Consider the following 65,000-nt stretch of genomic DNA (forward strand, 5'->3'; position numbering starts at 1 on the left):
TCTGGTGGTCAATGAGGAAACTAGGGATAGATGAATGGCTGGTGAGGACTGTGCAAGCCATGTACAGAGATGCCGTAAGTAAGGTTAGGGTTGGCAACATGTACACAGAAGAATTCAAAGTAGAGGTTGGGGTCCACCAGGGTTCAGTACTCAGCCCCCTCCTATTTATCATAGTACTCCAGGCAATTACGGAGGAATTCAAGACAGGCTGTCCCTGGGAGCTCCTCTACGCTGACGACCTTGCTCTTATTGCTGAGTCACTATCAGAACTGGAGGAGAAGTTCCAGGTGTGGAAGGAGGGTTTAGAATCAAGGGGCCTTAGAGTCAACCTAGCTAAAACCAAAGAAAGGTAGACAATCCACAAATATCTTCAGGAAGATGGCCCTGCTCGATCTGTAGAAAAGGTGTAGGTAGAAACTCTATAAGATGTACCCAGTGTAAGCTATGGACACATAAGAGGTGCAGCAATGTCAAAGGTAGGCTAACTGGGAAGATAGTTTTTGTATGTGGCAGATGCTCGGGAGCATTAACCTCCGAAAATCTGCAGAAAACAACTTCCGTCACTTTCCAGGGGGAAAAACTAGAAGTAGTTGATAGCTTCCGTTATCTAGGTGACCAAGTCAGTAGTGGGGGTGGGTGCGCTGAAAGTGTAACTGCTAGAATAAGAATAGCCTGGGCAAAGTTTAGGGAGCTCTTACCTCTGCTGGTGACTAAAGGCCTCTCGCTCAGAGTAAAAGGCAGACTGTATGATGCGTGTGTACGAACAGCCATGCTACATGGCAGCGAAACATGGGCCGTGACTGCTGAGGACATGCGTAAGCTCGTGAGGAATGAAGCCAGTATGCTCCGATGGATGTGTAATGTCAGTGTACATACTCGACAGAGCGTTAGCACCTTGAGAGAAATGTTGTACCTAAGAAGCATCAGTTGTGGTGTGCAAGAGAGACGATTGCGCTGGTATGGTCATGTGGCGAGAATGGATGAAGATAGGTGTGTGAGAAAGTGCCAATCCCTAGCAGTTGAGGGAACCCGTGGAAGAGGTAGACCCAGGAAAACCTGGGACGAGGTGGTGAAGCACGACCTTCGAACTTTAGGCCTCACTGAGGAAATGACCAGAGACCGAGACCTTTGGAAATATTCTGTACGTGAGAAGACCAGGCAGGACAAGTGAGCCCAGCCCACTTATGAATGCCTTTCCTCCCTTGGACACAAAGACCGGTTGAGGCAAGCGAAGTCGATATAGAACCTCATCCGACGACAGACACCCATGCCAACCCCCCATGCTTGCGAAGACATGTTGGGGCAAGCGAAATCGAAATCGAAACCGAATTGAACCAGCCAGGATCCCTGGCCTGGTGGTACGTAAAAAGCACTATCCGACTCGTGGCCGTGGCACGTAAAATACTCCAATGCGACCGTACGACAGGCACCCATGCCAACCCCCTTTGCTTGTGAAGACATGTTGGGGCAAGCGAAATCGAAATCGAATTGAACCAGCCAGGATCCCTGGTCTGGTGGTACGTAAAAAGCACTATCCGACTCGTGGCCGTGGCACGTAAAATACTCCAATGCGACCGTACGACAGGCACCCATGCCAACCCCCTTTGCTTGTGAAGACATGTTGGGGCAAGCGAAATCGAAATCGAATTGAACCAGCCAGGATCCCTGGTCTGGTGGTACGTAAAAAGCACTATCCGACTCGTGGCCGATGCCAGCACCGCCTCGACTGGCTTCCGTGCCGGTGGCACATAAAATACACCAATCTGACCGTGGCCGTTGCCAGCCCCGCCTGGCACCTGTGCAGGTGGCACGTAAAAAGCACCCACTACACTCACGGAGTGGTTGGCGTTAGGAAGGGCATCCAGCTGTAGAAACATTGCCAGATTAGACTGGAGCCTGGTGCAGCCTTCTGGCTTCCCAGAACCCCGGTCGAACCGTCCAACCCATGCTAGCATGGAGAACGGACGTTAAACGACGATGATGATGATGATGATACACACATACAAACATAAACATATACATGTATGTATATCTATCTATCTGTATATGCATACATGTTTGAATATATACGTATATGTGTGTGTATAAATATTTATATATATATGTATGTATATATATGTAGGTATGTATATATATATATATATATATATATAAATATATATATATGTATGTATATATATGTAAGTATGTATATATATATATATATATTATATATATATATATATGCATGCATATGTGTATGTATATATAATGTCACATATATATATATATGTGTGTGTGTGTGTCGGTAGGTATGTACATCTCTTGTCCACCATCTCATACCAAACAGCATGCATAATAATCACACAAGTTTCATTTGAGCATTACACTCAACTCCTACCTTCAGAATGTGATGGATTTTCTCCAGTTTTAATCTACAATAAGAATATTAATTTCATTCATTACTCCAGCCCCACCCCACCCACCACCATCACTACCCACCCCACCAATTGCTTCCTCTTATTCAAAATTACTGTCACTCTTTTGTTTAAACTACCCTAAGTGTTCTGGATTGTCTATAATGTATAGTGTAAATTAACTACAGTGCTCCATCACTTTCATAGCTATAATTAAATCTGCGCTAATTATACATAATGATGTTCAAAAATTAACTGGTGAAAACAAAGCACCCAGTATGTATGTGTAGATTATAAAATTGATTCTTATGAAGAAAAGGTTGATAGTGACTTCAAAGTTTTGCCAGACTGTTAAGCTGATCACCAGTGAAATTTCTAAGTTAATACACACACACACACATACATTCACATATATACACACATATGAATATATCTACCTACATACCTAACTCTATGTATGTATGTATTTACGTATGTATGTATGTATATATGTATGTATGAATGCATGCATACATGTATGTATGTATGTATGAATGCATGCATACATGTATGTATGTATGTATGTATGTATGTATGCATGCATACATGTATGTATGTATCTATTTATTTATCTATGTAACTGTCTACTTGTGTGTCTGTCTGTTTGTCTATCAAGCATGTGTGTGTAGAATTTTTTCTTGATTCACCAAGAAGCAATAAATTACCTGATTCAATACATAAATATAGAGTATTTCTTTTTTTTTTCTTTTTACTTGTTTCAGTAATTTGACTGCGGCCATGCTGGAGCACCGCCTTATTCTTTTATAGTAATGGCTTTAAATTTTGGCACAAAGCCAGGAATTTCTGGGTAGGGAATACCCCACGACTTAGTCTTTGTAAGCCTAGTACTTATTCTATCAGTCTATTTTGTCGAACCGCTAAGTTACGGGGACGTGAACACACCAACATCGGTTGTCAAGAGATGGTGGAGGGACAAACACAGACACACACATATATATATAGACATATATACGATGGTCTTCTTTCAGTTTCTGTCTACCAAATCCACTCACAAGGCTTTGGTCGGCCCGAGGCTATAGCAGAAGACACTTCTCCAAGGTGCCATGCAGTGGGACTGAACCCAGAGCCATGTGGTTCATAAGTAAGCTACTTACCACACAGCCACTCCTGCTCCTATTCATCAATATCATAAGTGAAAAAAAGGAGGCAAGAATCATTAGCATGCCAGGCAAAATGTTTAGTGCTATTTCCTCTGTCTTTACATTCCGAGTTCAAATTCTGCTGAGGTCAACTTTACCTTTCATCGTCGATAAAATAAGCACCAGTTAAGCACTGGTATTGATATAATAAAGTATTCCCTCCCCAGAAATTTCTGGCTTTGTGCCAAGATTTGAAGCCATTACTATAACTGAGAGGAAGGACGCAAGAGTCCTTAACATGTTGGGCAAAATGCTTAGTACCATTTCATTTGTCTTTACATTGTTAGTTCAAATTCTGTTGAGGTTGACATTGCTTTCATCGTTACAAGGTTGATAACATAAGTACCAGTTAAGCACTTGACGTTATCGACTTACTGCCTGGAAATTGGTGACTATGAGCCAAAATTTGAAGCCAGTATTATAACCGAAAGGCTCTCAATTTTTTCTATTTTGATTTTCATATTTCAAACTCTTTCAGTCAGTAATCTGAGTTGTTTTCTCTTGAATTATCTACTGTTTGAATATATTTTGAAATAATAATAATAATAATAATAACAATAATAATAATAATAATAATTGTCGTCGTTGTTGTTCAATGTCCGTGTTCCATGCTAGCATAGGCAGGATGGTGTCACAAGAGTCAGCCAGGCTGAAGCCTGTACTAGATTCTGTGTTTTGGCAGGGTTTTTGTAGCTTAATGCTATTCCTAACACCAGCCACTCAGCAGAGTGAATTTAGTGCTTTTTACGTAGCACAAGCATAGGTGAGGTGAGTAGTGCTTTTTACGTGGCACAAACACAGGCAAGGTCAGTTTTGGCAAGGTTTTTACAGCTGGATGCCCTTTCGAACACCAACCACTTTACAGTGTGTACTGGGTGCTTTTAAGTGGCACCTGCACTGTCAGATCGTTGCCAGGGCCATGGACTAGCTCCCATGCCGGTGGCATGTAAAAAGCATCATTTGAGCATGATCATTGCCAGCGTTGCCTTACTGGCAAATGAGGTGGTGTCACGTGAAAAACAACATTTGAGTGAGGTCATTGCCAGTGCTGTCGGACTGGCTCCCGTGCAAGTAGCACATAAAAAATCCCTTTTGAGCATGGTCGTTGTCAGAACCGCCTGACTGGCCCTTGTGCCAGTGGCTCATAAAAGCACCCACAACACTCTCGGAGTGATTGGCATTAGGAAGGGCATCCAACTGTAGAAACTTTGGCAGATCAGACTGGAGCCTGGTGCAGCCTTCTGGCTCACCAGTCCTCAGTCAAACTGTCCAACCCATGCCAGCATGGAAAGTGGATGTTAAACGACGACGATGATGATGCTCTAATCTTTTAGTGTGAGCTTCTTTTTTGAATATATGAACTACTGACAATATGTATGTATGCATGTATATATCTCTGTCTGTGTGTATCTTTATGTTTGTCCTCCACTACTACTTGACAACTTGTGTTTTTGTTTATGTCCATGCAACTTATTAGCAAAACAGAATAACTACTTATGTTGTGTCTGGGGAGAGTCATATTGTCTTAATGCCTTATTATCTAACACACTCACTGGTTCGATTTTCGCTCATATATCTATATCTATAATCTTAATATATAAAACAGAGTTTTTGTGTGTGCAGGTATGTTCCTTATGGATTTGAAAACTGAGTTGCTGATTTTGATGTATAAGGTATCAAAAGATTCAGCAATCTTTCGGTTGCCAAATAAAGTATGTTTTTGGCACAACTCTTTTTTACTAAAAAAATAACCTCATAAATGAAGTCAGGTCGCACAATTTTGAGGTCTTTAGCTAAGGGAGGCAACTCTGCCTGAACAATTCTTATGTCTTAGATTGAGCATAATGAGAAAATGTTTAAAATATATGGAATTTTACTAGGGAATGTAACTTCGGAGATATACAGTCAACTTTATTAGTATTATTTAGAAGATAATCTTCCAATGTGAAGTATGTTTGTCTGTGTTTTGTTTAGGCCAGAGTTGCCTCTGATGTAGCAGACTCATTGCATAGTTTTTTTTTTCTTCCTGAAATACTGTAAATCTGTGTTCTTCTGATGAAAGTATGTGTTTTAATAGAGATTTGGCTGCTATTTGCAGTAGCTCAAGTTACTACAGACACACCTCTGTGGATGTATCTGCATTTTGTTGTGGTGAAAAAATTACTTTTTCTCAGAATATTTTGCACAATAATATTTTAAGAAATCTTGACATCCTTCTTACTGCTAACGATTCAACTTGTTAATTTTTGTAAGTCAAGTACACTGAGATGTACATATAGCCATTGTATAGAGTGGAAGTTCAATACGAAGTTTTGAACTCATTATCATGTGGTTAGTAATCTATTACCTTAAATATGAAGCCATTGAGTCATTAAGTATTATTTTACTGGATTTAGTTTTACGACTGTCGCCATGATGGAGTATCACCTTCAAAAATGTAATGACCATACTGACCTCAGTATGTATTTCAATCTGGCATTTATTTTATAGATCTCTGCTTGATGAACTGCTAACCTTGATACCTAGTGGGACACAATACTTGATTTAACAACAAACGTAAACACACACGTATTAGGTACAAGAATGACTGTGTAATTGAGATGGTTTTAGGATCTAATTTTACATAGCATTTTCAAGTAAAAAAAAATCCTTCGTCTTACTCAAAGAACAGGGTCATTCCTACAACATTTAATGTCTCCCCGTTGTCACAGCAAAAAACTTTAGTCCACTTTTATAAACTATATTAGGCTTCAACAAATGTTACTAGACAATCATTCACGCATGGCACAGATTATGAGGGTCACTAAAAAGACTTTTCAAGATCAAAGTTTTAGTCAGATTGAACAACTTCAAAGAGGGAAGAGGAAAAGAGGGTGTGAAAAAGTTAGTATACACAATACTGATAACAACTTGTGTGTGTTGATAAAAAGAAGGAAGAACCAAAAGAGATATTGACAGATAATATACAAACAGAGCAGATAGCCATATACTCCAGTATGTCAATATATGTAAATAGACAGACACCCAACCACATGGTTCCGGGTTCAGTCCCACTGCATGCACTTTGGGGAAGTGTCTTCTACTAAAGCCTAGGGCTGACCAAAGCCTTGCAAGTCGATTTAGTAGAGAGAGATTGAAAGAAACCCATCATATATATATATATATATTATTTATATTGAGGGCATTACTATACAAAGTGGTTATTATAGTAGTTTTGACTTTAAGAGTCCCTCCTAGCATGAGGCATTTATGTATAGTAATGCCCTTAATATAAATAAATATACTTATAGGGAATAATTAATAAATTTTTCCCTTATGAGGTTTTTCATGCTAACTACTTGATAAATTATTACAAAGATTTTATCCTATATTTAAAATATATATATATATAGATATATATTATTATTATTATTAATTGTAGTAGGGAATATAAAATTCCAAGGCAACAGGGGAAAACAAACTCAATTTAGTAATACTAAATCAAATTTCACGATATATTATACATATGTAGAATTAAGATCGTTGGATCGAAGAAATATTAATCTTTGAGATTATCGATTTTGATATTGTTGATTTAAATATATCATTACGAAACGCATGTTGTCGTTTTAATGTGTATTATTTAGTATAGTAATTTTTAGTACAATATTAATAATATATTTAAATTTATAATTTATTATAGATAATATCTTTCATTATTAATTGAATTACTTTATGGAGGTTCTGTCTCTTAATTCTATATATATATATATATATATTTATCTATATGTGTATGCCCTTGTGTTTATATCCCACCACTACTTGAAACCCGTGTTGGTGTGTTTTGCCCCCATAACTTAGCGGTTTGGTTAACGAGACTGACAGAATGAAAATTAGGCTTAAAAAAAAAAGTCCTGGGATCGATTTTTTCGACTAAAAACTTTCAGATGCTGTGTATGTGTGTGTGGCAGGGGGTTGTGTCTGTGTTTGTTCCACACCACTGCTTGACAACTGGTGGTCATGTGTTTATGTCCTTGTAACTTAGCGATTTGGCAAAAGAAGCCGATAGAATAAGTATGGGAAAGTTGACATTAAAACTATAATTAAGATATTTCATACATTCACACAGGCATAAGACCAGTTCTTGGACAGACTAAAGTAAACCTTGGAGAGAGAGAGGGAAGTCACTGAAAAGGTCGTGAGTTGCGATGAAAGAACTTTGACTGACAAACAACCAATTGATTGTTTAACCAGCACATTAAATAAAATGGTTGATTAGTTAGTTGGTTAGATATTCAACCAACTGATTAACAAATAAGAAGTGATACTGAACCAGTGCATGTGTCATTTATTATTGGTGCAACAACCCTCCCAAGACACAACAAAATAATTATGATGATCTGTTTTAAACATAATTTATTAAATTCACTTGCATGGGGATAGACCAAAACGGAGATGGTTGGATGATATTGATAATCTCGGTTGGTCACTACTGGGAATCCAAATGGAAAGTCCAATGATGGTTGCTTCTGACTGGACACTATGGAGGAGGTATCTGAGGACTGGACCCTATGGAGGAGGTGTCTGAGGACTGGAACCTATGGAGGAGGTGTCTGAGGACTGGACCCTATGGAGGAGGTGTCTGAGGACTGGACCCTATGGAGGAGGTGTCTGAGGACTGGACCCTATGGAGGAGGTATCTAAGAAATGGACCCTATGGAGGAGGTGTCTGAGGACAGGGTCCCATGGAGGAGATGTCTGAGGACTCTAACTTCACAACCATCCCAGGAATGGTAGGCAGAAGAAATGGATGGATGGATGGGAAATGAGAATCAGTACTGTAAGTTATTGAAACATATAACACTTATACTGTATAAAGCATATGCAGTAATGTACAAATATATAAAGCATATGCAGTAATGTACAAATGTCTGGGAAGTGATCAGTGTATGAGTCAGATACATGCTTGCGTGTGTATGGAGGGGAGAAAATCAGGTGTAGTGTTGGCAAATCTCAGGAATCATGGAAGTTTTGAAGGATGCAGTGCTCCGACAACTAACAACTGATGCCAGCAGTCTGTTCCATACTTCAGCAACTCTTAGCATGACACAATGTTTCCGAAAGTCATGGGAGCTGTGCTGTTTTCTGACTTTGTAAACTTGCCCACGGGTGTTAGACAGGTGGAGTTTGAAAAGGTGCTCAGAGTTATTGTTAGTAAGATGGTTAATAATTTTATGGGTGTCTGCCAAGTCAGCTGCCAGACGTCAAAGTTTCAATGTATCCAGTGGAGGAGACCTTAAGAATACACACACCCTTATGTCCACTTTAGCGGGCAGAATGTGTGGACAACCAGTAGAATTAAGATTAAAACCTGTCAAACGATGGAAAACCCTCTCACGGAGAAGTCAAAGTTCATCTGTACCTTGAGAGGAAATATGTGTTGGCAGTCATCTGTCAATCAAAACATTACATGGTGAGATGAGATGGCCAATGTCTGTTGCCATAGTGGATCAGTTAGGGTCTTGGAGTTGATGACTGGTAAAGACGGGAGGTGAGGAAGAGAGATATTATCTCTAGTTGTATGCGTACATCAGTCTTCTTAGGCAACAGGTTTTGATGGACTAAAGGACACTGAAGGACACATCATGGTACCAAAGATAGGATACAAACAATGGATGCTTCTGAAGACAGCCTCACATCCAATCAATTTGGTCAGTCGGCAATTTTCAAACTGACTTGTTAGTTCTATAAGACAAGACCAAAATGGTATGTGACAGTGATCTATAAAAAAACTGAAATATGTATTTTCATTTCTTCTCTGCAACAATTATGATATTTCGTGGAGAAATCTGTTCATTAAACAATGGTATCAAATACGCTCGACATCCATTTTCTTGGAGAAAGGCCAGACGGTCATAGTGAATCAAGGTTTCCAGAACGGGTTGTAACAAAACCTGCAAACACTGGAAGAAAAAGAGGTAAAACAAGGCAGATTAATGGCAGGGCATAGAAAAAAAATGAGAAAGAACCATCATTATAGAAGTTTGACATATTTCAGATGCAACAAAAAAACCTTTAATCAACTGTTCCTATCATTTATTGAAAGGAGACTGGAAAAACTTTCTGCCTTATCTTAAAGTAAGAAAACCAAAAATATTCTCTTACGATAAAGCACCTGTGCCGGTTCCATGCATAAAGCGCCTGTGCAAATGCCACTTATATATCACTTGCGCTGGTACCATATATAAAGCACCCGTACCAGTGTCACATATAAGGTACCTGTGCTGGTGCTGTGTATAAAGCACCTGCACTAGTATCATGTAAAAAGTATCCAGTTCGCATCATCAGTTTGGAACCCCTATCTTGCACAGAACATTGACCTCCTGGAATCTGTCCAGAGACGTGCAACCAAACGCATACCCTCCATCAGACACCTACCATATTCTGAGCGCCTTGTTTCCCTGGGCATGGATTCACTGAAGCTCCGGCGTTTGGCGACGGACTTGGTAAACACCCACAAAGTTATCAACCACCTCACCAACAACAACACTGAACACCTTTTTGATCTCCATGTGTCTAACACACGTGGACATGCCTACAAAGTCAGAAAACAATACAGCTCCCATGACTTTCGGAAACATTTTTTCACGCTCAGAGTTGCTGAAGCATGGAATAAACTGCCTGCGTCAGTTGTTGACTGCCATGACACTGCATCTTTTAAGGCCCTCATGCTTTCCGAAATCCGCCGAAACTTCACCTGATTATATATACACTTTAGATGAGTTGTAGTGCACCTGAGCACTGTACACAATTATTATTATTATTATTATTTACTCTGTAGAGTGGATGACATTAGGAAGGGCATCCAGCTGTAGCAATCATGCCAAAACAGACAATTGAGCATGGTTAGCTCTCTGGCTGGCCAGCTCCTATCAAACTGTCTAACCAATGCCAGCATGGAAGACGGACATTAAATGATGATGATGGTGTTCAAAGCACTCTGAACATAACAATAAAAATAAAATAACAAATCGATGAAATTGAAATCAAATTTGATGAGTGGCATCTGTGCTAGTGGAGCGCTAAGAGCACCATCCAAGCGTGATCGTTGCCAGAGCAGCTGACTGGCTTCCGTGCTGGTGGCACATAAAAAGCATCATTCAAGCGTGATCATTACCTGTGTCACCTTACTGGCACTTGTTCTGGTGGCACATGAAAAACATTTGAGTGAGGTCGTTGCCAGTGCTGCTGGACTGGTCCCTGTGCAGGTGGCACGTAAAAAACACCATTTGAGCATGGCCATTGCCAGTACCGCCTGACTGGCCCTCATGCTGGTGGCATGTAAAATTACCCACTACACGGAGTGGTTGGCGTTAAGAAGGGCATCCAGCTGTCGAAACTCTGCCAGATCAGATTGGAGCCTGGCGCAACCATTTGGTTCGCCAGTCCTCAGTCAAATCGTCCAACCCATGCTAGCATGGAAAGTGAACATTAAACGATGATGATGATGATGATGATGATACTTAATTTATTTTAGTAATTCTGAAAGAAAGTAGAGAGAGAACTTACTGTTATTGGTTCTATAAACTGGAAATTAGTCTGGTTGTCTGCGAATAGCTGGAGAAACTCCTTGCTAAGGTAATGTGCACGATCTTCTGACATTTCATAAAAATAGAAGAGAAATTACATCAGAATATTGAGCCTTCAGCTTGTAATTCAGTCACATCCAGCCCAAATATTCTACCTGTTTTATGTTCAAACTGACCTGATCCTATCTTTCACACCTATCATACAATGTTGTTCTAAAAATATACAAACACACTGTTGAAATCTTGAAGCTACAATGTAATATATGACTAATTCAAAACCATGAGAACAAATAAGAAATAATTTGACAAAGAAATCTGAATGCTATCATGTCCAGTAAATTCACTGTCATCAGTTCACTGCTGGGAAAGTTCACCATTATCAATTCACTGCAGGGGAAAGTTCACCGTAAGGAGCATTCACTGCGAAGAACATTCACTGTGAAGAAAGTTCACAAAAAATAGTTTACACAGAGATAAGTTCACAGTAAAAGAATAAAAAAGCCTTATTTTTTAACTCTAATGTTCATGGTGAATTGATAGCAGCAAACTCCCATGCATTGAACTGATGGTGGTGAACTTATCTGTAATTGAATGCTAAAGGGTGAATCATGCTACAGAAAGTGAGTGAATACACAAAATACTCATGTCTTTTAACAAATGTATAGGTTGGTCTATGTGATGATGTTTGGCTGAGTGGTTAGGCTGTTGGACTCATGATGATAAGGTTGCAAGTTCAGCTCCCTGTCTGGGCAGTGTATTATGTCTTGAGCAAAGCACAAGTTAACTTAGCATAAAATGGGTTTCAGTTATTGTAGAATAGTTGCTGTAAGTCTTTAAAATGCAAGATGTTAAGAGAACTTTGATGGCTACAGCACACTGGCTGGTGATAGATCTGACAGACTCATGAAATGAGAAATGGTGTGCTGTGATGTTTATGTATCTTCCAAGAAATTTGGCAGCGTAAGAGGAATTAAATCACTTCATCTAAAAACCTAAATCAAATTGCAGAGTTGATTTAATTATTGCTTTCAAATTTTGGCACAAGGTCAGAGGAAAAGGTCAGTTAAATCGACACTAATGCTCAATGGGTACTTAATTTATCGACCTCGAAAGTATGAAAGGCAGAGTCGACTTTAGTGGAATTTGAACCCAGAAGGTAGAGACAGATGAAATGCCACTAAGCAATTTGCCCGGTGTGCTAAAAATTCTGCAAGTTCATCACCTTAGAGTTGATTTGATTTACTCTTTTACTTGTTTCAGTCATTTGACGGTGGCCATGCTGGAGCACAGCCTTTAGTCAAAGAAATCGACCCCAGGACTTATTCTCTGTGAGCCTAGTATTTATTCTATTGGTCTATTTTGCTGAACTGCTAAGTTATGGGGGAGTAAACACACAAATATCGGTTGTCAAGTGATGATGAGGGCTTAAACACAGGCACACAGACACACAAACGTCGTGCTTCTTTCAGTTACCAAATCCACTTACAAAGCATTGGTTGGCCTGAGGCTATAGTATAAGACAGTTGCCTAAGGTACCATGCAGTGGGATTGAACCCGGAACCATGTGGTTGGGAAGCAAGCTTCTTTCCACACAATCACTCCTGCGCCTATATTTAAGTGTGTGTGTGTCTGTGTTTGCTCATCTCCACCATTGCTTGACAACCGGTGTTGGTGTGATTACGTCCCTGTAAGTTAGCAGTTTGGCAAAATAGACTGATAGGATAAGTACTAGGCTCGATTTCTTTGACTAAAAACCCTTTAACGCAGTGCTCCAGCATGGCCACAGTCAAATGACTGAAAAAAGTTAAAGAATAAAAGAAAGAATGGAGAAATAAAAGAAAGAATGGAGAAATAAAAGAAAGAATGGAGAAATTACCTGCAATATCTTGAATATTTGAAAGTACAGCATCAATGTAAGCCTCAGCTGTCGAATAATTGATCTTCTTTTTCACACGACACACTTGTTTTGACTGAGCAATGCCCTCTGGAAAATATTATACAAAGAATCTTAAATAATAATAATAATAATAGTAATAATGCCAATACATGCAGATAGAGAAATTAAGGCCAATAGGCCAGATATAATTGTCAGAGATCATGAAGAAAAAAAATGTCGCCTAATAGGGCAATTTTTAAGCTAGTTATATATAAATACATAGAAAAGCATTACCGATTAAGCATAAACAAAAGTAGGAAATGAATTTAGGAGATTGAGTGGTGGGGAGGCCCTTCCTAGAAATGGAATGAGATAATTTTATCTACCATAAAAACCCATGTAATTTATGCACATTTTTTTGCAAAAATAAAAATAAACTTTAGAGGGTGTATAAATTACATGAGTAGATAGTTTTCAGAATTTCTTTTGGTTGTAAAAAAATGTACAAAATGTAAACATTTGACTCATTTAATGTCAGAAAAGGTTTTTACAGAAAAAAATAATGGCTTAAATATGAAGTTGACGGTATAATGCTTACTTTTCTGTATAAATTTACTAAAAACCATTAAATGGTTAACTATTTTTTGAAGTCTGATGTTCATGCTAGTAAACACAGTCCAGGCCATATTTTACATTGTTTCGAGTTTCTACCTATCACAATGGGGCACCATTAACATACATAATGATATGAATATTCCTGACTGAAAAAAAATGTAATGATATAATGTTGATAGTATGTTTTTATTTTTGTCTGTTTATTATTTAGGCACAGTTTTAAGTTTGTTGTACTGTTTACACCAATTTCAAACATTGGCTCTATTGCCACATTCAAATGCATATTCAACATATTTAATTTCTCCTTCGTAGTAAATGATTCGTAAGTTCTGCTCATACTGACAATAACGGTAATGACAAATTTTAAAGTTTGCTTGACATTTTATAAGTGTGGAAGGGGTTAAACTTTTGATACTCCATATCAAAGATTCCAACAAGAATAGGTGGGAAAAAAATTCTGTTTACATAATCAGTTTGATCAGTCACCTTCCTCTGTCAGTTGAATAAAGTGTCATCTAAGCTGATGGTTATTGGTAATTAAACTTAATTTGCAACACTTGTGTGTATTTATCAGCTTTGTTTTTGTTGGTAATTCTTATCAACAACTTTGCCTGTTGACAACCGATGGTGAGGTCTTTACGTCCCCGTAACTTAGCAGTTCGGCAAAATTGACCGAAAGAATAAGTACTAGGCTTCCAAAGAATAAATCCTAGGGTCGATTTGCTTGAGTAAAAGGCGGTGCTTCAGCATGGCCGCAGTCAAATGACTGAAATAAGTAAATATATATATATTACACATACACACACACACACAGATACTCATACACAGATTCAAGAAAACCAGCTTTGTTATAAAGATAATGATTTGTTTGTTAAGGCAGAAAACATAATAAAAAAAGGTGAAGCATTTTCTAAGATAATGCTGGATGTTTACAACTAACCTTTTAGAAACAAGATTTCAAGCAACCCTCGCAATGTCACATTCTTTTTACAGTAGTCATACTGAGCTTCTGTTTGGTTCATCCACTGACTTCTGACAATATAAAATATTTGATTACTTTAAAGGGTTTTATAAAATGAAAATGGAGGATGATGATCATCATCGTCATCATCATCATCATCATTTTAATGATGTTACCATGGAAAAATGGACATTAAATGGAAGGAATGAATAAATGTATATTTGTGGATATACTGAAATCCTCTCCACTACATATGCACACATACACATATATACACACAAGTATCAAGGGTTAAAAAAAAAATGTTCATGTGAACTTTTCTTACTTTGTCTGCTGAGCTGCCAATCTCAGGGCGTAGACATTCAGATGAGAGGACCCATTGATCCCTTGTTGGATGCTAAAAGATTTCTTGGCCTTGGCACTCATGGGGAAGTTAGTGAATTGATGCTCATTGACTAGAAACAAAAGAAATAAAGTGGAATGGTTTACTAACAGACATTCAACACGAATGAATAAAACGAAAGTAAATACTCTTTACTCTTTTACTTGTTTCAGTCATTTGACTGCGGCCATGCTGGAGCACCGCCTTTAATCGAGCAACTCGACCCCGGGACTTATTCTTTGTAAGCCCAGTACTTATTCTATCGGTCTCTTTTGCCGAACCGCTAAGTAACAGGGACATAAACACACCAGCATCGGTTGTCAAGCAATGCTAGGGGGACAAACACAGACACACAAACACACACACATACATATATATATATATATATATATATACATATATACGACAGGCTTCTTTCAGTTTTCGTCTACCAAATCCACTCACAAGGCATCGGTCAGCCCGGGGCTATAGCAGAAGACACTTGCCCAAGATGCCGCGCAGTGGGACTGAACCCGGAACCATGTGGTTGGTTAGCAAGCTACTTACTACACAGCCACTCAAGCAATAGGAAAATGCTCCATTTTCAACTCCTTATACCTAGATACAGTTATTTGTGCTGTGCATGTTAAATGATAGATGAAATACACTATCCAAACCTCTTACCCACGACTATTGTCCAGAGGTGCATTACCTGATTAACACAATGGCAATTACACTATAATATAATAAAATAATATCAACACCACCTATATAAATTCCATATTGTTAATCATTAGACTACTTCCTACTGCTGGCTTTCTTAGATATCTGATCTGATATCTCCTCTAACTCGGTACAAGGCAAAGTCTAGTATATAACCCCATCTTTCTTTGAGCTCCTTAATGATAAGTAGTGCACTACTATTACCACCAGGTGTTTCCTTTCCAGGAAAACATGTCCTTATATTAAAAGTAGTCTCCACATCCTGTATAACATATTCGTATATCTCCTCTAACTCGGTACTAGGCAAAGTCTAGTATATAACCCCATCTTTCTTTGAGCTCCTTAATGATAAGTAGTGCACTACTATTACCACCAGGTGTTTCCTTTCCAGGAAACATGTCCTTATATTAAAAGTAGTCTCCACATCCTGTATAACATATTCGTATATAAAACAACATCCTACATCTTTCCAATTGATAAGTCAATTGCGCATAACACTACAATTTCTTAATAGCTAGGACTTACCATTTGATTGCCTTCGTACCCTCCCCCAACATTCAACCTATATCTGCAGAATACCCATAAATTCTGCGTATCTCTGCCTGCCTCACTTCATTCTTTAGCCTTAGCTTCATAAGGCGACGAGCTGGTAGAAACGTTAGCACGCCAGGCGAAATGCTTAGCAGTATTTCTTTTAAGGCAGCGAGCTGGCAGAAACGTTAGCACGCCGGGCGAAATGCTTAGCGGTATTTCGTCTGCATTACGTTGTGTGTTCAAATTCCGCCGAGGTCGACTTTGCCTTTCATCCTTTCGGGGTCGATAAATTAAGTACCAGTTACGCACTGGGGTCGATGTAATCGACTTAATACCTATGTCTGTCCTTGTTTGTCCCTTCTGTGTTTAGCCCCTTGTGGGTAATAAAGAAATAAGTATTTCGTCTGCTGTTACGTTCACAGTTCAAATCCTGCCGAGGTCAACTTAACCTTTGATCCTTTTGGGGTCGATAAATTAAGTAGCAATTACGCACTGGAGTCGATGTAATCGACTTAATCCCTTTGATTGTCCTTGTTTGTCCCCTCTATGTTTAGCCCCTAGTGGGCAATAAAGAAATAAGTAGTAACACTTCATAGTTATGTAATAGTTACTGTGGAAATGGTTTAAACTGCCGAAACAGGAAAAAATAAAATAAAAAGAAAAGTCAATATAAAACAACAAAAATGGTTAAAGAGGAACAACTTCTTTAAAACAACAATGATGCCCCTCCTCAGGAAAATAATGATTACAGAAGATTGCTGGTCACAGCTGTGATCAACGATCTTTTTCTTGTTCAATGGCATCCTTCTTTTAAAAGATTGTAGGGTTTGAGTTGAGTGTGAATTTATCGATCACAAAAGGGGGTCGATAAATTCGCACTCAGTGACAGTAAAGTACTGATGCTAGTTAAATTGAACTTTTCTTTTTCTATAATATGTCCTGATACCAAAAGCAGAAATAATTTATTAATTAATACAGTGGATAGCAGTAACGGTAGAGAACTGGACGAAAAGCCCGAGATGGGGGGGATGTATGTAGTTATCCCCCTTACATTCTGGCTTCAAATCTCGAAGTAAAACTGTGCATTTTCATTCCTTTGACGGTCAATAAAGTAAGTGTTAATCATATAGTGTGGACGATTAAGTTGACTGCACACTTCCAGTCAATATTAGTAGCCTTATACTTATTATAGAAATTATCATTATCAGTAATACTGCATGGTATCTCAAGGACTTTAACTTAAAAAGTCCAAGTAGATCTAAACTAGTGAAAGACATGATAGGACAACCTCCTTCCCAACGAAATCGTCGTCGCTGTAGTCACCATCGTCGTCGCCACCACCACCTCATGGAGCGACAGAGACCTTTGGAGATATGTTGTGCTAGAGAAGACCTGGCGAGTCAAGTGAGACCATAACCGTGGCCTATGCCAGGGTAGCATAACCAGCCCATTTAAGAATACTTTTCAATCATTGGGCAATAAACTGTGGTTGAGTAGACCTGTTGAGTCAAGTGAAATCATTGTCGTGGCCAATGCCAGTACTGCCTGACTAGCTCCCATGCTGGAGGCACGTAAAAAAGCACCATTTGAACGTGGCTATTCCCAGTGCCTCCTTGACCGGTTCCTGTGCCGGTGGCATGTAAAAAGCAACATTCGAGCGGAGTCATTGCCAGTGCCGCCTGACTGGCTCCTGTGCTGGTGGCATGTAAAAAGCACCATCCGAACGTGGCTGATGCCAGTGCCCCCTGACTGGTACCTGTGTTGATGGCATGTAAAAAACACCATTTGAGTGTGGTCATTGCCAGTGCCGCCTGACTGGCTCCTGTGCTGGTGGTATGTAAAAAGCACAATTCAAGTGTGGTCGATGCCAGCTCCCCCTGACTGGCCCTCGTACTGGTGGCACGTAAAAAGCACCCACTACACTCTTGGAGTGGTTGGTGTTAGGAAGGGCATCCAGCTGTACAAACCTTGCCAGGTCAGATTGGAGCCTGGTGCAGCTGCTGGCTTGCCAGTCCTCAGTCAAACCATCCAACCCATGCCAGCATGGAAAGCAGACGTTAAATGATGATGATGATGATATCTGTGTGTGTATGTCTTTGTGTCTGTGTTTGTCTTCCACCACCTTGACAACTGGTGTTGGTGTGTTTATGTCCTCCATAACTTTGTGTGGTTCAACAAAAGAGACCGATAGACTAAGTACCAAGCTTTAAAAAATAAAAGGCAATGGGGTTGATTTGTTTGACTAAATTGCTTCAAGGTGGTGCCCCAGTCTAATGACCGGAAAAGGTAAAAGATAACAAAAGATAAAACGATGACCTGTTTGACAGAGCTGTCCATTCATGTGTGAATCAGATATATTCTAACAATGGAATTTTTGAGAAAAAGCCTAAAATCGAATCAAAAATGGAGATAGATGTTTACTGAAGAACTTCACAGCAGACATGATAAGAACTCACTGTTATAATCCATTTTGTGGTAGCAACAACTGATACATGACAATATACGAGCTTGGTTTAGCTGCAGGAAGATGTTCATGACTGTTGGTGTCAAATCTCCACAACAATGTAACCCCATCAACATTACAGGTTCTTCTGCGGAGGATGGTGCTGTTGTAGGAGGTCTTTTATGTTGTTGTTGATGGTTACTGAGGGCTTCTTCAAACTGTTGCAGGCATTCTTTTGACTGCTTCAATTGAAGGATGCAAGTGGAAAATTTACAAGTTGGAAGCTGTTCAATTTCTGTGAGGGAAGAAAGTGAAAAGCAAAAATAGATCTGAAGCATTACAAAGCACAGCAGTAAAATGGTAAATTGGTTATTTGAAGTTATGGAATAATTCTTACCAAACTGAGCAGCACGCATTTCAGATTTGTGAGCAAAAATTTCATGGCATTCAATGCCCAAAATATCATAGCCATGCGTAGAAGATAATGCATGATCTATGTAACCCTGTGGATTAAGAGATTAAATGAAAGATTAGAAATAAATCCTTGTCTTCTTGCTGCCTCTGCTCCACAATAACAACAACAAAGTTACTTAGTAAACTAATGAGGGATCCTTAATGAAATTGCACAAACTGTTAAACATAGTAGCCAAATCTCATTCAAATCATATCCTACAATCTCAAAAAGGGAAGGATGAATGTGACAATGTAGTTCTAGATATATAAATTTATGGATGGCCACAGTTGGAATGCTTCTTTGATCATATGCTTGTTCAACTTCTTAAACTACACAGCCATACCTGTGCTTATTTTCTCAGAACCACTTTAGACTATTTAATAAAGTGAGGAGGCGTGGTTTGCAAGTGGCCTGTGCTGATGCCATGTAACAGCGCTTGTGCGGTGCCACATTAAAAGCACTCAGCACACTCTGTAAAGTGGTTGGCATTTGGAAGGGCATCCAGCCGTGGAAACCAAGCCAAATCAGACTGGAACCTGGTACAGCTCTCCAGCTTGCCAATCAAACCATCCAACCCATGCCAGCATGGAAAGCAGACATTAAAGGATGATGAAGGTGATGATGATGACGACTGTCACTACTACTACTACTACTACTACTACTACTGCTGCTGCTACATAAACCTGATGATTGCGTAGCACATGAAGGTACTAGTTTTATAACAATAAATATATAAAATTCTATTATTATAATATTGTGAAAATTGTAAATAATAAAACGTAAAAATCAGACTAGATTGGAATTTGATTGATTAACATATTCTTCAATACACAATCATACAAACTCGGATGTGTGTGTGTGTGTGTGTCTATACACAGTTGAATGTGTGTGTGTTTGTTTCTTCTGTTCCTTGGCAATTAGTGTTGGTTTGTTATGTTCCCATACTTAGCAGTTTGGCATAAGAGATTGAAAGAGTAAATACCAGACTGAAAAAAAGATTAGCACTAGGGTCAATTTGTTCTACCAAATTCTTCAAGGCAGTGGCCCAGCATGGCTACGGTCCAACGAATGAGACAAGTAAAAAGTAAAAGAAAAAAACAAAAAAACGAAAGATAAAGATTGCATAAAATATTTCACATTATCCAGTAAATGCTGTGTTGTGCTGTGCATAAAATAATTAAAATTAGTTTAAACTTGTTTCAAGGCAAAAAGCAATACTCACCAGACCAGAACCAACATCAACCAAAGTATGGATGTTTGCACAAGAGGCTAGATTATGAACAAGACTTGACATGGCAGTTATTTCATGTTTTTTCTTCATACTCAGGCCATCAGTGAAAAATGAATTAAGTGGTGGAGGATCAAAGTTGTCCAACTGTTTCCGGTGTGTAGACAACTCTATGCATGTCTCAATGTATTCTTTCAGGCTGTCTGGACAGTTACTCTGTAACACAAATAAAAACAAATTCATTCTTTATTAAGCCAAAAAAGGTCTTCAGATTTTCCAACATAGAAGAAATGAGTATTTGTAATAGTCGTGTATTTCTATTAAGGATTTGACAATGGTTGTTTCTTGTAGTCACATACAAACATACACAGATGTGTACATATGCTGTAAATCCTTGAGTATAATCCACATTTTTTCCCCAAAATTTAAAGGTCAAAATCCGTAGTGCGTACTATATATGAGGTTAAAAATGAAAAATATTTTCTAAGCAATGTCCGAGTCTCTATTTGCTGTCCAGCAATGTTTATTCAGACGCATTTTGTGATGTCGGGCGCAAAAATACCTTAAGCTAAGCCTGAAAGCAATGAAGTCATAAAAGAATCACCCATAACTTGCAATAAGCAACATTTATTAAACGTTATTACTGTTATTTCTTTATTTTCTGCAAACAAAATGCACAAAAAAGCTACACGTTTGCATTATGTTATATATACAATAATAATAAAGGACGTTACCGTATACATTTTTACAAACCAGGGGCGTTATATAGACCTCCTTGACTCAAGTTAGAGAAGGGGTGCGTACTATACACAAGGTTTAGGTTTTTCAGAGGTACAGCCCCCTAAAAATACCCTGCGTATTATACTCAAGGGTGGACTATACTCGAGGATTTACGGTATACATTACATACATGATGGTAGTCTTCAAAGTTCAAGAAAGATGGTTCTGCAATTTGTTGCTGAATAAACTGCACAAATGATGATGATGAATTCCAATATTTTAAATCTGGGTTTGTCCCTGTTAATGGGGGTGGCCAGATCTACCTCACTTTTATAGCAACTGCTCTCACACTATCTCACCTATTTTTGGGCATCCTCCCTCCTCAATCCCCTCCTCCACCTGTACCCTCCACATTTTCTTTGGCCAACCTCACTTTCATGGTTCATTCACTTTGAACTCAAGCACTCTCCTCAGAACATGATCCACATCCCTCCTCAACACATGTCCAAACCACCGCACTCCATTCACCCTTGCCAGTTGTTCCATCGATTCCTCCAACCCCAACATCCTCATCAAGTCCTCAGCCTTCCCTTTATCCAACAGTTTCACATCACACATTGCTCTTGCCATTGCTCTCTCAGTCCTTCTCAAAACTGCCATTTCGTTTTCCCTCAGACACCATGCCTCACTCCCATACAGCATTGTAGATCTCACGCAACTCTGATAAACCCTTCCTTTCATCTTCAAGGAGAACCTTTTCCCATTTAATAACACTCCACATTCCCTGAACTTTACCCAGCCAAGTCTCACTCTTGGCATCACAGCTGCTCCACATCCACCACTTACATCCACCCTATTTCCCAAATAACAAAAGTGATCAAATGTTTGTGCTGTATGTTAGCTCATTCCCACCATGAAATTGATGTTGCCTGAACAGCTGTAGGTGTCAAAGTGATCACACGGCAATGTGAACTGAAGTCTTTTGCTAAAAAAAGAACAATGTAATCTCAACCAATCCAAGAATTGAAACCGTGATCTTGTGATCATGAGTTCAGCAGCCTAACCACTAGGCCTCATGCCCTCAACATTAAAGAATTATCTGGATAGATACTCTCTAATACTTGGAAATTTGTTGCTGCTGTTGTTAAACATTAGGTAAGCTATGACTGAGCAAACCTATGATCAAAGGCATTCCTACCATGACCATCCAATCTTAATTTTTCAGGAATAGTGTACACTGATTTACAATAACCAATGTATTGTTTTTGAAAAAAACATTAGAAGCTAGTGTCACCATGGCACTATGTAGAAGCTCTCCTGACTTCCAAGTTTATTATTTTTTACATTAGTACAATGTCTCTCTCTTTACTCTTTTACTTGCTTCAGTCCCTTGACTGCGGCCATGCTGGAACACCGCCTTTAGTCGAGCAAATTGACCCCAGGACTTATTCTTTGTAAGTCCAGTACTTATTCTATCAGTCTCTTATGCCGAACCGCTAAGTTACAGGGACGTAAACACACCACCAGACAGAAACATACGTTGCCGGGTCTAGTGCCAGTGCATGTTGTTCATTGCCGGGTCGCAGTAAAAATTTCTCACTAAATCAAGAGCTAAGTTTCTTATCACATTTCAGCCCGGGCCAGTTTTCTTGCTTATGAGCTAGTTGGAGCTTTTTATGAGAGTAATTAATATTCATTGGACTTTAGTTTTCACACCTGGAATGGCATAATCATGGAAAATTAGCAGGACTGTGCACATGCCATTAGTCGGACAAAAAAGAAGGCAGAAGAAAGTGAAAAACTCGAGTTTGGCCGCAAAATAGCATGATTTTGAAAATACATATAAATCTTGTTTGTTGAGTTTTGGTTTCCCACCCAACTCAGTTCTGTGCAATCAGTGTCACGACGGGAATGCATGGGTTGGGAGTTTGACTGGCAGAGGCGTCCAATCAAAAAACAGCTGGCAGTCTATTGGCGTATCTAGCTGTACGCATGCACCGCATACAAATTTCTATGTTTTAGCGATTTTGAATGGATATGCCAATAACTTATGGGCATAAGGGGTCAGTTTATCGATTTTTTTAATGGCTTTCCGGGGAGACTGGGGAAATGATAAGATCTTCACAACCACCCTCAGACAGTTTTGAAAGCCCATAGAAAATGCGAGCCTTTTACATGAAAAACTGTGGATTTGTATAAAGGACACACAGACACACGGATACACAGACATTTTGCTGTTTATAGATATAGAGATGAGAAAACAACAAGAAAACACTCATTCCTCAATAGAATATTTTGATGACAACTGACAAAATGGAGGAGAAATAATTATTATATTTACCGTTATTGTTCCTTCTGTTAGGTGTTTAAGTTGTTCTGTTGACAATGTTATTAAATAATCCAGCCACTAGAAACGAAACAAAGAAATTGAAACAAAAACATTTTGGAGAGTTTTAAGGTATAAAAAATTGAGCAATGAATGATAGAGATTATTTTTTTAAATACTGACCTTGCTCTTAATAAAATAACATGTTGGATTAATAGCTCATGCATTATCAGTTAACCCTTTAGCATTCTGATTACTCCGCCAAATGTAATGCTTATTTATTCCCATTGTTTTGAATTAATAATGTGTTATCTCTTTGAGAATTTTATGATGTAATTGTAATATATATATATAGGCAAAATTAATAGAGGACACATAAGTGACCGAAGGTACTGACCAGCACCAGCTCTTGCCAGAAACAAGAGTTAAAATAACTCAAAAGCCACAAAGCACTGTACTTAATGACTGACGAAGGGAGGTAAGTCCCCACTGTATATAACAATTTTGGATTTTGAGGCATAGCAGCTTAATCCTTGTCAGTGACTCTTAATGCTTAGAGTTAAACTCAACTACCGCTGTCAGTCTTATAAGAAAAACCGTTGAAAACTTGTGCTGATTTTCAAAGCAGTAAAAGTGCAAACAACAAATTAAATGGGCGGTGCTGGTCAGTACCCTCGGTCACTTTTGTGACCTGTATTAATTTTGCCTTTAGATTCAAATTGCTAATAAGCTACCCATTTAATTTGTTTTATATATATATATATAATTTAAAAATAGGATAAAATCTTTATAAGAAATTATCAAGTAGTTAGCGTGAAAAACCTAACCTCATAAGGGAAAAATTTGTTAATTATTCCCTTTAAATATATTTATTTATATTAAGGGCATTACTATACATAAATGCCTCATGCTAGGTGGGACTCAAAGTCAAAACTAGTTTTGACTTTAAGGGTCCCTCCTAGAATGAAGCATTTATGTATAGTAATGCCCTCTTAATATATATATATATATATATGGAATTAGCATCATCTTGTCCTGTGTATGAATTTTCTCTTTGTTCCATTGTTTGGTTTCCTGTTCAAATTTTGAAACTTATTATTTGATGAAATGCTATGCATGCTTTTTATTTCTTACTATTTAATATATGTTGCCAGCTCTGTCTGGCACCTGTGCGGGTGGCACGTAAAAAGCACCCACTACACTCACGGAGTGGTTAGCGTTAGGAAGGGCATCCAGCCGTAGAAACACTGCCAGATCTGACTGGGCCTGATGAAGCCTTCCAGCTTCACAGACCCCAGTTGAACCGTCCAACCCATGCTAGCATGGAGAACGGATGCTAAATGATGATGATGATGATGATGATGTATGTGTGTGTGTGTGAATGTGTGTGTGTGCATGTGAAAGTGTATGGCTCAGTTGTTAGGGTGTTGTACTCATGATTATGAGATCGTGGTTTCAATTCCCACACAGGGTGTTGTATAGTGTCCTTGAGCAAAGCATTTCATTTGATGTTGCTCTGCAATCATTTCGTCATTCAACATGTGGCACGTTGTACACCTGTACAGGTAATAGTGATGTTCTGAGATGGGAGAAGGCTGCAAATGATCGCCCATGTTGCGGACAAATACTGCGAGGTGAAGAAAAAGAGGAACACACTTGTCGGAAGGAAAAGCCAGTAGTGCTGACAGCGAGCTCCTTCAAATGCAGTTGCTGTATGCGTGACTGCCACTACGGTGTGGGCCTCTACAGACACAGGAGGCAGTGTACCACCATTAGCAGCTGACAAGATTTCTTTGGGCACAGATCCATGGCCTCCCAAGACTGATGGATGCCTACTTCACACACACACACACACAAAATAGGTGCAGGTGAGGCTTTGTGGTAAATTCACTTCTGAATCACCTGGTTCTGGGTTCAGTCCCCATGCATGGCATCTTGGGCATGTGTGTTCTACTATAGCTTTGAACAAACCAAAACCTGGTGAATTGATTTGATAGACAGAAACTGCAAAAAATGGCCTATTTTATGTGTGTGTGTGTGCAAGCATGTGAATGAGTTCTTATTTTCCCTCATTTTCATGGGTTTGCTAGTTGTATATAATAGTTCACTACAAAAGCATATCTGATATGTTGCATGGTCTTTGTAAGCAAAAAGGCTCATTTCAATAGTGATGTTTGCTTTCAGGGAAAATAGGTGTGGGTTGGTAACAGGAAATGCATCCAGCTGTAGAAAATTCATCTCCAGTTTGTTCTGATCCAAACGATGCAAGCATGGAAAAGCAGTCGTTAAAACAATGATGATGATGACAATAATTATAATGATGACAATGATGATGATGAATTCTGAGATCTACTTGATCAAGGCTTGCCTAGGGCAAACAAGAATAACAGCTGCACATCCTAACACCTTATCCCATTTCACATTTTAAGGGGTAATATATCTCAGGTAACAGAACTTACTCCTGCAGGGGCCTTCTTCCAAACTTCTTCCACAAAGAATTTTGTAAACTGGAAGTCATAAATCCATTGGTGTTTGGAAATAAAGTTGAAGAGTTGTGTAATGTGGTCCTCTTTAACTATGTGTTCATGTTGTAGTAAAGTGTCGGCAATGTGGTTGCTCATTCTTTATCTGAAAAAAAATAATTTTCTGAATTATTTTACGGCAAAAGAATTATAGCATAAATATTGGTTTCGAAGTTTCATTTTTTCAGGGTCAATAAAAGAAGTACCAGTTGTGTACATAGGTTGATGTTATCAACTAAAAACCTCCACAAAATTTCAGCCCTTGTGCCTATAGTAGAAAGAGTTATTAGTATTATTAGTATCATTAAGGTGGCAAGGTGGTAGAATCATTAACACACTGGACAAAAAGCTTAAGAGCATCTTTTCTGTCATTATGTTCTGGGTTCAAATCCCACCAAAGTCATCTCTGCTTTTTATCTTTTCGGGGTCGATAAAAGAAGCAACAGTCAAACACAGGGGTCGATGTAACTGACATGTCCTCTCTCCTGAAATTGCTGGCCTTTTGACAAAATTTGAAACCATAACTATTATTATTATTAGTAGTAGTAATTCTGCCAAGTTCCACTTAGCCTTTCATTTTTTGGGGGTTGATAGCATAAGTACCAGTTGAGTACTGGGGGTGATGTAATCAACAATCCCCTTCCCCCAAATTTCAGGCCTTGTGCCTATAGTAGAAAGGATTATTATTATTATTATTATTATTATTATTATTAGGTCAACTTTACTTTTCATCCTTTCAGTGTTGATAAATTAAGTACCAGTGAAACACTGGGGTCAATGTAATCGATTTAATTCCCTCCCACAAGCTGCCCTTAAGGCAAAAATTTGAAATCTTTATTATTATTATCATTATTCCACTGTCATTTTGCCTTTCAACCTTTTGGGGTCAATAAATTAAGTACCAGTGAAACAGTGGGGTCAATATAATCGACTTAATCCCCTCCCACAAGCTGCTCTTGAGGCAAAAATTTGAAATCATTATTATTATTATTATTCTGCTGAGGTTGACTTTGCCTTTCATCCCTTTGGAGCTGATAAAATTAAGTACCAGTGAAACACAGGGGTTGATGTAATCAACTAGTCCCCTCCTTGCAAATTTCAGGCCTTGCACCCTGAGTAGAAAGGATTATTATTATTATTATTATTATAAAGGTAGCAAGCTCACTGAATCATTAATATATTGGACAAAATGCTTAGCAGTATTTCTTTTGACTGTTTATGTCCTGAGTTCAAATACTGCTGAGGTCAACTTCGCTCATCATCCTTTGAGGGGGTCAATGAAATAAAGTGCCAGTCAAGTATAGGGGTTGATGTAATTGACCATATCTTTACCCTTAAAAAATGGTATATCCACCCTAAAAACAAAGACACACACAGATATTCCGTAAACTGAGATATAAGCCATAGCACCGTAAATTTTTATGCTAGCATTTAATGGTCTACAAGATGGAAAACATTTCACCATTTAGCATTCAAATTACTCTTACTCTCTCTTTAACTCTTTTACTTGTTTCAGTCATTTGACTGCGGCCATGCTGGAGCACCGCCTTTAGTTGAGCAAATTGACCCAGGACTTATTCTTTGTAAACCCAGTACTTATTCTATCGGTGTCTTTTGCCGAACCGCTAAGTTACGGGGACGTAAACATACCAGCATCGGTTGTCAAGCAATGCTAGAGGGACAAACACAGACACACAAACATATACATACATACATATATATACATATATACGACAGGCTTCTTTCAGTTTCCGTTTACCAAATCCACTCGCAAGGCATTGGTCGGCCCGAGGCTATAGCAGAAGACACTTGCCCAAGATGCCATGCAGTGGGACTGAACCCAGAACCATGTGGTTGATAGGCAAGCTACTTACCACACAGCCACTCCTTGCCTACTTTTTTTACAATAGGACAAATTTATATTATTTACTCTCAACCGAAGCAAGGCTCTACAACCTCACTACCTCCTGCCGGTTCCCGCCGCCAAAAAAGTAATGCTTGTTGTGTGACATTCACCATCATCGTTTAATGTCCGCTGACAGAATTGAAAGCATTTTGTTTTCTCGTGCTATTATTGGATGGAAGCACTCCGTCGGTTATGACGACGAGGGTTCTGGTTGATCCGAATCAACGGAACAGCCTGCTCGTGAAATTAACGTGTAAGTGGCTGAGCACTCCACAGACACGTGTACCCTTAACGTAGTTCTCGGGGATATTCAGCGTGACACAGAGAGTGACAAGGCCGGCCCCTTGAAATACAGGTACAACAGAAACAGGAAGTAAAAGTGAGAGAAAGTTGTGGTGAAAGAGTACAGCAGGGATCACCACCATTCCTGCCGAAGCTTCGTGGAGCTTTTAGGTGTTTTCGCTCAATAAACACTCACAACGCCCGGTCTGGGAATCGAAACCGCGATCCTATGACCGCGAGTCTGCTGCCCTAACCACTGGGCCATTGCGCCTCCACCCGTGCTATTATTACAATAATTAATGAATGATCATTGATTCAATATGAAATATTATTGTTACAAAAACAGTAGTATCTTTCTTTTTATTTTTCATTACAATCTTAAATCTTTGATAAAATTTAAAAAATGATTGTTTAAATAAACCTATTTCAAGAAAGTATCAAGCAGCTGCGAGATAAAAGTCTGCGGCCCACAGCCTTGATCTAACGTGTCTTCTCTTTTTTAAAAGACAGTAGAGTGTGATCTGAAAGAGGATTAGCTGCTATTTCTAGCAGATCCAGAAACCATGTAAAGATACCCTCATTAGTTTGGACAGTAATTACTGAATCATTAGCATCTCTAAATTGGAACAGAGGAACAATTTTTATAGATTTTATGTTGGGAAAAAAATGCTCATTTCCAGATATCTGTTGAAAATATTGATTATGTAGCTTACTTATCAAGTGGACGTTATGCTTGATTATGGATAATGATATTTCATGATAAAATGTAAAACATTGTTAAGCCCCAGACCAGTAGCAGAAACTTATTTTTACATAATTCATTACTACCTGACTGATAGCATCTCTTCAGCCTCCCCAACTTGTGCATCTCCCTCCCCTCAACCTTGCCCCAATCTTTTCAGATGTTGTCTACTTCCTCTTCCACTATCTCTTTCCTCAAACACTCTTGCCCCCCCTCCCATTATTGTTCCTGCTACTTGGAGCGCCACTTGGACACCTCATCACCACTGGCTATCTCCTTGGAGATATTTCTAATTCATTCTCTCTTACTCCCCTAAATGTGTGTAGTCATGTAACCCCTATACAGCAGGAACCTCGCTCTACCTTCAACTTCTTCCCTCATACCTTAAACCCCATCTAACATACAGATGCAATATATTCTCTCTCTGGGTTTGACCTGTGAGCTACATGGTGATCTCAAGAGTGCCAGTGGCATGAAACAAAAGCACTCAGTACATACTATAAAATGGTAAGTGTTAGGAAGAGCATCTGGCCATAGAAACCATGCCAAAGTAGACACTGGAGTATGATGTAGTCCTCTGATGCATCAGTTCCTGTCAAACTGTCCAACCTATGCCATTATGGAATATCATCATCATCATTTAGTGTCCGTTGTCTGCTAAATGATGATGATGTTCCATTTTGGCACAGGTTGGACAGTTTAACAGGAACTGATGAATCTAAAGATTACATCATACTCCAGTGTCTAATGGCCAGATGCCCTTCCTAACACCTACCATTTTACACTGTGTACTGAGTGCCTTTGTTTCATGCCACCAGTGCTGGATTGACCCATTAAGCAAAATAAGCATGTGCTTAGGGCATCAAAGGATGGGGGCACCACAGTAATGAAAATGGTTTACGACACTAAAGAAATCACTTTAAACTTGCTAAAATAATATTCGTGATGCCTTATCTCTACTAAGTATAGAAGCAGAAATTTTACGTAAAATTAATTTTAACAATATTGAAGACTTTGCAATTAAATTAAAAAAAAGAGAAAACTTTTCAAATATAAATAAAGTGGGATTATACAAAAATGAACATTATTTTCCATTTTACTGTTGGTTTTGTTTCATTTTGAAAAATAAAAAATTATTTTATGGTTTATTATTGTTTACATTTTGAACCATTTATGTATACTTGAGGGCACCAAAACCTTTTAAGTGCTGAGGGCCTCTATGGGTGTTAATCTAGCCCTGCATGCCACTGAAAGATGCTAAATGATGGATGATGAATTTATAGGTTTAAATTCTTTGAAAACTATAAAATCTTCTTACTGACATTTTCCCTTATTTTTTAGAATTTATTTTATAAGTTAGTGAGTATGTCTGTGTGCAGTTGGGGTGGGTGGGGTGTGGAGCCCAGGGATTTTATGGTTTCTTTCAGATTGGTGAAAATGATATACTGATACTTAGCTTGACTATTTGTAGGTTGATATCTGCAGGAAAAGTGTGGGTTGGGAGAGAATTAGAGTTTGGTTTGAATGACTGTAACGAGTCGGACCCCACAGCTACTTGGATTAAGCTAAAATATCATGCGGTTGGGTAACATTTTCTTTTTCACTTCTATTCTAAACAGGACTCATATACTAATAACTTAGACTTCTCCAGGACAATATGAAAATATGAGAAACTGTCGCTATCTACCAAGCTACCTATATATGTAGCTACCATAAAATATTCCTGGATGCCGCAGTTAATGAGAGGGTCACTGCTTCCGTAGCCGAACGGAAGAAAAACCTGAAGCATCGGGACCTGACAGTGAACTATCTCTTCCAACCTGTGGCGTTTGAGACGTTCGTAGGGACTGGGCCACTAACCGCGAAGTTCTCGTCAACGTTGGCAGCTCACCTCACCGATGTGTCAGGTGATGCTCGTGAGGGTGTTTGGCTTTCCCAACTCCTTAGCCTCGCAATCGCCCGTGGTAATGCCGTGAGCGTGATGGATTGCTTCAATAGGTTCCGTTAAACCTTACGGTGTGCGACCAGTTGAGATAAAAAAAAAAAAATCCCACAAATGGTTTCAATACAGTTTTGTACCCAATTTACTATTTTGCTCGTGTGGACCCCCAAGGGTCATATGGACCTTGGTTGAGAATCATGGGTCTAAGGAATTTTGACCGTCATCATCCCATCTTTTTTTTTTTTGGATGGGCGAGAATATTGTCAAGGACTACATCCAATAAGTAGCTTCCATATTTAAACCGGTGGAATATGATTTGAGGCAGGTTTGGCTGTTGTTTCTAGAGTGCCGAGTAACCAGTAAAGGCTTCCTCGTGCTGTAGTACCGATCTATATTAAAAGGAAAATACCACGTAATCTGGAAAGAAGTCATATTTAATAATGATCCAATGCCGGAAGGGGATTATATCACATGTCTGGAGACAATAATTCTTCCAAAATATCGTCTTCTTGTCTCAATGTGCAGAGGGACAGAAGGACAGGGTGTGTACGAATATTGCTTTTTGTTTTGAAAGACGCACGTGTACATTTTTCACTAAAATGTGACATGTTTAGCGATTAATTCATTAAATGAATATATTTCCCCTTCAGACAGATTTAAATAATAAAAGAAATAATGATAATTAAAATAATTAAAAAAAAAAAGGTTCATTCAAAGAAATGTAGAGGACGAACCCGTTAAGTTAGCATTAAGGAATTGGTGGAGCTGATAATATAAATAAGTGTGAACATGTAGTTTCGAACAAAGTAAGTCTGATTGGTTTTAGTGAAAGTAGATTTCGAAGAATAAAAGCATTGCAGTAAAACATGAAACAGCGAAAAACAAAATAATTATTATTTTAGATTCTATTAAATGGTTATCTAAAAAGAAATTAAAAGAATATGATGTAATACGGTTGGGAAGGATGAAAAAGTGAAGAAGTTAGCTTTACTTAGCAACAAGATGGCGAACGACGTGCTAACTTGTGTTGATCAATTATTCCTTCCCGGTGAAATTATTCAGGATTTGAAAGATATCGATGAACAAGAGAATAAAATAGTGTTAGGGCCAGGATTACGGGTTCAGGAAAAACAAGTATTAGTGACAAAGCCTGGAATTCTTCGTTTTAAAGAAAATAACACCTACTGGATTGACTGTCACCAACGTAGGGTATGTAGTCGCTTTCATAGACTGCACGTATTTCTTGATATATGCAAAATAAAAAAAATTAATTACAAATGGGTGCAAGCATGGCTGTGGGATTTGGAAGTTCGTTGTGCAACCACATAGTTTTGGATTCGATTCTACTGCGCAGAATCTTCAGCAAGTGACTTCTACCACGGCTTGGTTGACCATTACTTTGTATGGGGAATTGATCGACGGAAGCTTGTGGTGTATGAATGCACACAGACACACACATACACGCACACACACGACTTACTTTCATTATCGAATATTTTCATTGTTTAAATACTGTAATATCTCGATTGTTTACCTTTTAACAAGAGCGACATGCCTACGTCAACAAAAGCAATCTTGACTAAAAAGATCCAAATGTACCGTTAACGAGGGGAAAAATACGTGAAGCCGGTACATTTGCAATATTTGTTTTACTATAACCTTCAGAAGTGCAGTTAATCTAATGATTGTCCATCGAGAACCTGAAGCTAACGATGCTATTGTTCACCAATTACCATGTACAATAAATCAAATAAATCGTTAATCTTTAAGTTTTATCTACTCGATAATTTGAACTGGGCACAACGAGTGAATGTGTGAGTTGCTATGTCAGCTGTTTGTTCTACAAACATATACATTGGTAGTGGGGTTAACGGCATCAGAGGGTTTACTGTGTAAGGTTAAATATACAGAATTGAAGAAGGAGAGTCTGCATCAAAGTAGCCATTTAATCTGCTAAAGTTTAATTTTCACCTAATAGATAATTTCTATTTCTAGCGGCACGTGTAATCGCTCAGTTTTCCTCATTGTGTCGTTAGAATTTGAGGAGAGTACTAAAAATCTGCATTGCCTTTCTAATTCTCTCATGAAGGGGTCTACTCAAAACATTTAACTGAGCTCAAGTTGAAAAGATGAATGTGTATTATAGGCATTGGTCAACGAACGCAAGAGATGGTGATGTAATTTGAATGGATGTCAGCTGAACATACATTTTTGGATACAAGAATTTAAAACCAAATCTATAAATAAAAAGTAATATCCAAAGAACAAACTACTGTGAACATTAGTTACTGAACATTAGCGTGTTATATGGAACTTTGTACATTCTAGTACATTTAGTGATTCTCTCATAAATATGGTATGGTCAGTGTTTCACTGAGGAGATCTAATAAGACTGAAACATGTCTGGCATTGTTTTCTCTGCTTATTAAAAGAAGCAAAGTCATTGACTAATATTTTTTCTTCGCCACATAGTTGTTTCTAGTTAGCTTTTCATCATACAAAGTTGCAAAAAGTGTTAGTGGCAGCAAATCACAATGACTACATGACTGGCAAGGGAATCACAGGGCTAACCTCTGCTTTAGCAAGAGAAATGGCCCTTAAACATTTATTGTTGTTCTTTTCTTTTTTATTTCCTTGTATTAAATATGTTAAGACTATTGTGTAACCAACTAATGTGTATACGAAAGGCTTCACATATGAGATCCTATAAAATTAAGAAACACAGAGAGCTGTTACTTTGTAACTTGGCCATTTTCACTTCATTATAGAAAAGCAATATGTGAGCAGTGATGATGGCGAAAGCAATATTTTAAATCATCATCACCATTTAGCGTCTTTGTGTGTCATTTTGACAAAATGCTATGTAGAAAAAGAATATTTATTAATCAAACTACTTCAATATATACACGAGTAAGCACATAAATGCAAAACAAGGAAGAATTACATGCGATGGTATATTCCATGTGCCATCACAAATTTATTCCATTCTTGATCACCGTTGTCTGACAAGCAGGAATGTGAAATTCGGAGTAGCAGTTTTTGCAGCTTTAATAAAACAGTATTTTGGGACGGTCATTTTTTTTCTTGTTGCCAAATAAACACATGCACTGTATATATTTTCTTCACTCGTTTATTACTGTTCTTATTTTATTATTTTAACTCATGTCCATTGTCCGGAAATCTTTCTTAGAAGACTAAAAAAGTACTTTAATACATATATATATATTTTGATTATTTTAAAGTATGTTCCTGTGCGAGGAGACCACGTACTTGGAATCTGCACAATGAAAGCTGGAGATGTATTTCGAGTGGACATTGGAAGTAATGAACCTGCAGGATTATCATTTCTCTCTTTTGAAGGCTCCAACAAACGTAACAGACCAGATGTGAAAGTATGTATAACTAGTTGGTTTTTTTTTTTGTGATCTTTATGATATTGGCTTCAAAATTTGACCGGAGGCAACCAATTTTAGGGGAGGGGTAAGCAAATTAAATTGATCCCAGTTTATTGTTTTATCTTTTACTTGTTTCAGTCATTAGACTGCGGCCATGCTGGGGCACAACCTTGAAGAACTTTAGTTAGTTGAATGAATCAACCTCGGTACTTATTCTTATTAAGTCTGATATTTATTCTGTTGATTTGTTTTGTTGAACCACTAAGTTACGGGGACATAAACACATCACCACTGGTTGTCAAGCGGTGCTGAGGGGGCAAATACAGACACACACACATGCACACATATATATTCGACAGACTTCTTTCAGTTTCTTATTTCTTTATTACCCACAAGTGGCTAAACATAGAGGGGACAAACAAGGACAGACAAAGAGATTAAGTCGATTACATCGACCCCGGTGCGTAACTGGTACTTAATTTATTGACCCCAAAAGGATGAAAGACAAAATCTTCCTTGGCAGAATTTGAACTCCGAATGTAACGGCAGACGAAATACTGTTAAGCATTTTGCCCGTCGTGCTAACGATTCTGCCAGCTCGCTGCCTTCTTTCAGTTTCTGTCTTCCAAATCCACTTACATGGCTTTGGTTGGCCTGAGACTTCAGTGGAAGACACAAAGTCAGAAAACAGCACAGCTCCCATGACTTCAGCAAACATTTTTTCACGCTGAGAGTTGCTGAAGCATGGAACAAACTGTCGGCATCAGTTGTTAGTTGTCGGAGCACTGAATCCTTCAAAACTTCCAGGCTTTCTGAGATTCGCCAACACTACACCTGATTTTCTCCCCTCCATACACACACGGGCATGTATCTGTCTCATACATTGTTCGCTTTCCAGACATTTTTACATTACTGCATGTACTTTATATGCACTTTCTGACAAGTTGTGGTGCACCTGAGCACTGTATACAATAATTTCATTATTATTATTATTATTATTATTATATTATTATTATTATTATTATAAGACACTTGTCCAAGGTGCCATGTTGTGAGACTGATCCTGGAACCTTACAGTTGAGGAGCAAACTTCTTACCTCACAGCCACATCTCTTTCGTTTCTAAGTTTCTGTTGAAATTCACTGATTTTGTTTCAATTCATTTTGGAAATGATGAAGAATTTAGTAAAATTACTCCATCAATATCAAGATGGTGTTTAGATCATAAGTTAAAATGAAATTTCAATGGATGATTTTAAGGCAGATTGCTTTAAATCGAGAAATTTGTATTGTAGATCAGAGGTGGTCTCTGATGACTTGGTATTCAAAACGTTAACATAATTAAAAAAAAAAAAATTCCGTTGACAAATGAAAAATAAAGAATTGATAATAACTCATTCCAGAAACATGAAGATGAAATAATTTTTTGTGTGCTACAGGTGTGGATGTAGCTCTGTGGTAAGAAATATATGGTTCCGGGTTCAATCTCACTGTGTAGAATGTTGGGCAAGTGTCTTCTACTATGGCCTTGGGAGTGGATTTAATAGATGGAAACTGAAAGAAGCTCTCTCTCTCTCTCTCTCTCTGTATTTATGTGTCTTTGTATATGTGTTTGTCCTCCAACACAACTTGAAAACCAGTGTTAGTTTGTTTACATCCCCATAACTTAGTGTTTAGCAAAATAGACTGATAAAAACGTATGGGGTTGATTTATTAGACTTAACCCATTAAGGCAGTGCCCCAGCATGGTCACAGTCCAGTGACTAAAACAAGGGAAAAATAACAGATATTAGTTAGGCATAAATTCCTTAATTTTCCCCTTTGTGTGCTCCTTGCAGTCCTGTGACTGAGATCTGTAAAAAATAGTTTGTTTCTTTCTTTTTAGGTTGGAGATTTATTGTATGGCAAAATATTGGTTGCTAATAAGGACATGGAATCAGAAATAGTTTGTATCAACAGTCAAGGCAAATCAGCTGGAATGGGTGTCATCAGAGATGGTGGATTCCTCTTCACTTGTCCTCTACATCTTGTACGCAAGTAAGTGTGCTTAGAATCCTTCTTTTCTTTCTTTAAGCCCTTTACTCCCTGAAGAGCATAGGCCATCAATGACTGTCCTCCACTGTTCTTGATTCTGGGATGTCTTTTCTGCTTTTCTTTGTAGCTTCTTTTCAGATTTTGCTGTACCATATCATGTTTCTCTGGGGAAAGGCCTTCCTCTCCCAGGTCTTGTTGGTTTTGAATTGACATCAATGCTTCTGTAACTTTACTTATTTTTTAGTTGGCAGTGTTGGCCCTAACATAAACCCATTTTTACGACTGGGAAGAGGTTGTGTGTATTAGTCTTAGCTCTATCTTTTCATCTGTCCGGCAAATATTCTTTCTTTTAAGTTATTTAATAAGAAAACAGTTTCAAAACACTATCTCATTGATGCAGGACATAGTCCATACCAACATGTTGGTGGGCCATGTAGAATTTTAATTTTTCAAGACTATAAAAATTCAATATTAATTACTTATATTTTATGGCGTATCTAAATCATGAATACTGTATGGTATCATAGAAAACACATGCCATAAAATGCATGAACCATCTAAATGTGTATGACAAATTGCTTGGTAGGACTCACTAAATATCCAGGTCCCTGATAGGAATCAAAACTTGCTAGTACACAGAAATTATGTGTTAGATGTAGATTTACATTTGGTGGACCATGAAGTTTTTTCCTTGTGAATTATGTGGGCCACTTTCTGAAAAAATTTGTTTATCCTTGCTTCAGTGTATAAATGAATATCTATTGTGTTTAACTCCAAGTTAACCATGGTTAGGTAAATCTTTGATTTGAATCTAACTGGCTTCCGTGCCGATGGTACGTAAAAAGCACCATTCAAGCATGATCGTTACCAGTGACACCTTACTGGCACTTGTGCTGGTGGCATGTAAAAAAAAAAAACATTCAAGCGAAGTCATTGCCAGTGCCGCTGGACTGGCTCATGTGCAGGTGGCGCATAAAAAGCACCATTTGTGCGTGGCCGTGGCCAGTACCGCCTGACTGGTCCTCATGCTGGTAAAAGCACCCACTACACTCTCGGAGTCATTGGCATTAGGAAGGGCTTCCAGTTGTAGAAACTCTGCCAGATCAGATTGGAGCCTGGTGCTGCCATCTGGTTCACCAGTTCTCAGTCAAATCGTCCAACCCATGCTAGCATGGAAAGCAGGCGTTAAACGCTGATGATGATGATGGTGATATTCTAGCCTTAACCATCATGCTTATTAAGGGATATAGAGGGCTACGTTAGGTCCTTCCTTTTTAAAAATTGTTGGGTGTGATTCAAGTGATATTTAGCTGCTGTTTCTTGCAGGTTGATTCTCCACATAGAGAGGCTCCTCAGATTGTCATCTATCTGCTTAAGTTTTCGTCATTGTTTAATGTCTGTTTTCCATGCTGGTTTGGGTTAAACAGTTTGATACGAGCTGGCCAGCCAGAGAGCTGTCCAGACTCTAGTTGTCTGTTGTGGCATGGTTTCTACAGCTGGATGCCCTTTCTAATGCCAACCACTTTACCGAGTGTACTGGGTACTTTTTATGTGCCACTGACACAAGTGCATGTATGTGGCAGTGACACAAGTGAATTCTATATGGCACCAGTACCTATAAAGGACACGCCTGTTTGTATGGATTACATCTCAAGAACAGCAAATCGCCTCCCTTGTCATTTTATCGGTGATTCCCAGCATCTGAAGATCCTTTCTCACCACTTCAACCCATGTTTTCCTGGGTCTACCCCTTCTACAGGTTCCCCCCACAATTAGAGCTTGGCACTTCTTTATGCAGCTGACCTCGTCGCATGACCAAACCAGTGCAGTCTTTTCTCTTGCCTCTTATACCCAGTTTTCCTCTTAAATCATTTACACTGTCGTGTATGCACACTGACTTTACCCGATCCACTGGAGCACGCTAGCTTCATTTCTGATTAATTAAAAAAGAAAAAAAAAAACACTCACTTTAAATTGTAATTATCTTCATTTCTTCTGTTTATTTTTGTTTCCAGACTTTTAAATCCTCAGTGTGTTTTGTTGAAGTCATTGGGAAAAAACATCCAATTTGAAGTTGCAATTGGCATGAATGGACGCGTGTGGATCAAAGCAGCATCAGCAGTAAATACGATAGCTGTAGCTAATGCCATAGCTTCTGCTGAACATATGACCAACAACCAGATTAAAGTAATGTGTCAGCGACTTTCTCAAGCTCTTGAGACTCATTCCAAAGAAAACTCAGAACCAGAAAAAGAGGACTCGATTTTATAAATTTTGTACATAAATCAATTTTTTTACTAAATAAGAATGTTTTTTTATTTTTTTACCCCCACATCTTTATCATCATTATCATCATCATCATTGTCGCATTTATGTTAACTTTGGATAGATGAGAGATATTGATGCCCTTTCTGTCGTTAACCTATGTTTGTTTTTGTTTCTCAAGGTACTTATACTTCATTCTTCCCATATAATGAAACTGGTGTGCTAAGGAACATAATGTATATGAGAGATATAAATGGCATGTCACATAGTGACAATGTGAAGACAATTTGAAGCACACACAAACACACACACACACAGGTACAGACATGACTCTGTTAAGAAATTTACTTCCCAACTACATGGTTTCAGATTCAGTTCCATTGTGTGGTGTCTTGGGCAAGTGTTTTCTATTATAGCTCTGGGGCCAACCAAAGCCTTGTATGTAGATTTTCTTGATGGAAACTAAAAGAAGCCTATTATATATGTGTGTGTGTGTATATATATATGTTTGTGTGTGTGTGTGTATATATATATATCCAGCTGTAGAAACACTGCCAGATCAGACTGGAGGCTGGTGTAGCCTCCTGGCTTCCCAGACCCCAGTCAAACTGTCCAGCACATGCTAGCATGGAAAACGGACGATGATGATGATATATAATCATCATCATCCTCATTTAACATCCAGCTTCCATGCTGACATGGGTTGGACAGTTTGACGGGAGCTGGCAAGCAAGCTAGAGGACTGCATCAGGTTCTGCTGTTTTGGCATGGTGTTTATGATTGGGTGCCCTTTCTAATGCCAAACTCTTTTGCAATAGAACATTACTTTGGTTCTTAAGGTTGCAAGTAGAGAGAAATTTCTATCATCAGATTAGCGTAGAAGCGAGAACATACAGTGTCCCAAATGTAGGTTTACAGTTATTCAACTATCTCTTTCTCATTCGTATATTAACAATTTAAATCTTAATTATAAAAAAAAAAAAAATGAAACCATTATTCTATGCTAATTTAGTTAATTGTAAGATAGAAATTTAAATGCAATAAAACGTTTTAAAAGAAATTTAAAGTGCCTACGTGATAACTAATCTACTTTTGGGCCACCCTGTATAATCAAATGAGTCAACAAGAAAACTTTTACATGTCCTCCTTTATTATTTGCCAGCTTTCTGTCATTGGAAAGCAGCCATGCTGGAGTACCATCTTCAAGGGTGTTTCGTTGATTATATCCACCCTGGTACTTGTGACTCCGTTCGTTCTTGTAAGATAAAATGCCCATTGCCATAAAGGGAGACAATTCAGTTCTACATTATTAAAAATATAAAATTATAAGCCTTTCTCAGAGATACTAAAAGGACATCGGTAATATAAAGAAAGTACAAGGTAAAGTAGGAATTAATGGCAAGTTTGTGTGTTACTTGCTCAAGGTGTTAGGCTGATCATAGATATGAAAATGCAGTGCAAGGTGAATACTGAGTGCTACTCTGAAGTTTCTCTAGAAGAATTTCATAATAATTTCCAGAGCATTCTATGAATTCATAGGATACCCAGGCACATAATTTGAATTAGAAATGATGTAATGTGCCTGAAGATCCTGTATGTTCACACAGGCTATAAAAGTTATGCAATTCATCTGGTGAAACTTTCAAGTAGCATATTATATCCATCGACTTTTGTTTCTTTTTAAATGACCACTTTTCCATGCTTGCATGGGTTGGACAGAATTTATTGAGGCAGATTTTTGATGGCTGGATGCTCTTCCTGTTGTCAACCTTCAACTGCTACTAAGCAAGGTAATATTTCCTTATAGCTAGGCATAATTTTGCAGAATATTGGAAACGAATTTCAGTTTGGTTTATAGTCATTTACAATTATTACGTGATATCAAAACAAGGTGACACACACATACACAACATGCTTCTTTCAGTTTCTGTCTACCAAATGCACTCACAAGGCTTTGGTTGGCCTGGAACAACAGTAGAAGACACTTGTCCAGGGCACCACACAATGGGACTGAACCTGAAACCATGTAGTTGAGAAGTAAACTTCTTGACCACACAGCCATGCCTGAGCCTATATATATATATATATATATATATATATACGAGCAAAACGCCCCCTGTCCAATGGAGGGTGCTGAGTTGTCAAACATTTAAATCAAATTTTCTCTAAACAACTTGTCTGACCGTCCCATTTTGTAGCATTATTTCAAGCCAGCCGGCTTTTTTCTGTGCAAACTGCACATGCATTTTTCTCGCGCATGCGTACTATTGATTGCAACAGCTGATGTACTTGTATGTACAAATGCTCGTTCCCACGGCTTTATCGATCGCATTCTCACCTGGAATCGATTTTTGTAATTTTTTCAAGACTTATACATGCCCTGATACTGTTAGTATCTACATATCAAATTTGAGCACAATCGGATGTCCGAGATCCTAGAAGACACACACACAGACAGAACAGATTTTATATAACATATATATATATATCTTATTTGTTTCAGTCATTGACTGTGGCCATGCTGTAGCACCACCTGAAGGATTTTAGTTGAATGAATCATCACCAGGACTTATTTTTTAAAGCTTAGTACTTATTCTATCAGTCTTTTTTACCGAACCACTAAGTTATGGGAATGTTAATACACCAACACCAGTTGCCAAATGGTGGAGTGGGGGGGGGCACATAGATATATATATACACATACATATAAAATGTATGAGAGGCTTCTTTCAGTTTCCATCAACCAAATCCACTCACATGGCTTTGGTCAGCCTGAGGCCAAAGTAGAAGACATTTGCCCAAAGTGCTACGCAGTGAGACTGAACCCAGAACCATGTGGTTGGGAAGCAAGCTTCTTTATTTCATTACATTTGCCATAAAGGCATAATACAGATGGAAGCTTGCGGGCTGGACACAGACACAATGATGAAATGAAAAAAAGAGATGGTTGGTGGTGGAAGCAGCCAACATCTGCCGATTGTTACTTCCTAACATTGTTCTTTTTTAAAACACAAATGTGGTGTTGAATCTCTTACAACAGTTACAAAGTGAGGCGCTGATCCTCTTACCAATCAAAAAAAAAGTTCAGCAAATATATTCAACTTGAGGTGCTAGGCCTCTTACCAAAATCACAAAGTTTGAATTGAGGCACTAAGACCTCTTACTCTACCTCCCCGATTAAGTCTCTTGCTGCCTGCACTTTCAAGCCAGGGCCCCAGAGATAATTGTATTCATCTTTGGTAAAGGAATCCATCACCCTGTAGAAATAAGTTCCCTCCATGACCTCAGCAGCCACCTGTGGAGGCCAATCCTGGCTTTCAATGCAAGTCAGGACCGCCTGTTCCTGACCTTCTAGATTCCTCACAAAGTTCTCTACGGCCCCTCCCTTAAGAAAGATCACAAATTCTTCATTTATTATACTGGGAGGGGCCAGTTTCCTCCGTCGGTGGGAATTGTGCCACCGACGAGGTTTCGGGACATGCCGGCAGCGCACTGCTAACCGCCGGCACTGTCCCATTCTTTTTCTTCTTTTTTCTTGTCTTTGATACGGGAGGGGCTGGTTCCTCTACTTTAACCAGAGGATCATCCCTCCCTCCCACAGCTTTAGGGTCCTTTGGTGAGCAACCATTGTTGCTCCCCTTTTTCCTTTTTTTCCGAGGAGGTCTCTACCTCCTCGACAATCTCCATCTCTCCCTCCGGAGGAGGTGGGGCTCTTCTACAACCAACTGTTCCAGGACCCTACTCTGGTCCTGCGGACAGTTCTTTTTAATGTGGCCCGGTTCCAGGCACAGGTGACACTTGGGTGGGGGCGTCCCTCAAGTATCACCGGGTACCTGCAACAGGCCATTTTCAAAAAATCTGGAAAAACCAGATTCTTGGCTGATTGGGCCCAAGAGGTCAAAACAGCTTTTGACCCAACCTAATCAGCTTTATATACCAAAGTTCCAGACTTTAATCCTTTAGCATTTGGTTTAATCTGTCAAAATGTAATGCTTATTTATTTACACTGCTTTGAATTAATCATGCATTATCTCATGCCTTTAAGATTTTGATAGTGTGATTGTTCATTTTTGGAATGACATTGTAGGGTAGGTTTAAGAAGCTGGATCTGACCACTTTAAACATAAAACAAGTAGAACATTTGGGCTGGATATGGCCAGTTTAAATGCGAAAAGGTTCATAACATTAAAAATGAAATCAAATCCAGTTGAGTTTTACTGTAAATTTATTCTACTAAAATTACACCACATAAATTCTTGACAAGGAAATTAAATAAAAGAATCTCCATTGTTTCATATCAAAGTCTACTTTTCCAATAAGCTTGATTAGTTATGACATAAAAAAAAAAGGAATTTGAAACTAAAAAAAGTACTATACAACAGTTAAAAAAAAAATAATATAAATGTCCAGTGTAAGAAAGAAATATATCACATACAGTTTAATTATATATATATATATATATATATATATATATATATACATACATATATATATATATGCATATAAAATCATAATGGGGATAAACTCCCAAACACCTCCTTGCAACTTTGAAAACCAAAGTGATGTTCTATTGTGAAAAGAAACAAAAAACAAACTTAACTATGATCAGTACTTTTCATGTGGATGGAATGACTTCATATGATTATTTCTGATATTTCTTTTTCTATTGTATTGTAAAACATTTGTTTGAAATAGCTTCTTTGTTCATCATTAGGTGCAATGAACTTGCTAACTTTTATTTAATTTAGTTTTACCGATGTTCGTATCCACCAGGGCCAATGTCTCAGAGAGCCATTGATTACAGAATATTTAAAGTTGTGTTTTTAAATACTTTAACTAATTTTTGATTAGGCCAGCCACAGTAGACCGAAACTGATGGTGGTGGTATAGTTTATGGATAGGATCGTTTTGATACGTACATCAAGAAGTGAAGGTTGATGGTTCCATCCCGGCCTGAGCACATGCAAGTGAATAGTGCAAATGAACAGAAAGCAAATCAGTTTGAGATTGTTTTACACACACAAAAGAAAAAGATTTAAAAAAATTAAAAGTGCATGGACAGTAGAAAGTTATTTCATAAGCTATTATTATCATTAATAACTCATCAAAAATATAAATAAATAGTCATATCCATATGCATTTAGTCTCATTGTTAAATTAGGCCCCTGTGAGGGCCTTTAGGTTAACATGAGATGATGATTGAAATGACTGGTTTCAGTTACACTACTTAACAACTCATTAGTGTTCACCCACTTCTCCCTGCCAAGATAATCCTAGAGGAAGGCTGTACATCATGAAGTAATTAAGATACTTAATAGAGATGTGTACTTCATAACTTAAAACTTCAAAAAGATAAAGTCTTTGCTATTTATGACGTGTGGGGGAGGTAGATCTGTATGCAAAAAAGACAAAAAGAGAAATAAAAGCATTACAATTTTCGATTTTAGCCATTTGTTTCCAGTTCAAATCCCATTAGACGTAACTTTGTAGTTTATTTTTGCCTTTTTAGCCAATGATAAACCAAGTACCTGTAACATATCAGGGAGGATGGTCGTGTTGGTAGAGTCAGAGACTTTAAACGTCTAACATACACACAAGAAAGAAAAAAAAAAGAGGAAAAATATTGGCATTGTACCTATAAAAGAGATAAATTATTTTAAAGATAAAAAGCAGGGGTTTGGGCTCAGCATAAAAGGAACTTTCTAGAGAAAGAGAAACAAAATGAAATAACAAATTAAAACTTTTATAAAGTTTTGTGTGAAGAAGCAAGGGAGGTCAATGCATAGTTTTGTAAAATTTGCTTTTCTATTTGAAGTTACAAACATTATGCAGGCATGCATATTGTAGGGATTTCAAATCCATAAAATACTGAAGATTCATTTTGCCAGCTTTAATATTGAACTGATCGCAGCGGTACATCATATTCGACGCAACTACACTGCAAGAGTATATTGCATACTCATTCTCTGATAACGTTGTACGAAACATACATCATATGCACACATGTATAGAAGGTGTTATTGCTGATTGAAAAATTAGTTTACTTTTTATTAACAGTGTAAAAGCAGTATCTGATATGTACACATCTATTTACACAGTAAAGAAATATAAAATTAAGAAACAGATGTTTCCAGTTTTATATATGCATATATATATACATGTATAATACTTCATAGGGAAGTGGGCCAGGCATTATCAATAGTTTTTCTTTTTTTTTCTTTGAGTTCAAAAAATAATTCTTAATAAAATGGACTTCTTTTCAGAGCAGCCAACGAAAAATTGCAGAGATATAGGGCAGACTTCTCCAGAATACATATGAGTTTCACTTGCAGTTACTGCAAAATTATATCGGGAGAAATACAGTTCTAAGCTTCAGAGAGAGAGAAAAAGAAAGAAAGAAAAAGAAAACATGGCGTTAGGTGTCCTTAGTTTGTTATACATTAAAACTTTCTCCACAACCGCATGTTCCTTTTACATTGGGATTATTAAATATAAATTCCGAAGAAAGTTTGCTTTCAACATAGTCCATTTCTGTGCCTAAAAGTGTTAATTGAGCTTTGGTGTCCATGAAGATTTTCACTCCTGCAAATAACAAAATTGAAAATTAAAAAAAAAAAAAAAAAAAAAACACCCAACTTAGTTTGCAAAAAAAAAAATAACAACAGCAGCAGCAACAATTTTTATTTTAGATTGATAAATTAGAAGTTTAATGGTTATAAAGTTAAGATGCTGGACTAGTTTCACAGCGATACCAAATAAATATGGATAAGAGTTCATATTTCTATTTATTTATGCTTTCACAATTTTCCATGCTTGCATGTTGTCGGACAGAAATTTGCTGAGGTAGATTTTCAATGGCTGGATGCCCTTCCTGTCACCAACCCCACTTATTACCAGGTTAGGTAATATTTCCACAGGACCAAACATTTTGGAAGATGTCCAAACAAGGAGAGAGTAACACACATACATACATACATATATATATATATATATATATATATATATATATATATATATATATATATATAATATAATATTAACATGTGTAGTCATTTTACCAAATATATACGTTTTATTTATTATTTTGTACATTAATTAATCATTGGTATATGTTTTTATCTTATATTTAATTTTTTCTTTAGAATGTAATTTTTTTCTATATTGTATAATTAAATTTTTTCATTGTTGAATTGATAAAAGGTGGGGTTTTTTTCTAATTTATATATACGACAGGCTTCTCACAAGGCTTTGGTTGGCCTGAGGCTGTAGAAGACAGTTGCCCAAGGTGCCACGCAGTGGACTGAACCTGGAACCAAGTGATTGGTAAGCAAGCTAAGTCATGAGTAATGACAAAAAATAGCAGCAAAATCTCCCTCAGTTCATAGTCTATGGTTTTAAAAAGGCGAGAGCACACATGACAATGAAGTTCTTGATATATGCGTATTAAGTACACGACCAGAATGAAGTCCTAAGTAAATGATCAGATCAAAATACTTTGGAGAAAATAAAGAAAACAAGAAATAAAACTGAGAGAAGTAGGAAATAAGGAGGAATTGAACTCACCATCTTGCTCGATAACTTCATCAAATTTTCCCTTTTGATTTGAATAGTCAAGAGTGTAGCTAAGTCCATTGCAACCCCGCGTTTTCACACCAATTCTCAAGGCAATCTGTCAGTAATAAAAACAATAAGAATGTTCAGTGAAAGAATATTGACATAAAAAAAAAAGTTCATATACCTATGCACAGGTGTGACTGTGTGGTAAGAAGCTTGCTTCCCAACCACATGGTTCCGGGTTCAGTCCCACTGTGTGGCACCTTAGGCAAGTGTCTTCTACTATAGCCTCAGGCCGACCAAAGCCTTGTGAAAGGATTTGGTAGACGGAAGCTGAAAGAAACCCCTTTGTGTGTGTGTGTGTGTGTATAAATGTAACTACATGTGAATTGTTGGTGATTTTTTTCCTTCTGTCTTCCTTTTCTCTTGGACTTTCCTCTGTCTCCTGTTTCTGAAGAACAGCTTTGCTCAAAACGTTAAAAACCTTTCTTTCCTTCCCCGAGCATCTTTTAATACTTTGCATGGATCATGTCCTCGCATTGTTTTTTTGGTTTTTTTTTTTGGAGGGGATTATATATATATATGTATGTATGTGTGTATGTATATATATATATATATGTATGTATGTGTGTATGTATATATATATATGTGTGTGTGTCTATATATATATATATATATGTGTGTCTTTGTGTCTGTGTTTGTTCTTTCATCACCACTTGACAACTGGTGTTGGTTTGTTTATGTCCATGAAACTTACTAATATTATTACTGCTATTTTTTCCCCTTTTAAAACTTGCTTGCAAATATCCAATTTTTTTACCCCACTTATATTCTCCCTTATTGCATCTTATTTTATTAAACCTTTTTTGATGTTCTTACAAAAATTCTTCACACTGATGAAAATGACAATGCATAAATTTAATTATAATTACTATGGTTATAAATTTTTTCTTACATATTTGTATTGTTCTTTGAAACGTGCATATGTATTGAATCCTATTTTATATTAAATCTAATTTCGATTCAACATCTTTTTCTCCTCCATTTTTCTATAATTATTTATAATATTTTTATACCTATAACGATATTTTTCAACTACAATTTTCGTATTCTTATTACTTACTCTGGTTGATTTTATATGAATATGATGAATCTTTATTAGAGATCATTCTCTCTCTCTTTTGGGCCTCTCAAAAAGTTTTAATCGTTCTCTTTTGAACTTATTTTTTCCCATATATATATATAGTAAATCCCAAAAAACGAAGAACAAACACAAAAAAAAAAAACAATAATGCAAGAACGTGGTACATGTAAAGTATTAGCAGATGCTCAGGGAAAGGAAGAAAGATGGTTTAACATTTTGAGCAAAGCTCTTCTTCAGAAACAGGGAAGTTCAATAGAAAAGGATGTGTCTGTATTTGTCCCCCACCACCATCGCTTGACAACCAACTAATGCTGGTATGTTTAATTCCCTGTAACATACCAAAAGAGACCGATAGAATAAGTACTAGGCCTACAAAGAATAAGACCTGAGGTCGATTTGTTCGACTAAAGGAGGTGCTCCAGCATGGCCGCATTCAAAGGACTGAAACAAATAAAAGAATATCTCAGTAAAGCAGTGAGCTAGCAGAATTGTTAGAACACTGGGCAAAAGGCTTAGTGGCATTTTGTCCAGCTTCATGTTGTGAGTTCAAATTCCACTGAGGTTGACTTTGCTTTTCGTCCTTTCGGGGTTGATAAATTAAGTACCAGTTAAGCACTGGGGTTGATGTAATCAACTTATATTCTCCTGCAAAATTGCTGGCCTTGTGCCAAAATTTGAAACCAATATTAAGATGCATGATGGAATGGGAGTGTTGATAGAGCAACGAACAAAATGCCTTGCAGTATTTAGCTGTGTCCTATTACATTGGGAGTTCAAATCTCACTGGAGTCAAATTTTCTTTTCCTCCTCCTGGGCATGACAAAATAAGATAATAACCAAAGAATGTCAACTTACCATATCAGGTTTCCCAGACATAATTTCCTTGATTTTCTTTACAGCAGCTGGTGTCTGAAGAAGAAACCAATGAATGTGTGTAGAAGCTAATATCTATATATACAAACGGCAAAATGTCTGTGTGTGTGTGTGTGTATCCTTTATACAAATCCACAATTTTTCAGTTAGAGGGCTCGCACTTTCTATGGTCATTCAAAACCATCCAAGAGTGGTTGTGCACATCTTTACATTTCCCCACTCACCCCGCAAAGCCATTAAAAAATCAATAGAAGTGACATTTTTGTGAATTTCCTATCCAAATCCAAATCAAAATGCCCGAAACTTGATATGCCAATTGAATGCCAGCTAGCTGTATGTGATTGGTCGGAGATTTGGACAGTACTCGCGTGTATGTGTGCACGCACGCAGCTGTATATGCATGCACTAGCACTATGACAGTCTATAATAATATTGTTTATGATGTATGTTTGAGCATTATACTATAACCCTTTTAATACTAAACCATCGGAGACTGTCCTTCGCTATATCATATAAACTTCCAGCTTAAAAGTGATGTGAATTAAAGACCTTCCAATAACCTTTCATGTTAGTTTATGCTCCAAACATCATCTTAATAATGACTAAGTTATTTCATTAAATTATTTGAAACAAAGGGAGTATATTTTAACCCTTTAGCATTTAAACTGGCTATATCTGACCCAAATATTGTATCTGTTTTATGTTCAGACTAGTCAGATCTGGCATCTCACACTTATCCTGCAATGACATTCTAAAAGATAAATAATCACAACTTTGAAATCTTGAAGCTACAAGATAATACATGATTAATTAAAAAAAAAAAATGAATAAGCATTACATTTAAAAAGAAAAAGGGTTAAATGGAAATATGGCAACAAAAGGGGTAAGTCTTTTGATACCAACCTGCCCTGAGATCACCCTAGTGCTATGACACAAACCCCTGTTTTAACCCTTTAGCATTCAAATTATTTTGTCAAAAGTAATCCAAGTAATCCTTATTTATTCATGTTTTTAAAAATTAATCTGGTATTATCTTGTAGCTTCATGATTTGAAAGACATAATAGTTTATTTTTAGAATGACATTGCAGGGTAGGTGTGAGATACTGCTTCTGGCCAGTTTGAGCATATAATGGGAAGAATATTTGGGTTGGATACAGCCATATCAGGCCCAAATTGACTTCCTGTTTTATACTCAAACCAGCCAGCTCTGACCTCTCACACCTGCACTACAATGTCATTCTAAAAATGAACAGGGTCATCATCAAAATCTCAGAGTTACAAGATGCTGTACAATTAATTTAAAACATTGTAAGGATCTTTACCTTTTGACCGACAGATTTAAAAAATAATTTTTTGTAACTAAACACTTTCAAACTTTGGACACTGGTAGAATGTGTCATATAAAACATGTTTTACTCTTAGCAATTTTGAGAAAAACTTATATAAAATAATTGAAACAAAACAAGTGTAATTCAATAGATTTATTTTGGTACTAACTGGGCTGAGATCATCCTTGGTTCTGTGAGACAAACTTGTTTAAGTTATCTAAATAAAACTTTTAACATTCAGATTATTCTGTCAAATACCATGCTTATTTATTCACATTCTTTTGAATTAATCATTCATTATCTCATTAATTAAATTAAATGCACTCTTTTAAAGCCTAGCCAGGTTCATGGGCCTGGTTTCCTGGTTTCTATGGCATATGTGTTCCCTCCCCAGATGGACGGGACGCCAGTCCATCGCGGCGTTACTCATTTTTGCCAGCTGAGTGGACTGGAGCAACGTGAAATGAAGTGTTTTGCTCAAGAACACAATGCGTCGCCCGGTCCAGGAATCGAAACCACAATCTTACGATCATGATGCTGACACCCTAACCACTAAGCCATGTGCCTCCACCATTATCTCATAGCTTTGAGATTTTGATGATGTGATTGTTTATTCTTACAATGATATTATAGCATAAGTGTGTGAGAGCCCAGATCTAGCCAGTTTGAACATAAAACAGGTAAAATATTTGGGTCGGATATTGCTGGTTTAATTGCAAAAGAGTTAAAACCTTCCATTAAAATTTCAGAGTTTATGTTCCAAACACTAGCTTAATAATGACAAAGTCAGTTTACTAAATTATTAACTAGTTGCAAAATTAACTGAAACAAAGGCAGCGTATTTAAACAGAAATATGGTAACAAAAGGATTAAACAACCTTAACTATGAAACAAATTTGAAGACATAATCCAAGACTTTAGCACATCATCATCATCATTTAACGTCCGCTTTCCATGCTAGCATGGGTTGGACGATTTGACTGAGGTCTGGCGAACCAGATGGCTGCACCAGACTCCAATCTGACCTGGCAGAGTTTCTACAGCTGGATGCCCTTCCTAACGCCAACCACTCCGAGAGTGTAGTGGGTGCTTTTATGTGCCACTGGCATGAGGGCCAGTCAGGTGGTACTAGCAACGACTATGCTCAAATAGTGCTTTTTATGAATATATCATCATCATCGTTTAACATCCGTTCTCCATGCTAGCATGGGTTGGACGGTTCGACCGGGGATCTGGGAAGCCAGAAGGCTGCACCAGGCTCCAGTCTTATCTGGCAATGTTTCTACAGCTGGATGCCCTTCCTAACGCCAACCACTCCGTGAGTGTAGTGGGTGCTTTTTACGTGCCACCTGCACGGAAACAAATGCCACCTGCACAATGAAACAAATTTGAGGGTTATGTTTTTCAAGACATAATCGATATCCTTAACATAATGAAGTAATACTATGAATATCTATAAATTAACTCTTTAACATTTGCACTGGCTATGCCTGGCCAAAATATTCTATGCATGTCCAAACTAAGCAGATCTGACCTCTTACACCAACCTTACAATGTCATTCTAAAAATATCACTACAGTCTGAGTTCAAATCCTACCACAGTTGATTTCTTTTTTGCCTTTCCTTCTTCTAAAGTGGATCAATTCTTTCTTCATCTCTTCCTCCCTGGCCCACTCCTACTTCCTTTACCTTTCCCCCACGCTGATATTCACAACTGACTATATCCCCTTTCTTGTTTACCATTCAATGCATCACCTGTATCCCTATTTCAAACCATCTGTTGCTTGCCTTACACTTTTGCAAACACACCTTCTCCTCTCTCCCTACCCCTCCTTCTTGTACACTGAGGATATATCCCAACACCTCACTGCCACCATCTTCTCTCCTTTTCTAGCTGTGGTAGCTATGTAACTCCTTTACAATAAGAGACCGGTTCCTTTTCCTCAGTTTTACTCATAAGCCACATCCCTTAATCAAGTGGGTCTTGTCTGGTGAGCTACACATGGTGACCTCACTAGTGCTGGTGACATGAAAAAACACCTAGTACATTCTGTAACGTGTTTGACATTAGAAAGTGCAACTGGCCATAGAAATCATTTCGAAACAGACGTTGGAGTTTGATGCATCTGACCAGTCAGATCCTGTCCAACCGACCAACCCATGTCTGCATGGAATATTGATGCTAAATGATGATGAAGAATAAAGCGGCAGAGGTAAAGAATATGCACACCACCCGTTTTTGGCGTAATCCTAACTCTTAACAGTGGGTGTGCGTATTCTTTATCTTTGCCGAATAAAGTATTAGGACAGGTATACTCGACTGTTATCTTCTTACAAATCTGAGGCTTTGAGCTTGGCAGAAGTCATTAGAAAATCAGACAAAAAGTATTGTATTTATTGAGCTTCCTTAAATTCTGAGATCAAATTCCGCCGAAATTAACTTTGGTCCTTTTGGGGGTCGATAAAATAGTGTACCACTGTAGTATTTGAGATTGATTTAATCGACTAACACCTGCCCCTCAAAATTGCAGGCTTTGTGCCTAAATCAGAAACCATTTTTAATCCTTTCGTGATCGACGAAGTAACTTTCAGTTGAGCCTTGATGGTGATGTAACCGACTTACTCTGTTCTTCTAAGAAAAAAAAAAAAACCCAAAAACTGCTGGACTTGTGCCAAAATTTGAAAGATTATTATCATCATTATTACAATTATATAAGGAGGCGAGCTGGCAGAATCTTTAGCACGCCGGGCAAACTGCTTAGTGGCATTTCATCCGTCTTTACGATCCGAGTTCAAATTCCGCACAGGTCAACTTTGCTTTCCATCCTTTCGGGTTCGATGAAATAAGTACCAGTTGAGTACTGGGTTCGATGTAATCGACTATCATCCTCACCCCCAATTTTAGGCCTTGTGCCTATTGTAGAGATTATTATTATTATTATTTTTATTATTAAGTTGCAGTAGTGGTAACAAAAGTAGTATTCCCCAAGCTAAAATTCCACTACGATTGACTTTTCTATTTCATTAGTGTTAGAAAGTTGAAATTCCAAGAAAAAAATACCAATTGAATTCAGTATCGAAAGTAAAGCATTTTTAAATTTTACAATTGCGTATTAGTATAGATAGATGACTACCTGATACAGTTATAAAATGGTTTATAATATGCATGAATGATTAATAGGATAAATTAGAAGAGACCATCTGAATATGGAACAAATCAGTCCACTTCATGTCCTTCTGAGTTGTAACCTCGAATTATATAATTTATTATAACATCATTAACAGATGTATTTATATCTTGTACCACCGAAAGTAAAACCTTGAAGAACTAGAATAACAACGGCAATACACTTCGTCTTATATTCATTAATTGGTGTTTCTGATAGTGAGGTGTTGTTAATCAATTAGAAGAAAATAAGAAATTACGTTTATACATCAAAGCAGGTTGACGTCAATAAATCCGAGAGAAAGAGAGAGAGAGAAAAAAAGAAGAAAATCAAATATTAAGATTTGCTAAACGTTCAAAGATATAAATATATCCACAGACGCAGGTGGAAGTCTTTATCTTTGATGTGAATAATTTCAAATTAAATGGAATTTATTTAAATAAAGCTTTCTAAACTTTACCTTTAATACCAGATCTTAATTTTACCAAAGATCTTAGTTTTTTTGCTTTTTTTTTTAAAAAATATTTTTATTCCTCAGAAAAATCTATAGGGATCACAATCAAAGGAGTGAAAGGGGCGATAAATTTGCTGTCAGTGAAAAGGCAATAACAATTAAATTTCTTTCTATTATACATTTATAAGACTAACATTGTCCTGAATCGTTAACATACAATTAAAAAAAGAGCAAAACAATTATATTACGTAACTGTAGAGGAGAGAAGTGTTAAGCTGATGAAATACGCCACCGTTTACCTAGGGATATTTATTTAATATGCATAAGGCATAAAGATCTAAAGGGTTTAACCCTTGGTATGTGGATATATATAAATACATATCGATGGAATATGTATTAACGGTGACCACGAAATGATAAAAAAATACAAGAGAAATACGATTTTCCATTATCTTGAGAGTAACCTTGTTTCTGACACATAATGCGAACAGAATCATGCCGGCACACAAATAGCAGACAATATAATCAATTGGAATGTTATAGTAGATTAATAAATGTCACTTACCAATGTCAGAGGTGCACGATATAACGGTGCTCTCTTCGTGGCCGCAGCCACGGCACGGACAGACGTAACCACAGCCTTCGAGGCCATAGTTTTGTTTTCTTTTGAAACCTAATATTTGTCTGCAGTATAATAATGAATAGACACTCAACCGAATGTCTAATAGACATCTGGCATTAATATGCTACAAATTATACTAAAGAGAAAAGTTTGCTTATTATTTGTGCAAATGTGAAAAAAACCCCAAAAAAACCCCCAGTAAAACTACTAATTAGTGAAATTATTTTAAAATAATTACTTTTTATTACAATTAAGCCTAATTTAAAGATTTGTAAACTGTAAATATTTAAAAAAATAAATCTCATATTATCTGTATGTAATTTTTTATTTTTTACCTTTTCGGTTGATTAAATAGCAATTAGTAAAAGTATTAAATAACGAAATTATTTAAAAATAATTATTGTGAAAAATAATGCTTCCTTGTTTAGTTCCAGAGTCGTGTGTATTGATCAATTAATTTAATCATTCTATTATTGTTTGATTAATATGCATAACTGAAAAATACATTTTATTCAATATACCTAAATAAAATACAAATTTATTGCAATTCTTTTAATGTTTTATACTTTTAAAAAATTAAATTTTTTTATATATATGCCGAGCGAAATTGAAAGAGATTTTTAAAAACTAATTCATTACATATAAATGTTTTTTATTAACATTAATTTTTTTCTTTCTCTTGCAGATTTTCTTATTACATGTTTGAGGAGAATTTATCATCAAGTATTTGATCTTTTTAGATGTGGTGATTCGGGCAGAGGTCCTCGCCACTTAAAACCTTACTACAGCAGTCGAACGGTTGGTTTACCAAATCCAATGTCTGATGCCTTCGTAAATAGGAAACTTTCTCTGAATTTATTCCCTCACTTACAGAATGGGTGGCTGGAAATTAGAAATATTTAAGGTAATTCCTACCATGTACTCTAAAGCAATGAATTTAACAAATCTACGAAGCATTTTTTAAAACTCTTTCCATTATGATAGTCATTTTGTCTGTAGTCTTATAATATTATTTCTGTATTTCAGTCGCGCAGATTCCAACCCGATTGCTGTTGTCTCTGAATATTTTGTTGTTTTTTCCTGTTATTTGAACTCCGACAAATATATAGCTGGGTTGTATCATGTCTGATTTATGAACCTTTGCTGTAATCTTTTTAAGGTTTTGTAGAGGCCGTAAAACGTGGCCAGAACCCTCTCCGAGAACCCTCATATGAACACAACCTGTATAAATTAATCCCTAGACTCATTCTCTATAGTTCTCATTACACCTGTCCTTTATGATTAAATTAACTCTTTTCATGATTTCGTTATTGATACTCGAAGAAATTGCGAGTTACCAGTAAGTTCTCGAAATGTTTTCATTTGGTTGACCTTCATTTCTTAAAATGACGGTAACTGGTTTGTTTCTTTTTGTAAAACTGGGACTCTCCTCACCTGTCTTATGAACCACGTTGAAAAACAAGTTTTCCAGGAGCAAATGCGTAGTAGAATGTGAAAAAAGTGGCTGTACTTATTTTATTCTATCAGGGCTGACCTCGTGGTACCCACTTGTCCAGTTTCCAGTCGATTTGTTTCAGAAGGCCCAATAGGAAGGAACCGAAACATCAAACCTTATTGCTTAACTCACGCGTAGTTTGAGATGTATCCACTTCCACTACAGTTTCCAGCTCATCATTATCCACCTTGATCTCAGGTCTACCACGGGGCTGATTTTCAAGAGTGAAGCTACCAGATTGGAACTTCCCAAACCATTGACATACAGGGCGTTCATTCGCCACATCTTCACCAAACACCTTGTTGATGTTTCGAACTGTCTGCGATGCATTGATTGGTTCCACGACGGGACTCATATTCATAAACAACACAATTTTTTTTTTATCTATCCATGGGTTCGCAAAAATTGAGTTACAAGAGAAAACTCACTATATAACCAGAAGCAATGAATTGGATTTCGAAAAGTGATGATGTAACTGTTCAATGTAAAGCAAAGAATTCTTTTCTAATCTAGGCAAAAAGCCCGAAATTTTGGGGGAGAAGGCCAGTTGATTAGATCGACCTCCAGTACGCAATTGGTACTTAATTTATTGGTTCCCGAAAGGATGAAAGGCAAAGTCGACCTCGGCGGAATTTGAACTCAGAACGTAAAGACAGACGAAATACTGCTAAGCATTCTTGCCCAGCATGCTAACATTTCTGCCAGTTGGCCGTTTTGTAAACAAAGAATTGTCAGGATAAAACATTAGAATTAACGACTGCCAAACTTGGTGCATAAGAAAATCGGACATTTCATTCTTAATGACCTCATATATTTACATAACTCAGTATCACTGTTTGGTTAATGTTTTCTGCAGCCTAAGAAACAACCTAGCATAACTACAGATGTGTGCCCGACATAACTACAGATGTGTGCCCCACATAACTTTGTTCCTTCATAACTTTCTGAAAAAAAAGCATACATTTTAATGAAATGTTTCTGATAGTGTAGATTACCACGATTATATCGGAATTTATTGTAAAAAAAAAAAAAGAGAGATTTTTGGAGGGAATGTGGTGAAAACATTTCATGATTCACACACCTCAACTTCGTATATTATTAAATTCTTTTACTTGTTTCACTCATTAGATTGTGTTGAAGATTTGGTCGAATGAATTGACCCTGGTACTTATTCTATCGGACTCTTTTGTTGAACTACTAAGTTATGGGGACACGACCACACCAACACTGGTTGTCAAGTGATAATAATAATGTTCGTCCTTCGGGTTCGAAGATGACCACTGACATCATCTGGTGGAACTGCCGCTATGAGACCGGAGGTGGCTGGTGAGGCCAATCCGGGCAAGGAAGCCCCTCCCACAGGTGGAGCAGAAGTGGGTAGGGGCCGTGCTACTGGTGCAGGCGGCTCTGGCTTTCCGCATCTGGCGTTTCTGCTCTGCTGACCGAATCCGTCCCTCCTCGGCTGTCCCTGCTCCTGTGGTGATTGCACTGCGCCGGGATGAGCGGTCGGCAGCAAGTGTCTCCCAAGTCTGTGCCGATGGAGAAGTCTTTGAGAGAGACCTTGAGACTGTCCTTGAAGCGCTTCTTCTGCCCTCCGACTTTGCGTTTGCCCTGGCTGAGTTCACCGTAGAAGAGCTGTTTTGGGATGCGAGTGTTGGACATGCGGGAGACGTGACCCACCCATCTCAGCTGGGCCTTGCGCATGATCGTGATGGTGCTAGGGAGATCTACTTGCTTCAGAACTTCCGTGTCTGGGACTTTGTCCTGCCAGCGGATGTGAAGGAGGTTCCGAAGACACCTGAGGTGGAAGTGGTTTATCTGGCGCTCGTGCCTTCGGTAAGCAGTCCACGTCTCGCAGCTGTATAGTAGGGTGGTAAGCACGACTGCCCGGTAGACTTTCAGCTTGGTGTTGAGGCTGATTCCTCTCTGCTCTGCAATGCCAACATAGATGCTGAAATCATCAACAGAATCTCCAAGGCAAGCAGCGCGTTTGGGAGACTGCGAAAGAAAGTCTGTCAAGTGATAGTGGGCAGACAGACACAAAGATATATATATATATATATATATATATATATATATATATATATATATATACTCTCATTTACTCTTTTACTTGTTTCAGTCATTTGACTGTGGCCATGCTGGAGCACCGCCTTTAGTCGAGCAAATCGACCCCAGGACTTTTTCTTTGTAAGCCTAGTACTTATTCTATCGGTCTCTTTAGCTGAACCGCTAAGTTATGGGGACCTAAACACACCAGCATCAGTTGTCAAACGATGTTGGGAGGACAAACACAGATACACACACACACACACACACACATATATAGATATATATATATATATATATACGACGGGCTTCTTTCAGTTTCCGTTTACCAAATCCTCTCACAAGGTTTTGGTTGGCCCAAGGCTATAGTAGAAGATACTTGCCCAAGGTGCCACGCATTGGGACTGAACCCAGAACTATGTGGTTGGTAAGCAAGCTACTTACCACACAGCCACTCCTGCGCCTATAATGTGTGACGCTTACAGCACCTAGGTTTCCCAAGTGGCCACCCATAACTAGGCTCGACATTGCTTAACTTCAGTGATCGGACGAGAACCGGTACTTTCAACATGATATGGCCACACTCACCCCCCCACCCCACACACATATATTCACATGTGCTTACATACGTATATAAACAGTGTTTTCAATTTAAAATATGGTAAAATATAGGCGCAGGAGTGGCTGTGTGGTAAGTAGCTTGTTTACCAACCACATGGTTCCGGGTTCAGCCCCACTGCGTGGCACCTTGGGTAAGTGTCTTCTACTATAGCCTCGGGCCGACCAAACTGAAAGAAGTCCGTTGTATATATGTATATATATATATATGTATGAGTGTGTTTGTCCCCCTAGCATTGCTTGACAACCGATGCTGGTGTGTTTATGTCCCCGTTACTTAGCGGTTCGGCAAAAGAGACCGATAGAATAAGTACTGGGTTTACAAAAGAATAAGTCCTGGTGTCGAGTTGCTCGATTAAAGGCGGTGCTCCAGCATGGCCGCAGTCAAATGACTGAAACAAGTAAAAGGGTAAAAGAGTAACAAATATGACAGCAAATTAGCCAAGTTAAAGCATTAGATAGACTACTCTGTATTGTTTGTTTTGGTTCTGTGTGCTTTGGATTTGAATCTCACTGAGGTTGACCTTGCCTTCCGTTCCGTCAGGGGTGATAAAATACTAGTTAGATGCCAGAGGTCATCTCCTCCTTCCTTTTTCTCTATCACAATTGGCTATGTTGAAAGGAGCAAGATGAGCACATTCACAACTTTGATCTTCTTCTCACTTCTACTGTTTGGACGTGTGAACAAAGACAGTTACCTTTTAAACTTTCTAATGTATGATCTAATACAATGCTGCTCTATGGCGAGGAACTTTGGCGACAGTCGTAAAGTTGTAGGATATTTGTAATTCCGAGTTTGACTGTCTTCCAAGTACTCTGTGAAGTTATTTTAGGCGTAGGAGTGGCTGTGTGGTAAGTAGCTTGCTAACAAACCACATGGTTCCGGGTTCAGTCCTACTGTGTAGCACCTTAGTAAAAGTGTCTTTTACTATAGCCTTGAGCTGACCAAAACGTTGTGAGTGGATTTGGTAGACAGAAACTGAAAGAAGCCTGTCGTATATATGTATATATGTATGTGTGTGTGTCTGTGTTTGTCGCCCCCCAACATTGCTTGACAACCGATGCTGGTGTGTTTACATCTCCGTAACTTAGCGGTTCGGCAAAAGAGACCGATAGAATAAGTACTAGGCTTACAATGAATAAGTCCTGGGGTCGATTTGGTCGACTAAAGGCGGTGCTCCAGCATGGCCACAGTCAAATGACTGAAACAAGTAAAAGAGTGAAAGAGTATGGCAGGCAATATGTTTAGCTGGATTTCATTTACCTTTATGTACTGAGCACAAATTCCGATGAGGTTGACTTTGCCCTTTATCCTTCTGGGGGTGGGGGTCAATAAAACAAGTACCAGTCAAGCATTGGAGTTGATTTAATCAACTTACTTCCCCCCCGAAATTGCTGGCCTTGTGCCAAAATTTGAAACCAATTTGTGGTGTAAAACTGCTGTTGTTGACATTGAACTTTCCTTGTTATAGATGGCAGTCTACATGAGCTTTCCTGTTGGTCTTTTCTATTATTTTAACCAACCAGCATTCTTTGAAAATTGGATGATGACAAAGCGAGTAAGTTAGTTTTAAACATAATTCTCTGTAGAATTGCTTTTAATCTTTGATGATTTCTGTTTGTTTTCATCCCCTTCAGTTACTTTTTAACATTCAGATTTCTTTGTCAAATGTATCGCTTCTTTACTCACGTTGTTTTGAATTAATCAAGCAATACATTAGTAATTAATTTACTATTGTTTACTAAAGTATTTTATTGTTATTAACCAGAACCGTTTTGATAATAAATTTCTGGACTGTTGATTAATTGCTTTGTACTTAATTCTAAGTAACTTTATTGCTACCCTTTGTGTCTGTGTGTGTCTGTGTGTATATCTATATATATAAATATAAATAATAGGCACAGACATAGCTGTATGGTTAAGAAACTTGCTTCTCAATCCTTTGGTCATGAGTTCAATCCCATGCACGGTGCCTTGGGCAAGTGTCTGTTACTGTAGCTCTGGGTTGACCATTGGCTTGCAAGTAGATTTGGTAGATGGAAACTGAATGAAGTTTGTTATCTATCTGTCTGTCAGTCTCTCTCTCTCTATATATATAGGGTATATATATATATATATATATATATATATATATATATATATATATATATATTAGAAGGTTTGGAGATGATGTACAGGTATTTTATATTAGAAGAAATGGGGTACTCAGAAATTCGGATGGTTTTATATTTACAGATATTTATTTGTATATTACATGTTTTTATACATCGTATAACTTATATCATATATTAGAGCTTTCGTCCATTCTGGTGGATTTTTCATATATATATATATATATATATATATGTAGGGTATGTGAATACAAGTGTGTGTTTGTGTGCACTGTTGTCTAGAAATGATGAGTAGCATAAGGTATGACAGGGTCTGGCTAGGCAGAAGACTGCACCAAGCTTCACTGTTTTAGCAGGATTTTTACAGCTGGATGCCTTTCCTAACACCAACCCTGCTTACATAATGACTTTTTACATGGCACCAGCACTAGTGGGGCTTGTTTTGGCAAAGTTTTTACAGCTTGATTACCCTTCCAAACACCAACCACTTTACGGTGTGGACTGGATGCACCAGCACTGGTGGGGTCACTAAGTAACTTGCCAGACAAAGATCCTTTGGGAGGGTGAGGCAGGCTGGGACATTGGTTGAGGTGGCCTTGTGCCAGGTAGTGTGGGATTAGTGCATGACAAAGAGACAAAAATTGGTGATGTAAACTAATATATGTTTTAGTACTAACTTGTTCGCATTGAAGTTGCATATTGGTGGCAAGACAATAAATACTAGGGGGCTAATACCTGTGTGGGTTATAAATATGCTACAAATTCATTAGCTAAAACCTTAACTACCATTGTCACTTGTAAGTTTGACTTGGTGGCATGTATTATGTTTTTGCTAATTGTTTTAATTGCATATGTAGTTTAGAGCAGACTGTCTTGTTTTTTTCCCATCTTGGGTCCAGCAGAATTTCTAGGGTGTAAACAGCTGGAAGGAAAGAGGGCTACCCCAGCACTTGGTTGGTTCACATTTGATCAGTGTAAACTGGAGTAATTGTATCTTTGCTGAAAGATACAACATACCATCCGGTCAAGGAATCGAAAATGTGATCTTAGATCATTTGCCCAACACCTTAACCACTAGGCTATTCCCTTCCTCACATGCTTATATTCATATGTATACAGTGTATACAATGTGCTTGATTGTGGTTTACAGTTGGCTTTGAAGACCAGATTTATTCTGATCCGCATTGTCTGTATTGTATAGAAATATCAATGAACTGATTTTACTAGAGTTATCTCCCTTGATTTTAGATTTTGTTGTTTTTTTTAAACACCTCTAAGGGAAGTTTTTGTCTTTGAATTGCATTTTCAATTTTCTGTGTTGCACATGTGATCTCTGATTATATTTACTTGTAAATATAATCTCTGTAAAAAGTGGTAGTAGTCAGCCATTATAAATAGACCAGTAGCTGGTTGATAGGAGAAGGTCAGAGTATGTATAGACTTTGTTGATAGTCATGTCTGTGCTGATATAGTAATTATACTGTGATACTGAGCGGACAGTGCCAGAAGAAAAAACTAAAAGCAGTCGAAATGCACAAATGATTATGGTGGTGCCATGAAGTAAACATGCTTCAGATACACTCGTTTATTTATACAAATGTAACTGAGATGAAATATGTCATAAATAACTGTGACAAACGAAATATACACCACCGGAAGTTGTTGTTGATAAACAACAGCAGTAATTTTATTCAGATGAATACTCATCACTGATTGGTTGAAATTACCGAAATATGACAACTTAAACACAAAATAACTTTGAAAATATAAACCTTTCTCAACAACACTAAGAGTAAAAGATGTTTTATATGACACATTCTACAAGTGTCTGAAGTTTGAAAGTGTTTAGTTACAAAAAAATATTTATTTCTCAATCTTACCGTTCAAAGGAAAAAGATCCTATATACATACATATATATATATATATATATAACGGGAAGCTTTATGAAAATAAACAAAAGACGAAGGCAGGTGGAAAACAAATGAACAATTGTATTAGTATGGCGCTCAGGAAATATAAATAAAACAAGTCTTTAACGTTTCGAGCCTACGCTCTTCAACAGAAAGATACACAGAGAGAGAAAAGCACAGAAAGAAGGAAAGAAAAAAAATGCGTGCAGTAGCTAACGAATCAACATATATCATCATCATCATTCTCATTTAAGGTCCACTTTCCATGTTGGCATGGGTTGGACGGTTTGACTGAGAGCTGGCAAGTCAGAAGGCTGTACCAAGCTCCACTCCGATCTGGCAAAGTTTCTACAGCTGGATGCCCTTCCTAATGCCAACCATACCAAGAGTGTAATGAGTGCTTTTTACGTATATATATATATATATGTATATGTGTGTGTATATATATATATATGTGTGTGTGTGTATGTATATATATATATATGTGTGTGTGTGTCTGTATATATATATATATGTGTGTGTGTGTATGTATATATATATATATATTTGTGTATGTGTATATGTATATATATATATATATGTATGTATGTATGTTATAATGGAGAAAGCTGCTTATATGTTAGTCATGTAACAATTACTAAAAGTACTAAACGAAAGCAATTATTAAAGGGTCGATCGTCTAGAAATATTTTTATAAATTCATGTCGTAAGAAATTTCCTATAAGTTCGATTTCTCAAGTTTCTTGAATTTTTTAATCTCCAATTTCTTGCAAATTTAAATATTGATTGCATTCACTGCATCCTATTCACAAATTTAAATATTGATTGAATTCACTGCAGAGTATTACGTTCTCATTTGCAAAGTCTCTGACTTTCTCTTTTAAGTTTTCATTCACTTTTTGGAAAACCGACAGTTTATTCTATTAATGTATACATAATGTATTATTTATTATTCTACTAATGTGTACGTAATTTATTATTTATTGAATGAAAATTTTAAAAATACCGGTATAATTTTTGAATGCGGGATAGCTGTGAGAAGAGCCTAGAAAGTTGGGTAATTACTATTAGAAGACAAGGGGAAAAGAAAAGGTTACTGACAAGTACTCGAACTTGCACCTTATTCACAGTTTACAAACACTCTGTACCACTAAGCCAATATATACACAAACAAGTTGCACGAATGACTTCAACATTGACACACCTGTGCACACACATAGATACATATACACACAAATGAAAGGCAATGAATGTGTGTCTGTGTTTGCTGTTCACTGACAAAACTTTGTGCTGTGTTACTTTTGTGAAGTTTTGTCAGTGAACAGGTCGCAGTTTCAAAGCGAAGAAAATATTTTGACACAAATGAAATTTTAATGCTGAAGTGAAACTTGTACTACTTAAATACAGAGGTCCCTTAATGGTACTACTTCAATACAGGTGTTACTTACAAAACATTTTAAATGTGTGCTGTGTGGACGTATAATGATACCTTAACACTAACCAACCTTAATACTAACCCTAACCTTACCCCTTAAAACTAACCCTTCCCTTCATATCGTTACTTAGATGCATCGGGACCTCTGTATTTCAGTAGTGCCGTGAAACTAACGGTTTCTGAGTGTTCTTGAATGGCTTACAAACACCTACGCTGCAATTGTTTTTGTTTAAGCGCACAATCTCAGATCAAGTCACTTGCTATGCGAGTACATCTCCGTAATTTTTTAAAATCACTGTGGATGAATGCCAGGCTCTCCAATATTTTAATTTCTAAACAGAAACAATTGGGGGCAGGGAGCAGGGTTGCAAAAAATTTCATAATTTCTCAAATTTTCTTTTTTATAGCATATAAATGTATTTATGGGGAAAAAATATTGCAAAACATCAATACATGTGAGAGTGATAAAGAAATGTGGAGGGTTGTCTTTGGATGTGCTTGAAACAACTACCAAATCACCCTTAAATCACTTTTGACGTGCAACCAAACGCATACCCTCCATCAGACACCTACCATATTCTGAGCGCCTTGTTTCCCTGGGCATGGATTCACTGAAGCTCCGGCGTTTGGCGACGGACTTGGTAAACACCCACAAAGTTATCAACCACCTCACCAACAACAACACTGAACACCTTTTTGATCTCCATGTGTCTAACACACGTGGACATGCCTACAAAGTCAGAAAACAACACAGCTCCCATGACTTTCGGAAACATTTTTTCACGCTCAGAGTTGCTGAAGCATGGAATAAACTGCCTGCGTCAGTTGTTGACTGCCATGACACTGCATCTTTTAAGGCCCTCATGCTTTCCGAAATCCGCCGAAACTACACCTGATTATATATACACTTTAGATGAGTTGTAGTGCACCTGAGCACTGTACACAATTATTATTATTATTATTATTATTAAAATATTTACAATTTAGAAAAACTTTTTTTTACTGGAAATCCTCTTCCCATGGTTTTAAAGTGCAAAAACAATTGGCCAAAATAGGGCCGGAGTGGGATGATGAGGGACGGGGGTGCGAAAGGAAAAGAGTTTTCAAAACTTTTTTCATACAAAGATGCTCCCCTCCACCAACCCTACCATTTCGAAGGCTGTGGTTTAAAAAAAAATGGGGAAAATCCCCAAAAATATTTCCCCCCACAAATTTCTTTATAATCGTAATCTATTCTGTTTGAAAAGGATTTGTATAAATTTCCATTAAAAGATACCTGAAAGTTATGAGGGAAAAAAGTTAGATTGTGTGAATTTTCTGAGACTCCTCATTCCACCTCCTCGCAAAACTTCTATCCCATAAATCCCTATATACTCTGAAGCCACAATATCTAAGCAGTATTTGTTGAAAATTTTGTTAAAAAGTATCCATTTTTCTGGATGTTAAGAGGCAACAAAGTCGGGGGTGTATACATCTTATTTATACAATTTTTTCATTTCATGTTTATTTCATTCATTCATTGCAATGTTATCTCTCTTTTTCTCTCTCTCTCTCTCACACACACACACACACACTGCAACACTTACAGATGGGCTGCTAAACTGAAATCTCAATGTTTCTTTTTAGGGGAAGGTAAAACTTGATAAACTGACCCTCCCTCTGTTGTTGGACTACTGTGATGTTTGTTTAATAAAGAAAAATTATGTGATAAAATAATGAAAGCAATATTTACTAAGCAAGTGAGCA

The 65,000-nt window shown here is 37.6% G+C and overlaps 4 protein-coding genes across 5 annotated transcripts in view; 2 read left to right on the forward strand and 2 right to left on the reverse strand.

The window, feature by feature from the left end:
* Positions 1-8,708: 8,708 nt before the first annotated feature.
* Positions 8,709-31,594, reverse strand: LOC115219816 (protein RRNAD1-like). Of its 2 annotated transcripts, none has more exons than XM_029790095.2 (11): positions 31,533-31,594; positions 25,864-26,032; positions 23,420-23,485; positions 20,353-20,574; positions 19,074-19,179; positions 18,690-18,971; positions 14,941-15,070; positions 14,595-14,686; positions 13,040-13,147; positions 11,144-11,229; positions 8,709-9,537 (listed from the first exon to the last, which is right to left on the reverse strand). In XM_029790095.2, exons 2-11 carry the CDS (start codon positions 26,023-26,025, stop codon positions 9,382-9,384), a joined length of 1,410 nt encoding a protein of 469 aa, XP_029645955.1. In that variant the 5' UTR covers positions 26,026-26,032; positions 31,533-31,594; the 3' UTR covers positions 8,709-9,381. The 2 variants fall into 2 exon arrangements, with proteins under 2 accessions (XP_029645955.1, XP_036365499.1); XM_036509606.1 differs by lacking the exon at positions 31,533-31,594 and adding an exon at positions 26,652-26,671.
* A 184-nt stretch (positions 31,595-31,778) lies between these two features.
* Positions 31,779-38,534, forward strand: LOC115219668 (exosome complex component RRP40). Its single transcript, XM_029789844.2, has 4 exons — positions 31,779-32,007; positions 34,041-34,190; positions 36,078-36,229; positions 38,242-38,534. The coding sequence occupies exons 1-4, from the start codon at positions 31,801-31,803 to the stop codon at positions 38,495-38,497; spliced, it is 765 nt and encodes a 254-aa protein (XP_029645704.1). The 5' UTR covers positions 31,779-31,800; the 3' UTR covers positions 38,498-38,534.
* A 4,164-nt stretch (positions 38,535-42,698) lies between these two features.
* Positions 42,699-53,728, reverse strand: LOC115219884 (iron-sulfur cluster assembly 1 homolog, mitochondrial). Its single transcript, XM_029790187.2, has 4 exons — positions 53,578-53,728; positions 48,045-48,098; positions 46,055-46,160; positions 42,699-45,073 (listed from the first exon to the last, which is right to left on the reverse strand). The coding sequence occupies exons 1-4, from the start codon at positions 53,662-53,664 to the stop codon at positions 44,925-44,927; spliced, it is 396 nt and encodes a 131-aa protein (XP_029646047.1). The 5' UTR covers positions 53,665-53,728; the 3' UTR covers positions 42,699-44,924.
* A 649-nt stretch (positions 53,729-54,377) lies between these two features.
* Positions 54,378-65,000, forward strand: part of LOC115219883 (protein PET100 homolog, mitochondrial) — a 20,692-nt gene continuing 10,069 nt past the window's right edge. Inside the window, exons 1-2 of the mRNA XM_029790186.2 lie at positions 54,378-54,538; positions 59,269-59,355. Coding sequence (XP_029646046.1) covers positions 54,509-54,538; positions 59,269-59,355 — 117 coding nt within the window. The 5' untranslated portion in view covers positions 54,378-54,508. The remainder of the gene's footprint in view (positions 54,539-59,268; positions 59,356-65,000) is intronic.

Source organism: Octopus sinensis, linkage group LG15 (assembly GCF_006345805.1).
Source record: "Octopus sinensis linkage group LG15, ASM634580v1, whole genome shotgun sequence".
NCBI lineage: Eukaryota > Metazoa > Mollusca > Cephalopoda > Octopoda > Octopodidae > Octopus > Octopus sinensis.

What these genes read in the sequence shown, in the direction of transcription:
- LOC115219816 (XM_029790095.2), bottom strand. Translation starts at nt 26,025, where the DNA reads ATGAGCAACCACATTGCCGACACTTTACTACAACATGAACACATAGTT. An exon ending in TAACAGAAGGAACAATAACG is followed by an intron (nt 20,575 to 23,419) that starts GTAAATATAATA and finishes TTTGTGTTACAG; the next exon opens with AGTAACTGTCCAGACAGCCT. An exon ending in AATGCGTGCTGCTCAGTTTG is followed by an intron (nt 18,972 to 19,073) that starts GTAAGAATTATT and finishes CTTCCCTCACAG; the next exon opens with AAATTGAACAGCTTCCAACT.
- LOC115219668 (XM_029789844.2), top strand. Translation starts at nt 31,801, where the DNA reads ATGGCGAACGACGTGCTAACTTGTGTTGATCAATTATTCCTTCCCGGT. An exon ending in TTGACTGTCACCAACGTAGG is followed by an intron (nt 32,008 to 34,040) that starts GTATGTAGTCGC and finishes ATTATTTTAAAG; the next exon opens with TATGTTCCTGTGCGAGGAGA. An exon ending in CCTCTACATCTTGTACGCAA is followed by an intron (nt 36,230 to 38,241) that starts GTAAGTGTGCTT and finishes TTTTGTTTCCAG; the next exon opens with ACTTTTAAATCCTCAGTGTG.
- LOC115219884 (XM_029790187.2), bottom strand. Translation starts at nt 53,664, where the DNA reads ATGGCCTCGAAGGCTGTGGTTACGTCTGTCCGTGCCGTGGCTGCGGCC. An exon ending in ATCGTGCACCTCTGACATTG is followed by an intron (nt 48,099 to 53,577) that starts GTAAGTGACATT and finishes TTTCTTCTTCAG; the next exon opens with ACACCAGCTGCTGTAAAGAA. An exon ending in TGAAGTTATCGAGCAAGATG is followed by an intron (nt 45,074 to 46,054) that starts GTGAGTTCAATT and finishes TGTTATTTGCAG; the next exon opens with GAGTGAAAATCTTCATGGAC.